General features: G+C 39.2%; 1 protein-coding gene across 1 annotated transcript; it reads right to left on the bottom strand.

Moving 5' to 3' along the window:
• Nucleotides 1–25,478: 25,478 nt before the first annotated feature.
• On the bottom strand, nt 25,479–69,756 carry LOC128644790 (interferon-induced very large GTPase 1). The gene is made up of 2 exons (XM_053697345.1): nt 69,628–69,756; nt 25,479–43,508 (listed from the first exon to the last, which is right to left on the bottom strand). The coding sequence occupies exons 1-2, from the start codon at nt 69,647–69,649 to the stop codon at nt 36,205–36,207; spliced, it is 7,326 nt and encodes a 2,441-aa protein (XP_053553320.1). The 5' UTR covers nt 69,650–69,756; the 3' UTR covers nt 25,479–36,204.
• Between the last annotated feature and the right edge of the window lie 2,333 nt (nt 69,757–72,089).

Genomic DNA, 72,089 nt, shown 5'->3' with positions numbered 1-72,089 from the left:
AGGCAATGGTGCAACCCAGTTGTTAGACGCGTCCTTGAAGAATTCTTTGTCCATTACTTTGATGAATTCTCTGTCTTCAATTGACAAGGCTATTTTGTTGTCATCACTTGTAGTACAAAACACTGTGGCACCCAGATTGTCGTCACAAAGTATAGGAGTAACATCGGGTATTTGGATGATGTCAGGAGGCTTCTCCCTTACTTCATAATGATGAGAGCTCTGTTTGAAGTGGGATGCACGTCCATTTCCTAATATGTAAGTTTTGAAGTAGTGGATCTCAGATGACTTACGCATACTATTCAAGCATACATTGCCCACTATCACCCAGCCTAGATCAAGTCTTTGTGCATAAGGGGCATCATCAGGTCCATCGCACTGCTTGCGTACTTTATGTACTCTGAGAATGTCTCTTCCTAGCAGGACCAAGATTTCAGCATTTATGTCCATTGCCGGAATCTCATCAACAAGGTGCCTTAAGTGAGGATGGTGATAGGCAGCCTCTGGAGTAGGAATCTCTTCCCTTTCGTCTGGTATCTGGTCACACTCAACTAATGTTGGTAGGGGTATGCCTTCGTTTCCTTTGATATGAGAGACCATGAATCCATTGGCCCTTCTGCCAAAGGCCTCTACACGACCAGAGCAGGTTCTGAGAGTATACGGTGTTGCATGACCCTCTATGCCGAAGATCTCAAAGAATTTAGGCTTAACCAGGGATCTGTTGCTCTGTTCATCTATTATAGCATACATCCTAGCAACTTTCTCAGGTTGATCCTGTGGGTAAATCTTGACTAGACATACCTTGGCACAGCATTTGTAGTCTAAGCCTTCTCTACATACTTCTGTGCATGCAGAGGAAACACTCGCTGTGACTGGAGCACGACTTTGTTGCTCCCCGCCAGGAATTGAGACAGGGGTAGAGGCAGTTAGCTGCTGTGGGTTGTCTGGAAATGGAGTAGGATGCATAGCTGTAACGTGTCTGTTGCTACAGCATTCTGTGCACTTTATAACAACTTTACAGTCTTTAGCAAAGTGACCATAAAAAGCACAACACCTATAGCATACTCCAAGTTTCTGGAGAATCTCCCTGTGCTCTTGTAAAGTCTTTGCCCTAAGCCCACGACATTTCTTAAGAGGGTGGGGCTTCCTGTGAATAGGGCACTGATGATTAGGGTCTTTATCTCTCTCGCCCGAGTCACTCTGGTTTGCAGGAGAGGATACGGGTGGTGAGATGTCTGTCCTTTTAACAGATATTGCTCTATTAAAGTCTCTACGTTTAGCTGCCGTGTTATCATACCTTGATGATGTTGGCAAGGATGATGAAGCAGGCAAGTTGGGTTCGCAGAAGCTGAAGCTGGGATCGTTTCTCATCCAGGCTTGATCGCTGATGTACCTGCAAAAGTATGAAAATGGAGGAAAGGATATGTTATAGTCTCTTTTGTATCTTGAGCCATGTTGTGCCCATTTCTCTTGCAGGTTATATGGCAGTTTAGACACCACAGGATTGACACCATGAGCAGTGTCCAGAAAGCTTAGTCCAGGTAGACGTGGGTCTGTCTTTGCCAACTCTAGCTCCATGAGGAGGTCACTTAATTCTTGGAGCTTGCAATAGTCTTTGTTTCCTATTTTTGGGAAGTTTTGCAGTTCAGGAAGAACATGCACATACAGTACAGGCAATGCGAACATACAGTACAGAAAGAATGTGCATATACAGTACAGGAAGGCTACGCACGTACAGTACAGAAGAATGCGCTCATTTAGTACAGAAAGAATGTGCATATACAGTGCAGGAAGAATGCGCACATACAGTACAGGAGGAATGCGCTCATATAGTGCAGGAAGAATGCGCACATACAGTACAGGAAGAATGCGCTCATACAGTACAGGAAGAATGCGCACATACAGTACAGGAAGAATGCGCTCATACAGTACAGAAAGAATGCGCACATACAGTACAGGAGAATGCGCATATACAGTACAGGAGAATGCGCATATACAGTACAGGAAGAATTCGCTCATACAGTACAGGAAGAATGCGCATATACAGTACAGGAAGAATGCGCTCATACAGTACAGGAAGAATGCGCTCATACAGTACAGGAAGAATGTGCATATACCGTACAAGAAGAATGCGCTCATACAGTACAATAAGAATTCGTTCATATAGTACAGAAAAAATGTGCATGTACAGTACAGGAAGAATGCGCTCATAGAGTACAGGAAGAATGCGCTCATAGAGTACAGGAAGAATGTGCTCATACAGTACAGGAAGAATGCGCTCATACAGTACAGGAAGAATGCGCTCATACAGTACAGGAAGAATGTGCATATACAGTACAGGAAGAATGCGCTCATACAGTACAGTACAAATGTGAACATACAGTACAGGAAGAATGTGCACACACAGTACAGGAAGAATTTGCACATACAGTACAGGAAGAATGCGCTCATAGAGAGATAGTAGAGAGATACTCCATCTTCCAACGATTCCAGAAGCAGTTGGCAAGGTGTTGTACTCGCTTCCACTGATTGTAGCACATATTTCCTGTTTTAAAGTCTCCAGGGGGAACAGGAACAGACCCAAGCTTCTGGGTAAGAAGAGTAGCTGGAGAGAGGAGAGTTGGGGCCTCTGGATCTACAGACACTGGAACAAGTGGTCTTGAATTAATTATGGCAGATGCTTCTGCCAGGAAGGTGGTTAGAATCTCATGGGTGAGTCTTGTGGATTTCAAGTCCATAAGCATGGAGTCCAGTATTTTACGTGTGATACCTATCATTCTCTCCAAGGAGCCACCCATATGGGAAGAATGAGGAGGATTGAAAATCCATGTACAGCCCTTTTCAGTTAAAAGGTCTTGAATTGGCCTAGAGTTGAGATGTAGCTCTCGACAGGCTCCAACAAAATTAGTTCCACAGTCAGATCTTAATGTTTTGACTGGTCCTCTGATGGCAAGGAATCACCTTAGAGCATTTATGAAACTTGAGACATCCATATATTCTATTACTTCAATGTGTACTGCACGCACGCTCATGCAAGTGAACAGCACTGCCCATCGTTTGCTATTTTCTTGGCCACCTCGAGTTCTGCGGGCTGTTACCATCCATGGTCCAAAGACATCCAAACCAACATGAGTGAAAGGTGGGTCAGTACTTAACCTGTCAGCTGGCAAATCTGACATTTGTTGTTGCAGATGTTTACCTCTTAGTTTACGGCACTGAACACAGCTATGCAGTGTAGCTGTAATCTGTCTTTTTGCTCCTATAATCCAAAGTCCTGCAGCTCTTATGGCACCCTCTGTGAAGTGTCTACCTTGGTGCTTAACCCCTTCATGGTAGTGCCATATGAGCAAAGTGGTGATATGATTGCGAGCAGGTATAATGAGGGGATTCTGTTCTTGGCCCCCCAACTTAGCCTTGTTTAATCGTCCTCCAACCCTTAAAATGCCATCATCGTCAATGAATGGGTTCAGGTTAACTATATGACTGTTTTTTGGAATGCCCCTCTTGTCACGGATACATTTACCTTCTGAGCCAAAGACATCCTGTTGTACACTGCGTATTATGAACAGGTCACTTTCAGCAATATCCTTTGCAGAAAGAAACTTTTGGCACACGTGCCAACCTTGACAGTGAGCATCTGTGGGCTTTGTGTGAAAGCAGTGTGCAATATGGACTAACCTTGCAATGGTACGTACAAGCCTTGTCCACTTGGAGAAACGTTCAAAGTGTTGACAGCCCAAGACGAGTCTTTGTTCAGTTCTGGTGACAAGGGTTTTTACTTGACGAATCTCTGGATCATTGTCAGGTTCTAGAAGACTGAAGACATCAGCTGTGGTTTCTTCTGGATGATCCAGCAGGAATTCAGGACCTGTTAACCAAGAATAATTTGCAAAGACACTTGCAGACACCGGCCTCGTGGCATGATCTGCAGGATTAATTTCAGATGGAACATAATGCCATTGTTTGGGCTTAGATGATTTCCTGATTCTTTCTACATGGTTGCTGACATAGACATAGAAACGTTTAGTCTGGTTGTATATGTAGCCCAGAACAACTTTGCTATCTGTGTAGAACTTGACGTCGTCTATCTGAATGTCTAGCTCCCGCAGAATGAAATCTGCAATTTCTACAGCTAGCACAGTCCCACAAAGTTCAAGTCTGGGAATTGTGTGTTCAGGCTTAGGAGCTAACTTAGCTTTCCCAAACAGAAACCCTATATGGGTTTGATTAGAAGAGTCTCTTACCTTGAGGTAGGCAACAGCTGCTATGGCCTCAGTAGACGCATCTGACAAAATGTGAAGCTCTTTTCTCTGACTTGTAGCAAGGGAAGCTGAAGTGTAGCAACATGTATACAAATTCCATCTAAGGCATGTAGAGAATGTTTCCAGGACTCCCACCTTGAAAGCTTGTCTATTGGCAGTGGAGCATCCCAATCTTTAATAGTCTCTGAGAGCTGTCTCAATAGGGCTTTTCCTTGTATTGTGATGGGGGCCACAAATCCCAGTGGATCGTATAGACTGTTCACCACCGACAGAACACTACGTTTGGTAAATGGCTTATCTGCAGAGCTGACTTGAAAGCCAAAGGTGTCCTTTAACAAGTCCCACCGTATGCCCAGACTTCTCTGCACAGGTGGAATGTCCGTTCCCAGATTTAAGTCTTTAAACCCTGTGGGGTGGTCGCCAGGTTGAAAGGCCTTCATAACAGCAACACTATTTGAAGCAATCTTGTGTAGTCTGAAGTTAGCCTCAGAAAGCATACCTTGTGTCCTTTGGAGCAGATCTATGGCTTCTCCATCTACAGGTAAAGATTTAAGTCCATCGTCGACATAGAAGTCTCTCTCAACGAAGTGTCGAGCATCCACACCATACTCCTTTTCTCCGTCAAGAGCAGTTCTTCATAAACCGTATGTTGCAACAGCAGGTGAAGGGCTATTTCCAAAAACATGTACCTTCATGCGGTACTCAATCATTTCATTGTCCATGTTGTTGTCACGGTACCACTTGTTCAATATCAGCAGTTATGGCAACTGGCTCTCTTCTGAACCTCATAAGTACACCTACAAGGTTTTTGGTTAGGTTAGGACCAGTGAGAAGAACATCGTTCAGGGATACGCCTTGATGCTTGGCACTGGAGTCGAACACTACCCTGATTTGTTTTGGTTTACGTGGATGATACACTCCAAAGAAAGGCAGGTACCAGCACTCTTGGAGTTTTTGAAGTGGTGGAGCTGGTTCGGCATGATCATTGTCAAAGATTCTTTTCATAAAGGCAATGAAATGGTCCTTCATTTCAGGCCTGTTCTTTAGTGTTCGTTGAAGTGAGTTGAATCTGGATAACGCCTGTTCACGATTGTTTGGGAGTTTGACCCTTGCAGCACGAAAAGGCAATGGTGCAACCCAGTTGTTAGACGCGTCCTTGAAGAATTCTTTGTCCATTACTTTGATGAATTCTCTGTCTTCAATTGACAAGGCTATTTTGTTGTCATCACTTGTAGTACAAAACACTGTGGCACCCAGATTGTCGTCACAAAGTATAGGAGTAACATCGGGTATTTGGATGATGTCAGGAGGCTTCTCCCTTACTTCATAATGATGAGAGCTCTGTTTGAAGTGGGATGCACGTCCATTTCCTAATATGTAAGTTTTGAAGTAGTGGATCTCAGATGACTTACGCATACTATTCAAGCATACATTGCCCACTATCACCCAGCCTAGATCAAGTCTTTGTGCATAAGGGGCATCATCAGGTCCATCGCACTGCTTGCGTACTTTATGTACTCTGAGAATGTCTCTTCCTAGCAGGACCAAGATTTCAGCCTTTATGTCCATTGCCGGAATCTCATCAACAAGGTGCCTTAAGTGAGGATGGTGATAGGCAGCCTCTGGAGTAGGAATCTCTTCCCTTTCGTCTGGTATCTGGTCACACTCAACTAATGTTGGTAGGGGTATGCCTTCGTTTCCTTTGATATGAGAGACCATGAATCCATTGGCCCTTCTGCCAAAGGCCTCTACACGACCAGAGCAGGTTCTGAGAGTATACGGTGTTGCATGACCCTCTATGCCGAAGATCTCAAAGAATTTAGGCTTAACCAGGGATCTGTTGCTCTGTTCATCTATTATAGCATACATCCTAGCAACTTTCTCAGGTTGATCCTGTGGGTAAATCTTGACTAGACATACCTTGGCACAGCATTTGTAGTCTAAGCCTTCTCCACATACTTCTGTGCATGCAGAGGAAACACTCGCTGTGACTGGAGCACGACTTTGTTGCTCCCCACCAGGAATTGAGACAGGGGTAGAGGCAGTTAGCTGCTGTGGGTTGTCTGGAAATGGAGTAGGATGCATAGCTGTAACGTGTCTGTTGCTACAGCATTCTGTGCACTTTATAACAACTTTACAGTCTTTAGCAAAGTGACCATAAAAAGCACAACACCTATAGCATACTCCAAGTTTCTGGAGAATCTCCCTGTGCTCTTGTAAAGTCTTTGCCCTAAGCCCACGACATTTCTTAAGAGGGTGGGGCTTCCTGTGAATAGGGCACTGATGATTAGGGTCTTTATCTCTCTCGCCCGAGTCACTCTGGTTTGCAGGAGAGGATACGGGTGGTGAGATGTCTGTCCTTTTAACAGATATTGCTCTATTAAAGTCTCTACGTTTAGCTGCCGTGTTATCATACCTTGATGATGTTGGCAAGGATGATGAAGCAGGCAAGTTGGGTTTCGCAGAAGCTGAAGCTGGGATCGTTTCTCATCCAGGCTTGATCGCTGATGTACCTGCAAAAGTATGAAAATGGAGGAAAGGATATGTTATAGTCTCTTTTGTATCTTGAGCCATGTTGTGCCCATTTCTCTTGCAGGTTATATGGCAGTTTAGACACCACAGGATTGACACCATGAGCAGTGTCCAGAAAGCTTAGTCCAGGTAGACGTGTGTCTGTCTTTGCCAACTCTAGCTCCATGAGGAGGTCACTTAATTCTTGGAGCTTGCAATAGTCTTTGTTTCCTATTTTTGGGAAGTTTTGCAGTCTCTTGAACAGAGCGCTTCCTATGGCTTCAGAGCTACCATAGGCTTGCTCAAGTCTTGCCCATGCATCAACAAGGCCTGGATCTGGGTGGTCAACATGTACTGTTCTCAGTCTTTTAACACGATCTGCAGATTCTGGCCCCAGCCACTTTATGAGCAAATCAAGTTCCTCCTTGGTTGTAAGGTCGAGATCAGCGGTAGCAGCCTTGAAGCTTGATCTCCAGGCCCTGTAGCTCTCTGGACAGTCGTCAAACCTTGAGAGGCTTGTGTTGATGAGCTCACGGCGTATCATGTATCTGGCAAAGTCAGTCAAGTCTGATCTCTCACTCTTTGGTGCCAAAGTAACTTGAGGAACCCCTTGGGTGTGAAAGTTCTTTGGTGAAGAAGGGTGAAGTTTACCAGGATAAAATGATGTTGCAAGAGCATTCAACTGTGGTGTAGTCTCTAAGGCTTCTGCTGGCTGTGGCTTGAGCTGCGGCTTGTCACTGGAAGTCACCTTATTGTCAGCAGGAGGTGATGCGGTTTGCTGCTTAGATGCACTTGTGTTGTGGATTTGAAGAGGCTCAGGCATTTGGTGTTGAGAGGTCTTTGTGTTGAGATTGAGAACGATGGTGTTAGTAGTAGGCACAGGAGATGACTCTGTATCATTGCAAATATTATGCTTTAGCACGTATTTACTAGTGTGTTCAACTGGGTCTTCCAGATCTGCTGAGATATGGCAATCTGAATTAGTACTTTCTCCCATTGCTTGTTCAAGGACTTTCAGCCTTGCTAGGGTTGCTGCTTCTTTCTTTTCCATTTGCAGAACCTTTATTTGGGAATCCACCTCTGCTTGCTGGGCAGCCATTTGTGCTTCCTGGGCAGCCCTTTGTGCTTTGCTTTGGGCTTCCATTTCTGCTTGCTGGGCAGCCATTTGTGCTTCCTGGGCAGCTCTTTGTGCTTTGCTTTGGGCTTCCATTTCTGCTTCCCTTCTGATAAAGGAGCTTTGCACTTTTTTTGATTCCGCATCAGCACGGGCCTCTATTAGCTTATCGCTTAATGTTGAACTTCTGGAGCGAGAGGACCTAGAAGAACATGCAGTGAGCTTAGTTGATGTGGATCTATGAGATCTGGTCTCCTGCAGTTGAGCAATGCGTAACTCTGCCTTTTCTTTAGCCGTTTGCACTAAGAGATCTCTATGTTGGTCCAGTGCATCAGTCCTAGTCAGTTCTGCTGAAGAGTCCTCTATATTAAAGTCCTGTAAGAAGGCTGTGTATTTTGCAGACAGCCGCTGGTAGCGTTCATATGCAGCAGATAGGTGATCTATAGAGTCTCTCAATTTGGCTGGTTGATCATTAAAGTGTGACAAAACTGACATGCATTGTGAAATTCTGTCCCATAGGTCTGACAGATTGCTGGAGAACTCATCTCTTGTGAATTCATAGTTTTCTCTGAATTTATGTGTCGGTTTTATTGTACGTTTGGGTCTTACACTCTGTTCAGCAATATCTGCAGGATCTGCTCCCTGTATGTCTGTAGGTTCAGAGGCATGATGTATCTGCGTAGTTTCAGCTATAAAAGAGTGCTCAGAGCCTTGTCTAGACAAGTTTTGCAAAAAAATGGTACTGTCTTTAAGAAGACAAACAGCAGCTTAGACAGGTGGGGTAACAGTTCAATGCAGAGAAACAGTTTTCAATATTCAGATGAAGTGCAGTAAACTTGTGCGACATGTGCTTTCACAAGATGGCGGATGACCCTGAGCTTCATTGCAGATTAGACACATACATATACATAGCAGGCTGTAGGAATTCTATACAACTTTTGACTATTCTGACTCAGATAGTTGTAATAATGATCTATCCCTTGCTGAGACCTCTATGCCTGGCCTGTATAAGAAGATACAATCACTGCAGACAATCCTTGTCAGATAGCTGAACTCACCAATACCTTGTCAATCCACAAAGTTGCTTTATTCTGAAAATCAGGTTACAGCAGATAATAAAATACAGCAGATGAATGAATGGTTAAAGTATTTAAGCGGTCAAAAGATGATACTGATCGTAGCTTGCAATGTATTAACATGAGTGCTTGTTACATGAGGCCTGTTAGCTGCAGCCATGACACAGGAAAACATCATCAAAACTACAAGGGCGGAGTAATACACAAAAAGGAAATGCATAATAAGGTCAGAGGTAAGATACTGTACAAAACAGGAGCATTACCAAAAAGGGTCAGTAGATGGCAGTACAGAACAAACACAGGGAAGCCTTGAAAACAATGGCATAAAAATAGATGATTTCTTAACTATAACAACATGAACATAACAGAGGCTATGTAATATTCTATGCCTCATTGAGGCAACACACTGAGCTTCATTTGTACAAGACAAAGGGACCTCAGTGTCCTGAAAGCTGGCAATTGTATCCACTATTAGTTAGCTATTAAAGGTATCACCTGTACATCACTTTTATTTTCTTACAAAAGGATTTTTATTTTCTTGAGTATGGGAACAAAGCAAATTTGATAATAGAAGTTAATTGGAAACTTTTAAAAATTGTATAATCTGTCTGAATCACAATTTTTTTTTTGGGGGGGGGGTTCACATCCCTTTAAATGGAGTGTCAGAGAGTACAGTGTCTAAAGATCTCTGGGCTTGTGAGATTCCTCAAAAAATCTCACTAATACTATAAAGCTTTGTCCTAATTCTTTAAATGTAGTTTTTACCATGCGAACAGTGTGTCATAGGGTTGTTCCCTGCTTTTAAGTAGGTGATGCGTACTGCAATTTATAAATCCTTTAAAACAAATAAATGAAGTATTACAATAAAAATATGCAGTACAATATTGTAAAAATTGTATTATTTAATCACATTAAGAATTGCAACAAAATTGTTCTGCAAAAACCATGTTTTATGGAATAATTAAATGGATTTGAGGGACATAGCCACAAGAAAGGGACTTATCGGTTAAAAAATAGGATAGACTCTGTTTTGCTTACCAGAACTGATTTCCAGCTCTTGTGTTAAACCACCCTAAAGTGAGTGGAGTTCTATACGTATGTTATTGGACTGAGTAACCAGATAAAGTGGCTGTGTGTTCTTTAATTTTAATGTTTTTAATATTGTTTTAAATAAATGCTAAAAGAAGTGGACCTGGATGCCTGAGAGTAATTCATATAGTTCTGTAATCTTTTTGCTAGACGTAGCTCTGAAGAGTGTACAGGGATCAAGTCCAATGGTAACGCATAAGAACAGAGTTTCTGCACTGTTTTTGCAGCAGGGAACTAAGTTCCCCCTGGACAGAGAACAGAAATACTTCAGTAAACACTACTGCTGCTGGTGGGAGGAGCTGGAGCACAGTCTTGCTAGAGGGATAGTGAGATCCTCTAGTAATGGGCAGTAAAACTTCCCACAATACACTAAATGCAAGCCTGTCAGCGGTTCTGCTGTGTAATCACCCCGCACTTTGTGGAACACATTGTGCTTACGTTTCTGTATGGCAGAGCTTTCCAAACTTTTCATGTCGGTGACACACTTTTTAGACCTACATCATTTCGCGACACAGTAATTCAGTTGTACTGGCAAACAGGAGATTAAACTAACTTGTTTTAAGAGATACGGACACATACATAAATGATATCATAACAAAATGTACTTACAAGTAATAGTATGTATGTGCAAGAATTAAAAAAAAGTTTAACACCAATAGCTACTTACTATTTTAATGGGATGTATGAGGTTGATGGGATGAACACAGTTTATGAATATTTAGTGGAATATTAGACACTCACATTTTTACGCTTCCCCTTCCTATCCATACATCAAGAGCAGGAACAGCAATGCACTACTGGGAGCTAGTTGCAAAAAAAACCCCACTGACTTCTGCTCAGCGTTTAAGCTGCCGCCCTCAGAGCTCGGTGAGTGCGATTGACTACTGCCCGCGCTGCATACACACTGCTGTCCCACTCACTGACTACACATGCAGTCACGAGCCAATTAAGGAGACTACACGTGCAGTCAGGAGCCAATGTGCCGCCAAAGCCACCAATGGAAATAGTTTCAGTTCCCACTGAGCTGTGCCAATAGGTTAAGATGATCTGTGACCCCCTAGGTATCAATCACGTGTCAACCATGTGATATGCGTAGCAGGCAGACGGAAAGTCAGAAATAAAAAAAAAAATTTTTTACAAAATTTAATTTTTTTTTTGCTGAAGCAGGGACACACCTACACACTGCTGCCGACACACTAGTGTGTCCCGACACACAGTTTGGAAAGCACTGCTGTATGGTTTGCTCTGGGGTTATTTAGCTCCTCCCAGCAGAAATAGTACTGTTACACCTGTCTGGAGTTGCTGTCAAACACAGAGGTTTCAGCCTGCCCTGGAAAGGAAGGTGGGGGGAGGAAGGAGGGTGTGAAGAACTGAAGCTAAGCTGGCTATGCACCATGTGAGTTAAAAACAAAGTATGGATACCCTGGATCTTGATAATTAAACAACAGGTGTTCATGTGTGTCTAGTGTAATTATTTTAAAATTGTTTTAAAAAAAAGTTCAGTGTTTCACCAAAGAAGTGTTTTCACTTGTGGGATGAGTAAACTGACACACATGGATGTTTTCCCCCATCAACTTGTTGTGCGTTCTCTTATAGATTTTTGGCCTTTGCAGTGGTTTGGAGGGATCAGTGCTTTAATAGGCCTGTTGGGATAGGCATCCAACTATCTGTCAAGTTGTTGTGGATTAAGATGAGGAACTTGCTGGACTGATCGCTGGAGACACCCTGTATTATATTGCATAGTGTGATGACTATTTCTCCTGTCTGGTTTTGTTATTCATATAGGGCCAGGTTATGAGTGGAGCGCAAATTAACACTTCCGCTTGAGCATTAATTGCACTAGATGTAAGGTTTTTGCGCTTGTCGGGTTGCACTCATATTATTGTTGAAAGTAAACTGTTTTCACACTTGCGCTAACCTGACTAGGGCAGAAAGCCGAAGTTAGAATATTGCATGCACATTCACATATTTCCTCCATAGAGGTCAATGGAGCAAAAAAAACACCCTACTCTCACACAAATCCGACCGCATAATCTCATTTGCACTTACTCTACATGAAAATATTAATATTTCACATTCCAATGTTCTTTACATAGCAGAATATGTTCTATTTATTCTTAAATACATATTTCTACATATATTTGATGGTATTTTGGTATAATATATATCTATACCTATAAATATAGATGATTATACATACATCCAAAAATTTCCAAATTGGCAACAGCACTGTTTAAAAAATATATAATTTTATTCAAGCAACATGTGTCAGGGATTTTAGCTTATCAAGTCTGTCACTTTAAATCTCACTCCTCTACCCTATTTAAGGCCCCTCCTCCCTATACTCCCTGCTTGGTAATTTGATTCAGTTGTTCCAGTGACTCCTGCCTAAGAAACCTTGCCCTATTCCTCTGTTCAGGGGAATTTCTTACCTGAGCTTCTAATATATTGCTGAGTCCTGCTGTCCTCAGCTCCTCTATGCCGGTGCTCCTCAAACAGCTAACTTCAGCCATACCGGAACCAAAAATACAGCCTAAGTTTCTTCTTTCTGCAACTCCGGGTGTGTGTGACGTCACACCTGGCATCTCAGCGTTCTCTCAGCGCGTGTACCGCGCTCTCTCTCTCTCCTATATGGGTAACGGTCCTACCAACAACTGCTGACACGCTCTCCCTGCTATTCTACAAGGATTTGGTCTGTATAACTTTCTTACCTCTGCTTGATAATTGCATGATACTTATGCTTACTACATAACTTCGCTACCTTAATTGACTGTGTTGCTACCCTCATCTGTATAATACCTTTGTTTGCCAAACTCATTACTTATTATTTCCGGATACTGCTTGTCAATTGGTACACCTGCTATTTCAAATACTGCTACCCTAAGTGACTGTTTTGTTATCATTACTAAGGACTGCCATATCACCTACTATCTGCATATCCCAGTATAACCATAATCAAACTTTATTTAACACCTCAGCTGCTGCTCATTTCTTACAGTAGTTATACTAACAACAACTTCTGGACAAGGCTTTGTTATACTGTCTCAACTAACACATATTGGGGTTTAGCTTCAGTACATAACATTGTCTTTATACACTCATTTCTAACCACTACTACTTTTGTGTGCCATTTAAACTTCATTGGGGGTTAAATCCTCTGCCTCATACGTTATATTTGGCAGCTTGTGTGACTGAGTGTGAGTGTCTACTGTATATATTTTATTCTGGCTGCTGTGATTGTGTGACATTCCTGAGATATATATATATATATATTTCTACCTTGGAGGAATATCTACCATAATTACCTGTAGATTCCTTTCTATCATATTTATCTATTGATATCTATCTATCATAACTATCTGGTTGCGTGACAGCTCCGTTTTCACTCTGTACCCTGCAGTAGTGACCCTCAGTTCAATGAGCATAACTGGATTCCTATAAGTTAAATCTGTGTGAATCCGAGGTTTGGTGTGAGGCTGAGTGGTCCTACAATAGAGGATACTAGGTACCAGAACTTTTTCCATCACCTGTTCTGACATATAACATATATCATTACAACATGTGATTAAAAAAGCAACGTTTCGAGTCACGCAGGACCCTTAGTCATGCAACAAACAATAGCTATCCACCATCTTTTATACCACCTGTATGTAAATTACCTCTAATCACTTAAATTAACCCTTTGGGTATTTTTACTTAGTGCTGTAACAACTTAACAGGTTTCACATAGGTGTATACCTTAAACATTTAACATTTACTTTATAACTATTTAGTTTCTCTAATGCTCTGTTACAAGGAAGATAGCAAAAAAGATTACAAATACATTTAATATTAAAAACAATTATGGGGGGCGGAGCCAACTACTGAACCGGACGGTCGCAGCTTGCAGGAGCTCCTGATATTTGGGCTCTAATGTAAGATAAAGTGAACATAAAAACTTCACAAAACCCTATTTGGACAATATTTATATGTGAGCTTCAGTGTCATAGGGTGCTTGACATACCACATCTAGACTAACCACCGGGAGATGGCTACCGAAATACACCAGCTGGAGGATGAGATTAGGGGGATATTTGAGGAGTTTGTGTCTGACATATATACACTAATAACGCATCACTCCAGATTTATCCCTATACCATGCGACTCTCAAGATGGCGACAAAGAACTTACGGCCCTTAATGAGGAAAGAGAGTCACGGGGGATATACTATAGTCCTAAATGAGGAACGGATATTACAGCACCTGTATTCAAAGATACAAAAGGAGATGCTTTAACGTCGGGTATACAAGCTCTGCTTATAACCGGGAAAGAGGTCTTATGGAACTGCCACGATACAGTTGGAGACACACTTTTTTCTCCCTCTGTAGCGCAACGTGTGGCTCTCTGCCTACAATACCGCTACTCTACAGAACAGATCGAGTGCAGAGGGAGAGGCCTGGTTTATGCAAAAACATCTGATGCTGATCCGGAGTTGAATACTGGTCATAGGAGCATCACAGTAACATCCCCACTGGACTCAATAAAAGTAGAAGGTCTGTTGTGTGCTTTAAGCTCTGGAGTTGCATCTGGTCACAGGACTCAGACAGTACATAAGAAGCATGGTGGAATCCTCGTTGGTCTCTCTCAGTATGGGAACTCTTGCACATTTTTTCCCCGGAGACTGCACAGACTGGTTTCAGCTATGGTCATAGTGAAAATTGGCGTGGGCTAAAGGAGAAGTCTCTTGAGAGGTCCTAAAGGCTTTACTTCAAGAGACTACAGGCTAAATATGCAGAGGCCCTGTTTCTGTTTTTCTGTTTGTTTGTCTGTGTTCTTAAGGTTCTTTGTTCTTAATTTCTGCTGAGCTGCCTATGTTTATGTATACATAATACTAGATACTGCTAGTCCATAACTTTTTTGCAGCAGAGGGTTCCATAACTCGGAACTCATAGATGGACATTTCTGAGTGAGCTCTTGTTTTTGTTTACGTGTAGTGACTTTGAACATACACTGGACAGTTCTCTGGGTAGGTTTCAATATTCTGATGTTCAGGTAGCTACTTTATTGAGAGAATAGATACATATTCTGAGTTAATAGAGCCCGTGTTCATTTAAATGTGATCTGTTTCCTTTTTTCCCCTCTGCTGCTCATATCCTCCCTGGCCCACTAGATGGTAGTATAGACACATAAGATTTCCCAGCCATGTCTAAGATACTGGTAAGAACAATATTTATTCCCTCCAGCCTTCTGAACCACGTATGGATGCTTGGTCATTATTATCTTTAGCTTAGTATGTGCATATTCTAGGGGAATATCTGTTAATCATATATTGATGATCGTTTAGCTTTGTTCTAAAAAATAGATTTGCCCAAAGCCTATAGAGTATGATCCAGTGTTTTACATGTTATTTAATGCTGTAGTTCTGTAGAACATTAGTTTATAAGATTGACCTAAGGCTTATTCTGAAGTATACTGGGCTTAAATTAGATTATTTATAACAATCCAGGTAGTTTAGCTCTGCTTTTGTATGCTTTTATGCCCACATGTTGAATGAGCATCTACACTGGGTATATTTATATAATAGACTACTTCCCTACCCCTTTTAGGGTATAGTATATATAGTACTGATAAGACTTGCAAACATTTAAATTTATATATTTGCTAGGACAGTCTGATAAGATGTTAATGTCTGAAACATAGGTTTTCTGGAAAGTCCCCTGTTGAATATAAGTATAGTGGACTTGTAATCATCAGCTACTATGTTAACACTGAATCTATTGTAGGCCTATATCGTAGCAATAATTGCATTATTGAGATTATTTAAGCATTGCCAGGCTTCTAATTTTAGTGTAATAGGTATTACTGTATTTGTGTTACATCACTACCTGTCATGTGGGCTGGTGTGCTGCCTGCGGCCGGGACAGCATATTCTAGCCCTTGGGCTTATTGCAGTCAAAATTAGCTTTAGAACACCTATACACTAACATTCTATATACCAATTCACTTTCTTCTTTGAGACATGTGAGCACTTGTTCATACTAGCATAGCCATTGTTATTGCCCTAGAAACCAACACAGTCTTATTTTATCATATGAGTCTTAGAGTTCACTAGCGTTTCCCTACATTGCAGTATAGCTCCTATGGGGAGGACTTAATATTATATTTACTATATCTATCTTACCTTCACCCACGCATACTACTACTCTAACTGCAATTTACAACTTTTCTTGAAAGTCTGACTCATGGAAAGGTATGTTTATATACTCGCTGTAAAAGGCTAAAAACCCACACTAGTGAACATAGGTCACTTAACTATACCCTCCATAATCTATATCTGTGTGGCAGTCCTACTAGTACCTGTGTCACCTAAAGAGGAATTATTAGAGCTGGTCTATTATATAGCTATTATTATGTATTGTCCAATCACTATCTAAATATACTTACTATCTACATACTATAGAATGTTGGTGTTTAGAGCTTAAGATTTGGTCAGACACTTTACTCTGTTCGATTACATGTTTATATATGCGTAGTCTTAGGGTACGCAATTGCCTATAAGCTAGTTTTAGGAAACCTTTGCTATGAGAATATATCTATAGAGTTTGTCCTGAAGTCATAATCTCCAGTATAGCGGCTTCGCCCCCCCAATTTGTTTACTGGTTAAACAATAAGAACGCAGATTCTATTGAACCTTCCCTTATACCTATTATACATTCACATTGTTATAGCGGCTACTAATAACCCCTTCCCTATTCTATCTACTAATTCCTTTTTTATGTTGCATTTGAACGCCTGAGGCCATACTGGTCCATATTTGTTTTCATAGGAATAGGTAGCGGAATATATAAATTAAAATGAGGTTTTACTTTTATAATTCAATTTGAGGGACAGATTGTTAGAGCAAGCAACGTTACTGACGCAAGTTTATAATTTAAGCATTTAGCTATGATTATCTTGTGAACCAGAGTTATGTTTAAGTTGAGCTGTCATGGTATTCAATGTTGGGCTAAATTATACCACAGTCTTTATGAAGATATGCTTTTCTTCTTGTTTAATACAGTTTTATCTTTTATTGTAACATGTTCCCTGAGAAAATTTGAATTTTCAATGTATGATATGTGATTTGAAAACCTCAATAAAAATTTATAAAAAAAAACAAAAAAACACCAATTATAACAACAAATGAAGATCGTAATCTTTGTTTAAACCTATCGGATGTAATGTTTTTAAGTGTTGAATCCACCAAACTTCCCTTTTCTTAAGGAGTAATTCTCTGTTACCCCCCCTTCTTAGTTTGGGAATATGGTCTATCACCTGGAATTTCAGTTGGCTAACAGTGTGACCTGATGTTAGAAATGTGTTGAGACTGGAAGGGACATATCCTTGCATCTAATAGATGATTTATGGGCACTGATTCTGTCTTTTATAGGGTTAATTGTTTCTCCAATATAGCCCCGCCCACATGGGCATTTTAAGATGGAGTCATTAAAAAAGTTTGTTGAAGATCTCAACAGTAATACTGATAGTCTTAAATTTACTCTGAATTTCTCCACTGAGAAGGTGAGCTATCTGGATACTTTGGTATATAAACAAGAGGGATTTTTAATTACAGACCTCTATAGCAAGTCTACTAACCGCAATACATTATTACACTATACCAGTTATCTTCCTGATAGGGTTTTTTCATCAATTCCTAAAAGTCAGTTCTACAGAACTGTGAGAAATGTACAAGATAAAAGTCTGCAGGACATTAGGATTAAACAGATGGCAAAGAGATTTAAAGACAGGGGTTACCCACATACATTAATTTCTCATTGTGAAGAGATGGTTTAAACCGAATCTGCTATTACTCTTGGGAATGATAGTGTTAAAGAACAAAAGGTTGTGAAATATAAGGGTGGACATCAAAAAGACAAGAAACAACTTGTTTTTACATCTGAATATAATCAATTTATTGATAACATCTCAAATATTTTAAAAAACATTAGTATTTGCTTAGTAAGTCAAATCCTCAAATAGAGTAATTCAGTAGACCTCCCATGAATTCCTATAAAAGGGTGAAGAATATTAGAGATATGATAGTTAAAGCTGATGTTGGTACCAATAAAAGTAAAACTATCAACTATTTGACTACAGCTAATAAAGGGTCATATCCTTGTCTTAGCTGCGCACAATGTAACTCAATGATTAAGGGTAAATATATTGCACAGACCAATGATAGAAAACAAAGAGAGATAAAAGGTTTTTATACCTGTGATACAGACTATGCTATATACATCTTAAAATGCCCATGTGGGCGGGGCTATATTGGAGAAACAATTAACCCTATAAAAGACGGAATCAGTGCCCATAAATCATCTATTAGATGCAAGGATATGTCCCTTCCAGTCTCAACACATTTTCTAACATCAGGTCACACTGTTAGCCAACTGAGATTCCAGGTGATAGACCATATTCCCAAACTAAGAAGGGGGGGGGGGGGGGTAACAGAGAATTACTCCTTAAGAAAAGGGAAGTTTGGTGGATTCAACACTTAAAAACATTACATCCGATAGGTTTAAACAAAGATTACGATCTTCATTTGTTTTTATAATTGTTTTTAATATTAAATGTATTTGTAATCTTTTTTGTTATCGTCCTTGTAACAGAGCAATAGAGATAATAAATAGTTATAAAGTAAATGTTAAATGTTTAAGGTATACACCTATGTGAAACCTGACCGGTAGGGGGTTAAGTTGTTACAGCACTAAGTAAAAATACCCAAAGGGTTAATTAAAGTAATTAGAGGTAATTTACATACAGGTGGTTTAAAAGATGGTGGATAGCTATTGTTTGTAGCATGACTAAGGGTCCTGCGTGACTCGAAACGTTGCTATTTTAATCCCATGTTGCTTGAATAAAATTATATATTTTTTAAACAGTGCTGTTGCCAATTTGGAAATTTTTGGATGTATATATCATGAGGTTGGCAGACCTCACTGGCGTACGTGCACTTATCACTTTGAAAGAAGATAAGCCTATACACTTGAAAGTGATTTCCTATTAGGTGCTGGACTTACCTTACTTGGATGATTATATATAGGTATAGATATATGCAGATATATGTAGGAATATCTATTCATATTCTGCTATGTGAAGAACATTGGATATTAAATATTTACAGTAAAAACCTTTAGTAAATATGAATATTGCATAAATAAGCTTTTACATGTTTTCATCTACATAACTGCAAAGTATATATATATATACATATATATGCACATAAATACTTATGTATACATATTTAGCTATATATATATATCTGTAAATACATACTGTATATACACATTTAAATACATATGTATACATATCTATATATATACAGTATATATATATATATATATATATATATATACACACATACATATCCAACTTTAGACATGTATATGTATATATCTCTATGTTAAAGTCCTCTGCCTATCTTGTTTTCTCTAACACCTGAGATCTTTGAGCCCTTATAACTTTTGTGTACAATATTTTTTTAAATAATTTTTATTAGTGTTATTATGAGTGTAAGTTTACTTTGTAATGTATATTTGTGAAACTTTTTAGTTTCGTAAAACAGCTTACCAAAGCTCTGAAGTCGCAGTAATCATTCTAGCATAAATCGCAAACTTGTAATATGAGCGATAAACCCCTCACACTCCACTCGTAATCTGGCCCATTTGTTGCTGCACAGCTGTTTACACTAATAGGTTGATTTACCATTACCAGTAGGTTTATGCTCCATATTTTCAACCTAACAAAAAGTAGTTTCATAAGGTCAGAGCTCTCTGTTGTACAACTTATGTGTTTATCTATCATTCATATATATATATATATATATATATATATATATATATATATATATATATATATATATATATACTGTATATATATATATATATATGCATGTGTGTATAAATATATATAAGTAATATGCATATATACCAGCACACCTCTAAAGCCTTATATTGTTGATACACATGTCCACTGCCTCCTCTATAATTCATACTTACATATTCACGTGATACACTATGGGTCCACAAGTGGCCCTTTTGTTTGTTTTTGTTCTCCTACTTCCCCTTTCATTTTCCAATTGAATTTCAGGCGGCCAAGAGTGACTGCTATTTGCCATTAGGAGAATTTATTTACGGATTCTTATTTTATTATTCCCAGGGGATATTTATTAAAAAGAAAATATGAGGTAATATTTTTAAATAAATGTATGACTATTACAGAGTTTATTTGCTTTTTATGTTTTTTCTTAATGTTTGCAGTATGAGTCAAGTATATCATTAAAACTTGGTACTATGACAGTTCTATCTATATTAGTGGAAGATATGTTATGACCACCATGTTATGACCACACATCTCTGTGAGACTGTTTATGAACGTTTGTAACCATATCACTGTTATGTACTTGTAATTGTGTCTATTTAACTCAATAATAAAAGTTCTTAAAGTAATTTTTAACATTAACAATTTAACAATTTTTAACATTATCATTCATATGACGAGTAATTTAAACCCGTTGATTTTATTGTTGCCTGAAAAAAAAAGTAAAACAAATTTAAATAGATAAAGCAATATGTTGTGTTCTTGCTACTAATGATCATTGGTTAATAAAAAAAAACTCCCCTGCTCCATTAATTTAGAGACACACCTCCGTAAGTCTAAGAAGAAAAACATGGTTTATTTAGTGCAGGAACGTACTATTAAAAAACTGTGTCTGTGTAATGTATTTTGAAACCCTTTTTTTTTAGATGAAACAAAGAGAGTTTGTTAAAGGGTCTAGTATAAATTAAACTTTCATTATTCAGATAGGACTTTTAATTTTAATCAACTTTCCAATTTACTTTTATCATCAAATTTGCTTTCTCTTGGTATTCTTAGTTTAAACTAAACATAGGTAGGCTCATATGCTAATTTCTAATGGCGAGATTACGAGTTTGGCGTTAGCCTTAAAAAGCAGCTTTGAGAGGTCCCAACGCTGCTTTTTTCCTAACGCTGGTATTACGAGTCAGGCAGGAAAGGGTCTACCGCTCACTTTTCTTCCGCGACTTGAGGCTACCGCAAATCCCCTTACGCCAATTGCATATCCTATCTTTTTAATGGGATTTGCCTAACGCTGGTATTACGAGTCTTGGAAGAAGTGAGCGGTAGACCCTCTCCTGGCAAGACTTCTACCGCATTTAAAAGTCAGTTAAGAGTTGTATAGGCTAACGCTGGAACATAAAACTCTTAACTAAAGGGCTAAAAAGTACACTAACACCCATAAACGACCTATTAACCCCTAAACCGAGGCCCCCCCACATCGCAAACACTATAATAAATTTTTTAACCCCTAATATGCCGACCGGACATCGCCGCCACCTACATTATACTTATGAACCCCTAATCTGCTGCCCCTAACATCGCCGACACCTACATTATATTTATTAACCCCTAATCTGCCGCCACCAACGTCGCCGCCACCTACCTACAATTATTAACCCCTAATCTGCCGACCGGACATCGCCGCCACTTTAATAAATGCATTAACCCCTAAACAGCCGCACTCCCGCCTCGCAAACACTAGTTAAATTTTATTAACCCCTAATCTGCCTGCCCTAACATCGCCGACACCTACTTACATTTATTAACCCCTAATCTGCCACCCCAACGTCACCGCTACTATATTAAAGGTATTAACCCCTAAACCTAAGTCTAAACCTAACCCTAACCCCCCCAACGTAAATATAATTTAAATTAAACTAAATAAATGTAACAAAATTAAATAAATTATTCCTATTTAAAACTAAATACTTACCGATAAAATAAACCCTAAGATAGCTACAATATAACTAATAGTTACATTGTATCTAGCTTAGGATTTATATTTATTTCACAGGCAACTTTTTATTTATTTTAACTAGGTACAATAGTTATTATATAGTTATTAACTATTTAATAACTACCTAGCTAAAATAAGTGCAAAATTACCTGTAAAATAAATCCTAACCTAAGTTACAATTACACCTAACACTACACTATAATTAAACTAATTACCTAAATTACCTACAATTATTTACAATTAAATTCAATAAACTAAATTACAGGAAAACCCCCCCACTAAATTACAGAAAAAAAAATGTACAAGAAGTTTAAACTAATTACACCTAATCTAAGCCCCCCAATAAAATAAAAAAGCCCCCCAAAATAATAAAATGCCATACCCTATACTAAATTACAAATACCCCTTAAAAGGGCCTTTGTAAATCAGCTCTTTTACCTGTAAAAAAAATACAATACCCCCCCAACATTACAACCCACCACCCACACACCCCTAGTCTAAAACCCATCCAATCCCCCCTTAAAAAAAACTAACACTACCGCATTGAAGATCACCCTACCTTGAGCCATCTTCACCCAGCTGGGCACAAGTGGTCATTCGATCTGGCCAGAAGTCTTCATCCGATGGGGCAGAAGAAGTCCTCCAGACCGGCAGAAGTCTTCATCCTATCCGGGCAGAAGAGGACATCAGGACCAGGAGAAGGCTTCATCCAAGCGGCATCTTCTATCTTCTTCCATCCGACGAGGAGCGACTCCATCTTGAAGACATCCGGCGCGGAGCATCCTTCCAGCACGACGACTAACGATGAATGATGGTTCCTTTAAATGACATCATCCAAGATGTCGTCCCTCGAATTCCGATTGGCTGATAGGATTCTTTCAGCCAATCGGAATTAAGGTAGGAAAAATCCGATTGGCTGATGCAATCAGCCAATCGGATTGAAGTTCAATCCGATTGGCTGATTGGATCAGCCAATAGAATGCAAGCTCGGATTGAACTTCAGTCCGATTGGCTGATTGCATCAGCCAATCGGATTTTTCCTACCTTAATTTCGATTGGCTTATAGAATCCTATCAGCCAATCGGAATTCGAGGGACGCCATCTTGGATGACGTCATTTAAAGGAACTGTCATTCGTTGTTAGTCGTAGTGCTGGAAGTCTTCAAGATGGAGTCGCTCCTCGTCGGATGGAAGAAGATAGAAGATGCCGCTTGGATGAAGCCTTCTCCTGGTCCTGATGTCCTCTTCTGCCCGGATAGGATGAAGACTTCTGCCGGTCCGGAGGACCTCTTCTGCCCCATCGGATGAAGACTTCTGGCCGGATTGGATGACCACTTGTGCCCGGCTGGGTGAAGATGGCTCAAGGTAGGGTGATCTTCAATGGGGTAGTGTTAGGTTTTTTAAGGGGGGATTGGGTGGGTTTTAGAGTAGGGGTGTGTGGGTGGTGGGTTGAAATGTTGGGGGGTATTGTATTTTTTTTTACAGGTAAAAGAGCTGATTACTTTGGGGCAATGCCCCGCAAAAGGCCCTTTTAAGGGCTATTTGTAATTTAGTATAGGGTAGGGCATTTTATTATTTTGGGGGGCTTTTTATTTTATTAGGGGGCTTAGATTAGGTGTAATTAGTTTAAACTTCTTGTACTTTTTTTTTGTTCTGTAATTTAGTGTTTTTTCCCCCAGTAATTTAGTTTATTGAATTTAATTGTAATTAATTGTAGGTAGTTTAGGTAATTAGTTTAATTATAGTGTAGTGTTAGGTGTAATTGTAACTTAGGTTAGGATTTATCTTACAGATAATTTTGTACTTATTTTAGCTAGGTAGTTAGTAAATAGTTAATAACTATTTAATAACTATTGTACCTAGTTAAAATAAATACAAACTTGCCTGTAAAATAAAAATAAATCATAAGCTAGCTACAATGTAACTATTAGTTATATTGTAGCTATCTTAGGGTTTATTTTATAGGTAAGTATTTAGTTTTAAATAGGAATAATTTATTTAATTGTAGTTATTTTATTTAGATGTATTTAAATTATATTTAAATTAGGGGGGTGTTAGGGTTAGACTTAGGTTTAGGGGTTAATAACTTTATTATAGTGGCAGCGACGTTGGCGGCAGCAGATTAGGGGTTAATTAATTTAATATAGTTGCAGCGACGTTGGGGGGGCAGATTAGGGGTTAATAACTATAATGTAGGTGGCGGCTGTGTTGGGGGCAGCAGATTAGGGGTTTATAACTATAATGTAGGTGGCGGCGATGTCCGGAGCGGCAGATTAGGGGTTAATAGTATAATGCAGGTGGCGACGATGACGGGGCGGCAGATTAGGGGTTAATAAGTGTAAGATTAGGGGTATTTAGACTCGGGGTTCATGTTATGGTGTTAGGTGCAGACATATTTTTTCTTTCCCCATAGGAAACAATGGGGCTGTGTTAGAAGCTGGACGCTGCTTTTTTGCTAAATTTTGCTCTACGCTCACCTTTTTGCGGCTAACTCCAGGTTTAAAAAAACCTGTAATACCAGCGTTGGCTTAAGGTAGCGTTAGATATAAAAGCCTCGTTAGCCCCGCACCCTGTTAATGCCAAACTCGTAATCTCGCCGTAAGTCTTTGAGTGCTGCCTCTTATCACATGCTTTTTAAATCTTTTTTCAACACAAAGAGACAGAAAGTACACGTGGGCCATATAGATAACACTGTGTTCAGGCACAGGGAGTTATTTAAGATCTAGCACAACACAATGCTAAATTTAAGACAATAGATAATAAACAGTCACAGTCATGTGATCAGGGGGCTGTCAGAAGATGCTTAGATACAAGGTAATCACAAAGGTAAAAAAGTGTATTAATATAACAGTGTTGGTTATGCAAAACTGGGGAATGGGTAATAAAGGGATTATCTATATTTTAAAACAATAGCAATTCTATGGTAGACTGTCCCTTTAATGAAATACTGTAGGGTGATCAATTTGTTCACTACTCATTGTCTTGCTTGCAGCTGCTTTAGACAATTTGCAGCATTTTACATTAGAGAATTTACTTTTTGACCACTTAAAGGGACAGTCAACCATAGAATTGTTATTGTTTTAAAAGATAGATAATCCCTTTATTACCCATTCCCCAGTTTTGCATAACCAACACAGTTATATTAATGTACTTTTTACCTTTGTGATTACCTTGTATCTAGGAACCTTCTTCCAGCCCCCTGATCACATGACTGTGACTGTTTATTATCTATTGTCTTAAATTTAGCATTGTATTGTGCTAGATCTTAAATAACTTTCTGTGCCTGAACACAGTGTTATCTATATAGCACACGTGTACTTTCTGTCTCTTTGTGTTAAAAAGAGATTTAAAAAGCATGTGATAAGAGGCAGCCCTCAAAGGCTTAGAAATTAGCATATGAGCCTACCTATGTTTAGTTTAAACTAAGAATACCAAGAGAAAAAAGCAAATTTGATGATAAAAGTAAATTGGAAAGTCGATTAAAATTACAAGTCCTATCTGAATAATGAAAGTTTAATTTATACTTGACTGTCCCTTTAAGAAAGTATAAGACAAGCATATATTTTTTTACACAAAAACAAGCAAAATACACGACTGTATATTGAACATTATTTTACTACACAGAACTAATCTTTTTTTTTTTTTTCAATGAAATATTTTATAGAATTTTTACAATTGTACAAGAGTTGAAATGTTAACAAGTACTTTTAACGTACAAAGAAAAATAAAAAGGAGACAAGTGAAAGATTGTCATAGTCCATGAATTCACAATCTTCTTCTTTAGCAGGAATGTCCACAAATATGTAGCTGATTCGGTTACATAGATTTGGCAAATGAATTTAAAAGTGATTGCAGTGGGCTTGTAAGTAGAGAGGTAGATCAGATAGAAGAGAGTTGTAGTAATCAGTTCAGGATTTAAATGAGTGGACCACGATTTCTGCTGTATCTTGTATGAGAAACAACAGTAATGTTCCTCAAATGGAAGTATTAAGATCAGGCAAGAGACTGCATGTGTTTATTGAAGAAAAGAGCCATCAGATAATCTCCTCCTGTGTGTATTACTTTGCTTTTCTTGCTAGACAGTATTGTTAGGAATCTAATAAAGTTTTCTACTGCCTCTTGTTCCAGCGCCCTTGTTTGCCAGATACTAGACTGAGTTTATATATATGAATTCTGCTTCACCTGTACCATTATACTTTGATTTACAGCTGATGTGTATTTCCCTGTATGCTGCACCCATTGCTGCAGATACTGTTCACGTTATATTTGTGTCTAGCCTCTATCACTGTTAAGCGACTTGGTCCAATACTAAGATTATACAAGTGCATTGTTGAAAGGTGACAATCATAAATGTCAACTTATGAAATTAAAAACAAGTATCAGAAGTCTCCTTTATCCTTATCATTTTTCACTTTTAACGACTTGATTTGAGATAGGGAACTTTGACTGCTGTTGTGAGTGGGTGCAGAATAAAGGCTACATTAAGTCAATGAAAATAACACACTAATAAAATACAAACTTAAAAGAAAACATAATAAAATGAACATAAACATAGTCACCTAATAAGCGTGTTAATGTTATCAGCAAGCAGCAGGTAAGAGTTTATTGTATTCAAAGCTACTGCAGAAACACATTTTCAAATGGCCTTGGCTCTCTTTCTCCCACTTTTCACTGGGAATGTTGATTTAGAGGAACCAATCAGGACTTGCTACTGGAGTAGACTCCAAGGGGTAGATTTATCAAATTGCTAAATGCAGACAGCATACGCTGTCGGCATTTATCATTGCACAAGCATTTCTTGTTAAATGCTTGTGCAATGCCGCCCCCTGTCAATCATCCCAATCGTATCTGATCAGGATTATTGCAGTCCGCTACCTCAGAGGTGGTGAACAAGTTAAGGAGCAGCGGTCTTATGACCTTTGTTTCTTAACTTATGTTGTAAATCTACCCAAAGGCTTGCTAGGGCTATTATGTTATCAAAATCAGCATTGTTGTTTATCTGATTATCTCTGCTGGAACCAATAAGGGACTGGCTTGTGGCAGGGTTAGATTTATAAAGCTGCCATGTGCCCTTCCGGTTCTCTTGTTGGAAACATGTCACACTTAAATTACAGTAAAAGGGGGCAAAACATATAATACGTTTATAGCAAAGAATCTTTATGGTCGATATTACAATTTATATTAAAATCTCAAAGTATTTACTGCCCTTTTAAGGCCAGATTTAAATGGGCTACTAGGGGCTCTGTTTATTAAGCAGCGAATGCTGCTTTGGAGCCCTATTGTTTCAGGTCCGTTGCACCTTAACTTGTCTGCCACCTTTTAGGTAGCGGACTGAAATCATCCGGATTCAATACTATTGGGATGAATGACGGCCCCTGCTAGCAGCCGATTGGCCGCCAGTGAGCATGGGGTAGCATTGCACAAGCATTTCACCAGAAATGCTTGTGCAATACACTGTTGGCATTTAGCGAGGACGAGCGGACATGATTCACTACAGCGAATCATGTTCGCTCGACTGTTGTTAAATCTACCCCTTTGCCTCATGTGCTGACGGTTATTTATAACTGAAAGGGCTTTTTAGTAAATATAAAAATGTTTTAATTCTTTACAGTATTTTATTATTACCGTAATGTATATTTGTAACTATGGGGTCAATTACATTCCTTTAGAAAATCTTATCCAATTATTTATCTACTAAAAGACTTTAATGGAGGTTTTTGTTGAAAATCATTAGATTAGTTCATAAACGCACAAACAAACACACAAACTCATAAACAAACACATACAGTAAATGCACCTAATTATAAATGCACAAACATATAAACACACAAACTCATAATAAACCCACAAACACATAAACACACATACACATGCATCCATCTTTGTTCCCTTCCCTTGTCATATACCATATCCCTTTAATTGTGCAACAAATTATCTTATATCTTTAATAAATCTTTGTTTTCTAAGTGATAACTCAATAAAGGATATTTATCAAGCTGTCAACCTCAAATACGCTGGAATTCTGCAGCGTAATTGTGGCGAGCCTGATTCGCCCCATTTATCAAAGCCTACAGAACGGCAAAAGTTGAAATTTGTGACGTAACATACAATCCGCCGGTCCCAATCCGACACAGATCGATGCTTACGTCATTACAGTATCTATCTATCTGACAACTTTTGCTAGTTATCAACTTTCTAACAGGTACACTCGCCACTATTCCAGCCCAGCGTACCTGCTTTTCAATCCGCCACCCTGGAGGACGCGGATGCCATAGGAATCAATGGGAGTCTGAAAGCAGCAAAAGCTTATGTTCGATGCTGTCAGATACCCCATTGATTTCTATGGTAGAATAAAAGTTACGTTTACATCTAACACCCTAACATGTACCGCTAGTCTAAACACTACTAATCTGCCGTCCCGACACCGCCGCCACCTACATAATGTTATTAACCCTTATCCCGCTAGTCCCGGATCCCGCCGCCACCTACATAATGTTATTAACCCTTATTCCGCCACTCCCAGACCCCTCCGCAACTAAATAAAAGTATTAACCACTATTCCACCGCTCCCGGACCCCTCTGCAACTAAATAAAAGTATTAACCCCTATTCCGCCGCTCCCGGACCCCTCAGCAACTAAATAAAAGTATTAAACCCTAAACCACTGGCCTCCCACATCACTACCACTTACTAAACCTATTAACCCCTAAACCGCCATCCCCCCACATCGCCATTAACTAAATTAAGCTATTACATTATAATTACCTCATCCCTATCTTATAATATATTTAAACTTAACTTTAGAATTAAAATAAACTATATTAAACTACTAATTAACCTACCCTAACTATTATACTAAAATTACATTAAACTATATTAAACTACTAATTAACCTACCCTAACTATTATACTAAAATTACATTAAACTATATTAAACTACTAATTAACCTACCCTAACTATTATACTAAAATTACATTAAACTAACAATTAAATTAACTATATTACATATTTAAAAACCTAACCCTACTCAAGTTATTTAAATCTACTATAATGAATTACTAAGTTACAAATAATAACAACTAAGTTACAAAATAAAAAACACTAAGTTACACAAAATAAAAAAGAAATGATCAAACTAATTACACCTAATCTAATAGCCCTATCAAAATAAAAAACGCCCCCCAAAATAAAAAAAAACCTAGCCTACAATAAACTACCAATGGCCATTAAAAGGGTGTTTTGCGGGGCATTGCCCCAAAGAAATCTGCTCTTTTACCTGTAAAATAAAATACAAACACCCCCCCCCCCCAACAGTAAAAACCACCACCCACACAACCAACCTCCCCAAAAAAAACCTATCTAAAAAACCTAATCTCTCCATTGCCCTGAAAAGGGCATTTGTATGGACATTGCCCTTAAAAGGGCTTTAGCTCTTTTTTGGCCCAAAGTCCCTAACCTAAAATTAAAAACCACCCAATAAACCCTTAAAAAAACCTAAAACTAACCCCAGAAGATCCACTTACAGTTTATGTGTAACAGCAGAAGGGATACAAATCAGTTACCATTAATACAGGGTGTAACAGGTGTGCAGCCATATAAAATAAAAGGGGTTTTTGCAGTGTGTTCAGGTACTTGGCTTTAGCAGTGCAATCAATTTTAACTCACAATACATTATAGGGGAAGGAAAAAGAGAAATTAATATGGATAAAGAAGAAGCAGGCTTGCATAAATCTTTTTTTGATATACAATATCGTCAGAGTTACTTTGACAAAATATTCAATACCTCTGAGCATCAGAGTGGGGCAAACAGTGATCTTAAAGGACAATTCGTACAATTAGAAAGATCACTACTCACAGACTTAAGATTGATGTGGGATGTGGCTTCATTTGACCACTATATCAAGGCAAAAAGAATACCAAGAGGTCTAAGAATAAAAAAGTACCCTTCTTTTGACTTAGAAGATCAGAGCCTTCAATCAGAGTGGAATGAAGCGCTAACAGATTGTTCTATGACCTTAATGAATATCATCATAAAAAGTAAAACATGCAAGCGAGAGAAAGTAAAAACTAGAATTGATAGTCTTAAAATGGACTTGAAATTGAGAAAATCCGACCCTAAATATAGGGAATTTAAAGACAACCTTAAATCTAAAATCCAAAAAACAGATGCAATACTAGTTGAAAGGAAAGGCAAGAAATTTAACAGGGATCTAGTGGACTATCAGAACAACAAAGTCTATAATTGGTCAAGACTCCAGAGCAAACCAAGGAGAAGATCATCCCATAACAAAGGGGGAAATAAGTCCTCAGCTGATGAAGACAAGGAAAAGTCCCTGAAGCCTATCCTAAAACACAAGCACAAACGAAAAGTTGCCTTTTCATCACCTGACACATCAGATCAAGATTCCTATGCATCTGATAGCCGTGGGGCCTCCCTTCCACCAGTGGCCACAAACGTCTCTTCTTCTTCAATTTCTTCCTTTTCTACTTCTGTTCCCCATTCTTCCTGTCCCCTTTTGTCGTTACAGGTATTAAGTGACAGTGATACAGATGAAGAAGTACAATTGATGGTGCGTCCCAAAGATACAGCTGTGCCTGCCGTCCCTTTAGGAAATGCACAAGGAGGGGCGGTAGAAGACACAAAAAAGTCGGCAAGGAAACAGAAGCTAAATCAGAAGGACTCTCAGTCTTAAATTTATCAAAACACAAGCTCACAGATGAAGAAAGAACACTTCTCAGCAAAGGACTGGGCTTTGCTCCAACCAATACATTTTCTGCCTTTAGGACTATGATTGATGTCAATAAATTCTTCAGAAAAATCACTTTAAAAAGGTTTTTTATGTTACAGGAGAAAGGCCTAAGTAACACTGTCGATTATGTTGACTCTGATGATTGTATTACTGACACAACTGTTGATATTGAGGGGTGTGCCACCAATAATGAGATTAATAGACAAGCTGACTTCAAATTTGGCGATTTAGTAACACTAAACCAACTTAGACAGAATGAGGACGTGTATGGTCCTAAAGATTGTGAAATCCCATCGCCAAGTAGGAAGCCATCTGAATTTTATCCCACCAATACTAGGGGGCATGCAATAAACCTTTTCCACAGGAAGGTACAAAAAGAATTGTTGGAATTAGAAACTGCTGTTAAGGGACACACAGTACACTCAAATCTCACTAAAGCAGAGAGACTAGCCCTTCAAAGGTTACAATCAAATGACAATATAGTCATAAGGGCTTCCGATAAGGGAGGCAATGTAGTGGTCCTGGATAAGGACTACTACATTAATGAAGCCAAGCGTCAGCTGGCAGATAACAAGACTTATAGGAAGCTAGAAAGGAACCCCACTGAAACATTTAAACTTAAGCTTTCACATTTAATTGAACACAGTGTTGCTTTAAACATCTTTTCTGAAGATCAGGCTAAATCCTTGATTCCCACACACCCAATCATACCAATATTCCATCATGTACCAAAGACCCATAAGGACATGAATTTTCCCCCGGGTAGACCCATCATTTCGGGGATAGGCTCCATGTTTGAGCCATTTTCTGAATGGGTGGACTCAGTTTTACAACCCCTTGTCCAAAATCTCAATAGTTATTTGAGGGATTCTACGCACCTTATCAACTATTTACAAGATACTAAGTGGTACAAAGATTACAGATGGGTGGTAACTGATGCTACAGCACTATATTCAAGCATTCCACATGCTTTGGGCATTAAGGCATTACAATACTTTCTAAGCTCTACTACCCAATATTCAATTGAATTTATCATTTATTTTTGTGAAATAGTTGAGTTTTTACTCAAACATAATTTCTTTATGTTTGATGGCGAATATTTTTTGCAGGTATGTGGCACGGCGATGGGGGCGAAGTTTGCCCCCTCGTTCACCAATTTATGTGTTGCTTGGTGGGAGAACATGTACTTATACACCACATCAAATCCCTTTGCAGACTCAATCATCAAATATATGAGATTCATAGATGATTTAATTTTCATAGTGCAGGACCCACTTGATATTCATAATTTTTTAGATTATCTCAATAATAATGAGTTGAACCTCAAATTTACTGGCGAAATACACTCGCATACAGCTTGTTTTTTGGATCTTACACTAACTGGCGATATTGAAACAGGCATTATATTTACTGACACTTTCGTAAGCCCACAGCGGGTAATACCATATTACACGCTAAATCCTGCCATCCATCACATCTTATTCGTTCATTCCCTAGAGCGCAATATATCCGCATGAGGAGGAATACTAATTCTGATCACAATTTTCATACTCAGTCAATTGAACTCACAAATAGACTTAAAATGAGAGGATACTCTGACAAGGAGCTTCAGAACTCATTTGACAGTATAAAAACAAAAAAACAATCAGAGGTTATTCATAATAAAAGAGATAAGAGCGATTTCAATAAAGATTCTGTGGTGTTTTCCACAGAATACTCCAAACAGTTTTATGACATCTGTAAAATTTTGAAGAGAAATCTCCACATTTTGAAAGGAGATGAACTCTTGTGTGATGTCTCTCGGTCCTGTAGGTTTGTTTCTAAGAAACCACCCACTTTAGCAACAAAGTTGGCTCCTAGTATGATTAACAACAAAAAAGTTGAATTTGGAGATTGGTTGCGGAAAAAGGGTACCTACAGATGTGGGGCAAGGTCTTGTATTACCTGTGGAGTAATTAGCCAGAGTAATCGCTTTTCAAGTTTTGTCACCCAGGAAAACTTTATGGTTAATTTTTATGCCAACTGTAGAACTGAATTTATTGTTTACCTATTAGAATGTAACATTTGTTCCCTTCAATATGTCGGACAAACGACAAGGGAACTTAGATCTAGGGTTAGGGAGCAAATCAACGACACCAAGAACTACAACAAAGACTCAGCTGTAGCAAGACATTTTAATCTAGTACATTTCACCCATAAGGCATTCATTACAGTCAAAGTTATAGATAAGGTTGATTCTCCCATCAGAGGTGGAAACAAATGTAAATTGTTGCAGAAACGTGAGTTGTATTGGATACACAAACTTAAAACCATTACTCCCCTAGGTCTAAATAGGGAGTCTGATATGTCATATTATTTCAAATAGAGTTCCTTCCCATTCAGTTTATTCCAGCACTGGACACCTGCAATATTCGTTATCTGGCATCAATACATTTCATTTACCTGAGGACAATTTGTCGAGTAGTTAAAAGTTTAATAGGTATTATATATTACAAGTAAGGTACCCAATGGTCGGGGGGGGGGGGGGTTCTCCTTTCAAGTACACATATTTTTCAGATTAAAGATTGCGATACACAATTAAAGGGACACTGTACCCAAATTTTTTCTTTTGTAATTCAGAAAGAGCATGCAATTTTAAGCAACTTTCTAATTTACTCCTATTATCAATTTTTCTTCGTTCTCTTGCTATCATTATTTGAAAAAGAAGGCTTCTAAGCTTTTTTTTGGTTTCAGTACTCTGGACAGCACTTTTTTATTGGTGGATGAATTTATCCACCAATCAGCAAGGACAACTCAGGTTGTTCACCAAAAATGGGCCGGCAGCTAAACTTACATTCTTGCATTTCAAATAAAGATACCAAGAGAATGAAGAAAATTTGATAATAGGAGTAAATTAGAAAGTTGCTTAAAATTTCATGCTCAATCTGAATCACGAAAGAAAAACTTTGGGTACAGTGTCCCTTTAAGTAAGCAAAAACATTTTCAATATCCAAATAATTCAAATTTGATGGAGTTTATATTCACTCGTTTTTTGTCAGGGATTTTATATGTATACAGTTCTGAAAATATGGCAGGGTCTTATTCCTTTAATAAACATATGCATTCAGTATACACCCTGTGATTATTGGATTTTAATTTAGGGTAACTACAACCTTATAATTGCTGTTGACTCTTAGCAAATCAAGTTGACTGTGGACAGGTACAAGAGTTACAAAACACATATATATATATATTTTAAGTATTATTTGCATCACCCCATATTAAATGTTCATTTATTTATTGATTTATTTAAATATATATTTAAATACATATTAATTGATTTATTATTCCATTTATTTATTTTGTTCATTTTGTTCATTGTAGATACTAAGTCATCTATTGAGTATTCTCTTTGCTTGTAATGTATTGATTTAAGCACTTTTAAGCGTAGTTTTATATGTCCTGTTCCTTGTCTTTCTTCTTCCCCCTTTATGTATTGCACAAATTTGGTGTACTGTTCTTTTAAATTGTACTCAGTTTGCTATTGGGTATTGTCCCTTTAAAAGAAAGGGGCAATACAATGAACTCCAGTCCTATGATTAAGTGCCGAGCTAGGCACGGAACATGTTAGGATGTTCATCCTGCTAAGCCTGTATGTACCTTGTTTTTAAGGAATACTAATAAAATTTAAATTTTTTACACTTACAAACCGCAAGTGTAGCTGATTCCTTTTTTCTTTTTGCTGCTTTTCCTGTGGCGGAACCGGCCGCAGTTTTGGCATGCACCCCCTAAGGCTTCACACTTATTCTCTTCCCCTGAACTTCCGGTGGCGTTTCTAGCCAGCATGGGACCGGAGCGGCTGCTATCATGGATGTCTATAAAAGAGCTGATTTCTTTGGGGCAATGCCCCGCAAAAGACCCTTTTAAGGGCCATTGGTAGTTTATTGTAGGCTAGGGTTTTTTTATTTTGGGGAGGCTTTTTTTATTTTGAAAGATTAGGTGTAATTAGTTTAAATATTTGATCATTTCTTTTTTATTTTGTGTAACTTAGTGTTTTGTATTTTTTGTAATTCTTTATAGTAGATTTAAATAACTTGAGTAGGGTTAGGTTTTTAAATATGTAATATAGTTAATTTAATTGTTAGTTTAATGTAATTTTAGTATAATAGTTAGGGTAGGTTAATTAATAGTTTAATATAGTTTAATGTAATTGTAGTATAATAGTTAGGGTAGGTTAATTATTAGTTTAATATAGTTTAATGTAATTGTAGTATAATAGTTAGGGTAGGTTAATTAATAGTTTAATATAGTTTAATGTAATTGTAGTATAATAGTTAGGGTAGGTTAATTAGTAGTTTAATATAGTTTAATGTAATTGTAGTATAATAGTTAGGGTAGGTTAATTAATAGTTTAATATAGTTTAATGTAATTGTAGTATAATAGTTATGGTAGGTTAATTAATAGTTTAATATAGTTTAATGTAATTGTAGTATAATAGTTAGGGTAGGTTAATTAGTAGTTTAATATAGTTTAATGTAATTGTAGTATAATAGTTAGGGTAGGTTAATTACTAGTTTAATATAGTTTGTTTTAATTCTAAAGGTAAGTTTAAATTTATTATAAGATAGGGATGAGTTAATATTTAATGTAAAGTTAGCGGGTTGTTAGGTTTAGGGGTTAATAGCTTAATTTAGTTTGTGGCGATATGGGGGGCTGGCGGTTTAGGGGTTAATAGGTTTAGTAAGCAGTAGTGATGTGGGAGGCCAGGGGTTTAGGGGTTAATACATTTATTTAGTTGCAGTGGGGTCCAGGAGCGGAGGGGATAGGGGTTAATACATTTATTAGAGTTGCGGAAGGCTCCGGGAGCGGCGGGATAGGGGTTAATACATTTATTAGAGTTGCGGCGGGGTCGGGGAGCAGCGGGATAGGGGTTAAACATTTTAGTATAGTGGCGGTGTTTAGTGACAGGGTATAAATAAATTTGGGAAAAAGCTGAATAGCAGCGAGATCGATGACTGTTAGTTAACAACAGTCCGCTGCTCATCGCCCCATACTTGGTGCGCGGCTTTTTGACAGCTTTTTTTTATAAATATGGAGAGCGTATTCAGGTCCGCGGCCGCGATGTTAGGCGAGCGTATTGGTGCCGTTGAATGCAGCACAGTTGATGGCTTGATAGATAGGCCTCTATACCTTTAATTCTTTATTTCCATAGCATCTTCAGATGTTTTATTAGGCAAACTCACAAGTGACAATAGTTTACTTCAGGTCTCAAGAGAGCTAAATTTTAAATCAGTATTTTGGATTTGTGCTTGAGCCCAACATTTAATTCACTACTTGTAATACCAGCGCAATGAGAGCGCTAAAAGTGCATCTGACTTATCAATTAAAAGTATAAAATGCAATAAAAAAGTTTAGCCCGTGTTTAGGTGCTTTTGTTAATATTTGTAACCTTCTACTTGTAATACCAGATTATGCTTTAGTTTTACTGCATGATACACACACTGTGCTCCACTTGTAATTTAGCCCTTAGCGTTTTGCCTGTTCTAAATATTTTTTTTCAGCAGGGTCACCAAATTCTTTCTGATGCAAAATTTTACAGTTGTTCTTTAAGTTGAGTAATCACTGCCTCTTTAGTGATCTCTTCCCACTGTGCTGGGATTGCTCCCCTCCCTTCAAACTTGCAGCCATAATCTCTTTCTAAATTGGCTCGGAAATGGCAAACAAACCACTTCCAGTAGGGCGAAGCTGAAGAGTCTGGAGTGATGCTCCAGTTTGCATAATTTGGTCCTAATTTCCTGTAATGTTTATATGGAATTTGCAAAGTGTCACTTACAACCAGGCATGAATCAGACATGACAAGGGTGGAGCATATTTCAGTTACAAATTCACTGGAGTCAATCCATGGAATTCCACTTATTGCCTGAGATCGATGAAATGGAACACTGTGATCCCCATCATGTCCAGAAACTGTGTTAGTGCAAATAGCTTTGCAGAATGGACACTGTTCCCAGCAGCCACACAGCTGTTTGGCAAGTATTTTGTAGGGCTTGGTCTCAAACCCATCAAAATTTGTCCCTTCCAATTCCTTTTTTAACATCTCCATTGCAGTGCCCCAAGCCACACCCATAGCTTCTTTGAGGAACTCTATGTCTTGAATCTCCTGATGCTCAATACTTCTAAGGTCTGCTCGAGAAAAGGTTACATCATCTTCAATTCGTTTATAGAACTCATCCAGCCAGGTTGACACAACACCATTTTTATCTTTGACCACTTGAGTAGCTTCACTTATAACTTCAAGCACCCGTTTTTGGAAAAAATCAAGGCTGATATTCAGGAAATGCTTTAGTCTAGAAGATTTGTCCAGGCAGTAGCCATCAACACATTTCTTGATGAAGTTTTCAAAAAATACTTCAGGGAAGTATAGGTACTCTCGGTATTTTTCAAAGTCTTCCTCTTCGGCAAGATATATTAAAATGTAATTTTCTAATTTGGATCGATTGCCATTAAAGGCTGGGTAATTACAACTCATCTCATCCACTACTGCAAGCGCTGTTCGTGCATAAGCCGCAGGACGAATGGCTTCCAGTAGCTTGGTACACAGGACTTCTGCAAATGTTGTAATAGATGTTGCTCCTTGACAGGAAATTTTGAAAGAACTGAAAAACTCATCCCGTTTGCATTCAAGAACAACCACAGGGTCATTTGCTTTGTGAAAAGCCTGTTGAATTTCTTGAAATGTTGGTATTGCCATATCAAAAAAGAAAAATGACAATTCCATTAGAAAGGAATTTGTGAAAGTAATTTTTTTGTCAGCTTTTGATGCAGAGTTGACATTTTCTTGTATTTTATTTATTATTTCATGAAAGTAGCCAGAATTGTAATCTAGTTTGTCACACTCTTTAATGGATAGATATTCATATATTTTCCTTTCCAAATTGGTTTTAACTTGTTGGATAAACATGATGTCATGGTTATCCAACACTGATGTAAAGCATGATTTAAATTTATGTAGTGTTTGCTTTAATGAAACATGCTTGGAAATATCAACATGAAAAATATTCCATTTGGATGTGTTTTTTAGTTTTTCATTAATGCAGGGTTCCATGTTAAAATATTGAAACAAAATATCTTCTGCATCTCTGATTATATCAGCTTGTTCTACACGTGGTGATGATAAGCTTATTTCAGTTATCCACTGACTCCACAAGTTATCAAACTCAACTCTAAGCTCATCTTCCTCTAAGGCCTTACATTGTATATCTAGAGCCAACTTCTTGCTCCTGTCCAGCAACTCTGCTTCATAGTCATTTTCTTTCAGTTTTATTTTATTGTGACTCTTTTTTAATCTAATGAGCTCCTCTGCTTGTCTTCTAGTTTCCTCCACAAGGTCACCATAAAGATTCTTCAGCTTTTTTTCAACATTTCCTTTCCACTGAATCAGGATATCCTTGTCTTTATTATCATTGAAAAATGTCTCCAATTCCTCTAGGATGCTATTACATTTTTCTGAAACACAATTCTCTACATCTATATATTTAATAGTGTCAATATCTCCTTTCTTAATCCTATTCATCAGTTTGGCTTGGGTTTCAAGAATATGTCGTCTCAACTGCCATGTCCACGAACTGTACTGCTTTTCTAGTTTGCTGTAAACTGAAATTTCTTGAGAGTTTTTAAAACTGAAAACAAAGTTTTCATTCCTCAAGGCTTTCCAAAGGTCTTCAATTCGATTTTTAAGTTCAGAGATCTTTAGAACATTGGGTTGAGACCCTCGACCTCCTGCCTGCAGAATAAGGTTTCTGACTTCTTGGACATTCTTACTGTATGTTGGATTAGGAGGTGCCATCGGGGGATTACCCTCCCATAAGTGAGCAAAATAATGAATATGGTTCTTTACATCAAATCTAATCACATCACTGAAAACCTTCACATTGCAGTGTTCTTGTTCACCTGCCAAGGCCGTCATCCTATTCAGTTCTGTTTGAAGATTTCTGCGCCCTTCTATATTTTTATCTTGTGCTGTCACTTCTCCTACATTTTGATGCACAAACAGACAACTTGGGGTAAGTTTTACTTGCTTCATTCTTAAAAATGCTTGGACAGAGATTTGTAGAATGTCTTTTATCTCTGAAGGGTTTTCTCCAAACACATTGATTAAAGTCATATTACCCAAACCAATAACAAAAGTTGCTAGTTCGTTATCATGATTAAGAGTTGACTCGTTGACTAGTTCCATAGCCCGCAGTCCTTCAGTGTCAATAACAAGTATGTAATCAAAATTCAAATCTTTCTTTAGTTCATTTTCAATTTCAACAAGTTGCATAAAAGCTCCTCGAGTACATCTACCAGCACTGACTGCAAACTGAAGGCCAAACATTGTGTTGAGCAGTGTCGATTTTCCTGAGCTCTGCACACCAAGAACAGAAAGCACAAATATCCTCTTATCACCTAAAATCTTTACTAATTCCTCAAGCACAGCTCCAACCCATTTTAAAGGAACATAAGATGCATCTCCATCCATAAGCTCTAGAGGGTTCCCTGAAGCCATCATTTCAGCAGCAATCTTTGGCAGTTCATAGAAGCTTTCATCTTTTTGTTGCAGAGCATCTAAAGCTTCATATGTTTGTCCAACTTCCCGTAAAACATGCTCAAGACCAAACATACAGGCATTCATCTCAGTGGACAGAGTTTCCATCTTAGCAATGCTGCTATTATCAGGTTGATCTGTTTGAATTTGTGACCACAGCTGATTGTACTGAGCACGAAGTTCCAGAATTCGGTCACAGGACAAGTCATCAATAAATATTTTGAACCATTGTAAGAAGAAGAGTTGTGTTGTCTTTGGAAGAGATTTCAAAGTTGCAATGAATGAAATCATGAAAGTATTTTTGGTTGCCATTTGTAATTGATTACTCCTTATGACCTTCTTTTCGGATTCAATGTCACTGAAATGCTGCTCAATGCTTTTATTTTTCTTATATTTTAGACATGTGAGCTCTTTGTCTTTACAGCACCACTGGTGCCATAAATGTCCTGAAAGAGGCAGCAGATCATCTTTGGCCTTAAGTAAATTATTTTCTTTTAAAATGCTCATCAAAGTTTCAGCATGACTCTTTCCCTCTCTACATTCTTGCTTATCCTCATCTACTACAAAACCATATTTTTGAGCATCCTTAGCCCACATTTCAAGGCTCTTGCAGCTCTGAGGATGAAGGAACAACACACCCTTCAGTGTTGTAATCAAGTTTTCTAAGACTTTTGTTTCATTTTGATTCTTGAGCCCAATTATGAAATTACATGCTTCATCTGCATTATCCTCTCTGTCAGGGCATAGACATATTAAAGGTTTGTCAGATTTTAACATGTCCATTAACATACTGGTGCCTTCTTCATTCTTGTCTGAGTTAGAGAAAATGACCATATTAACTGAAGCTATTTCCTGCAGAAAGTCAGCTTGCTTTTTATGTTCCCTTGCATCTCCATGAAGATTGGCAAAAGCGATGCACTTATCAAACTGGTCATCATCTTTCCCTCCTGGGCAAAACCAAAATATTTCCACTAACCCTTCCATTAAAAGGCTGCTCTTGGTGCTTCCCCTACAATTTCTATGATAAAAAATATCATGTTTTTGTTTGCTCAACAAGTTGTTTAATATCTGTGATTTGGAGAAGCATGATGATCCAAACCTTGTGAAGCAGACTATGGGAACTTCTGCCTCGCAAACCAGTTTCTCTCGATATTTTACTGATCCATTTATACCACTATATGACATATATCTTTGGACCTGTCTGAAGGACCAGAGGGGAAGCTCTAATTTTGAATCATATGGCCTAGGAACAAGGAAAGGTAGTGCAAACTGACAGATGGAAAGCTTTGTATAAATGTATTGTCTCATAAAGTCATCAGCACAATGAAAAACAGCCATTAGTACATCCATAGGATGAATATGTTCCTTCTGTTTTTGGGCCTCATTCAAGTTATTTTTAGATGCAAAATTAAGAAAGTCATCTACTGATTTAATGGTTTGATTAACTTTACTAATTGGAGTAGGTACATTTACATAAGGACTTGGTTTGCTTTCTTCATTGCAAGTTAAATACCTTAATCGATAGTCTAAAGATGTTAACATTTGCCAAAAATACAAGGGGAGTTCATTTTCTGATCTAGGTTCATTCTGTGAACTATTGAGGCCAATTTGGAAGTTCCTTTTATTCATTTTTCCTGGAAAGTAATTTTCAAGCCCTAAACTCTTTATCAGATTGTAAACTATTTGGTTATGAATTGTTGCTTGAGTTTTATTAGCGACTTGCTGTAGGTTCTGAGATTCAGAGGTTGATAGATTCTCTTGTTTTTGTGTTTCACAAACATTTTTTATTACTTTTGCCAGGCATCCTGGGTCTGTCTTGATTGTGGCTTCATAATTACCAGAAATCAAATTATTCAGATCCTTCTTTAGAGAATGCAAGTCGTTATATTCACTAAAATGTGATAAAACATTTAGAATTTCCCTTGTAAGAGAAGATCTCATTAAATCTTCCATTAAGTGGATAAACTCTTTTTTTCCCTCTACGGACTCTTGTGTAACATTGTCTCCTGCTGTCACACCCGTTAATAATATAAATGCTTGTTTTCTGTAATCTTGATAATCGCTGAGATTTAGGTACTCTTGGTAAATGTTCTGAATTTGCTTCACAATGAACTTTATCTCTTGTGATCCTAGGAGATACTGAAAGTATTGTTTTTTTATTGAATAACCTACTGTTCTTACAACTGAAAGTATAAGGAGTTTCAGATCTATTTGATCCTGTTTTATCAGATTCTTTAAACATGAATTAACAAATATGTTGACATTTGCATTGATTTTTACCCTCACTTCATGCATTTCTTCATCAGATGAGTACAAGCTTTTGTCATAAACACTCTGTTCAACTTGGGCCAACACTTTAACCAACATGGTAACATCATTTATCTCAATAGGCTTTTGCTCTTCATTAGCGTGGTATAACCAGTTAATTATAGATGAATATGCATTGATATTGTCACAAGAGTCATCATAATGCTCCAGAAGACATTTCATCAGTGACTTTATAAAAGACATGTTTGTTTTGGGATTATTCTCATAATACGCTACAATTTGTGTTAAGAAGCTTTGCAGCTTTGTGTTAGGAAGGCAAACATTGATCCAAATATTATAGTTTCCTGATAAGTCATTTAGTTTTTGCCTAATATCACTGATCTTTATGAGACTTTGCTCTGGATTTGTAAATTTCCAGGAATCCATTTTAGTCAGAAATGCCTGGGCTTCATCTAGGGCACTAGCCACATTTTCACCAAACAACAAGTTGTGATATTGGTTGGTCAGGACTTTATATGCATTTCTAAGATCATTACTCATTTTATAAGCATCTTTAAAATCTTCCCTGTGCCTAGACAGAATTATTTCCCACACAGGCACAAGACTAAATCCTCTATCAACCACACTCCATGTTTCATTGCTGGCTACTAGTCCTGCTTTCCAAGCTCCAATAGAATCCACGGCTAGTGGTCCACCAGTTTTTGTCACGTACAACTGAATATTTTTCTCATTCTGCTTTTTTCTTGTTTCATGAACTGTTTTTTCAGTATTTGTTTTTTCAACATCAACTCCAGCTGCAACATGGAAAACACCAGAATAACTAAATCCTACATATGTGTTAAGAGCATTTGATGCCTCCCTTTTCATCTCCTCCATATTTTCTTTCAGAAATCCCTCTGATGTAGCTTTCCACCAGTATATGCCCCCAAAGTGAAGTGGACCTTGATTTGCATGGGAGCCAAACCTCTTGAAAAAATCCCCATACCGGTTTACTATCAAATCATTCCCTGCTGGGGTGCTATATTCCACCAGTTTCTCAATTGACTTTAGCTCCTGGAGAGATGCTTTGGAAAGACTCAGCTGATCTTTAGGAATGTAGCAACAGGCAAGAGGAATATAGTTGTATTTTGTAGTGCAGATGTAAAAATGATCAGTGTGAGTGGTCCGTTTTTGTTTAGTCTCTGTTGAGTTGCTATGACTTATGCTAGCTTCAGCATTAAAACCCTTAAATCCTCCTTTAGCTGAACAGGTTAAACTGAAGCCAAGTTTCTCCATGGATTTGTGAAAGGTTGATTCTGAGACTGAAGAAAAAAATTCCTCCTGCTTAAACACAGGTCCCTGAACTGGAGCAGTAAATTGCAAGTCATCTGGAACATTAATAAGCTGCTCTCTTTTCTCAAGAGCTTCTTCTTGGTTCTGTGTGACATAAATTCCTTCCAGCGCAAGTCCTCCAGAGGCATTTAGTAAAAGTTCCTTACTGGGCATGTTTGTAATTTTAGATAGCACCTCGTCCCTACTTTCCACATCCTTTTGTAATGTTGCAATCATTCCTTGCAATGATTCATTGGATGATGGCCAGCATTCCTTTGGTACATCCATGGCTTTACGCAATTTCTCCTCCTTTTCCTGTACTGCCTTATCTAGACGACTCTTGCCTTCCGACTGCATTTTTCTTAGTTCTGCCAGTAGATTTGTTGCATTCTCTTTGTTCTTAATCATTAATTGGACTCTCTCTTCCTGGTCTCGTTTCAGTGCTGCAGCTTCTATTTTAAGTAGGTTTTTAAGAGCTTGTTTTTCCCAGGGATATCTTGTTTTATCCTCTATTTTCAGGTAATCCTCATTTCCTAGAAACCGAAGCATCTTTTCATCTTTTACACCTAGCTTTTTTTCTAGTATTGGGAGCCAATAATTTGGATCAAGTCTCAAATCCGTCAGCATTTCCTCAAGGACATTTCTTGATGGTGCTTCATGTGTATCATCTATATTTTGATCCCCTGGACCTTCTTCAGGTTTTTCCGCTGTTAGATGTTCCTCCGACATGGCTGTGTAAAGCAAAACAATAAATAAATACATAGAAATAACATTTTGCATCTACAATGTACATAAGAAGAAGTTCAAACAGATAGTAAAGTCAAAAATAAACTTTCAAGATTCAGACAGAGGGGCCGATTTATCAAAGGCAGAATGGCCCCTGATGCCCATGTTTCCACGCGAGCCTTCAGGCTCGCCGGAAACAGCAGTTATGAAGCAGCGGTCTCTGAGGCTGCGGTCTGCAATCCGCCTGATCCTATATGATCGGGTTGATTGACACCCCCTGCTAGCGGCCGATTGGCCGCGAATCTGCAGGGGACGGCATTGCACAAGCAGTTCACCAGAACTGCTTGTGCAATGTTAAATGCGATGTCTGTCAGACATGATATGCTACAGTGTATCATGTCGGACAGACAATGATAAATCGACCCCAGAATGTGCACTTTAAAAGGGACCTAAAACCTAAAGAAAAAATGTTGTCAGGAGCACCAAAAAGTAAATTGAAAAGACTTGCTTTATTATTTTTGTGAATAAAACAAAACAAAAAGGGTTAACTAACTCCCAGGGTAAGAGTGATAAATAACCTTAGAAACACAGAAAACAAAAAGGCTGACCGGTTTCGGCGTCTGCCTTAATCCAAGCAGGCTAGGATTAAGGCAGGCGCCGAAACCGGTCAGCCTTTTTGTTTTCTGTGTTTCTAAGGTTATTTATCACTCTTACCCTGGGAGTTAGTTAACCCTTTTTGTTTTGTTTTATTCACAAAAATAATAAAGCAAGTCTTTTCAATTTACTTTTTGGTGCTCCTGACAACATTTTTTCATTGGATAATTCGAAGCTGAGGCCACATTGAGCACATTAAGTGAATCAGCACTTAATAAACCCTTTTTTACTGCATGAGTACAACACCACACTGCGAGGACATTGTAACTCCTGAGAGAAGTTTTCTAACCACCAACAAGGGGCAGAGAATGAAGATTTGACGGCGGCACCACACTACTGGTTAACCAGCATCCTGGGGAGCAAAAAAAGGACGGCACCCAAGAAGTAAGGAGGTGGTGAGTCACTTAACTAATTGAATATTCTGTACCAGTGGTTTATAAATGGAAAAGTGAGCTTTCATATTGCACAGATCAGGGGATTTGAGGGCTAACCCTCTGACACTGCACACAGTAGGAGTTTTCAACATACTATAACAGCAGTTTGTGGGAAAAGGGACTGATAAATTTATACAATTAAATTAAATTATTTTACTGTGCGAGCACCCATTTGAATACGCACCCCCACATCCTTGATTGAACCTAAAACCTAAACACTTTCTTTTATTATTCTGGTCAGGTGAGAGTCTATAAATCAAACAACACAAACATCTCCAATACTGCAGCGCTACAGGACAGATATTAGGTAGCACAAGATTAAATAAATATTTCCACAGTTCCAAAGTTAGCCGCATACCATAAAACCAAAAATCCAATAGTTTTCTGTGCGATTAGCACAAATATAGAGGCCGCTCCATGGCAGTCTCCTGCGTACTCACCACTTCCATATAAAATTTGTTTGTAATGCTCCTCCCACTGTCAACACTTTGTAAAGATCATGCAAAACCTTTGTAAAGATCTATTCTGCATGATCATAAACCACCTTTATGAGACACCACTAGTCTCTAATACACATCACAGTCCAAATGCAACAGGCATCAGTCAAATCAACAACCTAGACCAGTGGCTAGAGTGGTCTTACGTGTTTCGGCTAAATTGCCTTAATCATAGACCGTTGCAGCACATGGATCGCTGCACTTTATATATAAAAACAAATTAATTAATTTACTGCTGTTCACTTAAAGGGACAGTACACTGTAAAATTGTTTTTCCATAAATGTATTTTAAATGACTTGTTATACCAACTGCAGAGTATAAAATATTTGAGAAATTGCATTTTCAGGTTTATTTGTGTATCTGAAGTAGCTAGTTTTGTGCTTTGAAACCACAGCCTATTACAATGGGTTGAGCTTCAGGTAATATCAGATCTCATTATGTTATCACTTTTATGTTCACAGACTTGCTTCCTTATTTTATATTTGTCTGGAACACCAAAGCTCAATACATAGAGAGAACAATGGAAAATTATCATTTTATTACTTAACTATCATGCCCCCACTGAGGGTGTAATCTCTTCTGCTGGCTGTGTTTACTTAGGCTTGTCAATAGCATATACGCCAGTATCAAAACTTTCAGTATAGGTTGGGAAACCACAAGCTAAATCAGCTATTTCAAATGCTGAAATATGAGTAAAGGAGCTACTAGCAACCAATTTAATACACTCTAGCAGGTAAAAAGGATCATTGGGAATAATTTAAAGGGGAGAAAGTTTTTGGGTGAACTGTCCCTTTAATAACACATTCCATTACAAAAAAACCCTATACTGTAGATTTATAATACCACATTGATGCATTACATTCATGAACTTATTATTCACAGTATGAATTTATTTTGTGATACCCTCTAATATTTTTTTCCATATCCTGAAAAACACATTTAATTTTAAACAAAACTCTTAAGAACTGATCTATGCTGTTGATTTTACTGATACCTTCTGCATTTTAACTTGGCAAATAAAAGTTATGTTTAACTGATCTGTGCCCTGCTACTTTGCTTTGGACTGTGAGATTCTATTAAATGATTCATCAGTATTTTGAGAACCTCTGGGTTCATAAAAGCAATTTTTACCTTGGAAACTGTGAATCTCATAAAGGGTAGTTCACTAATATTCTATGTGAAGGAAAGAAGCTTACTTTACAATATAGCGCTCAGTTAATTTCTTTTTTTTTTGAGAGAGAGTTATGCCCTCAGAGAGAGCATAGAATTTTAAACAACTTCCCAATTTACTTCAAGTATCAAATTTGCTTAAAGGGACATTCAACACCAAATTGTTATTGTTTAAAAAGATAGATAACGCCTTTACTACCCATTCCCCAGCTTTACACAACCAGCATCGTTATAGTAATAAACTTTATAACATTTAATCCTCTAAATTTCTGCCTGTGTGCAATCACCAATCAGCAGCTAGCTTTCAGTAGTGTATTGCTGCATCTACCTACAGGTATGGTTTTTAACTTAGGATTAATCATGGGAGTTCTGACCTTTTCTACACTAGATCTACAATACAAATTGTGTCTAGAACATATTTCTATATATAACTAATGCTGGGTGTTTAATTAACTTTGATTCCATTTTTAGTTTTGGGGTACATAGTGAGTACATATTGATTTAGGATATATGTGCGTATATCTATTATTGATTTGTTTTATACAGTACTGTGCAAAAGTTTTAGGCCACAATTCGATTTGTTGTTTTAGCAATGGTATAATGTCCATATATAATTATTTCTCAGTCTCTTTATTAGAATACAACCAGAAAATAAAGGATATTTGTATGCAGTATTAAAAAACAGAAAAAAATCTAAAAGAAAACAGCTTCTATAGGCTAAAGTGGCAAGTATTTAGTGTGACTTCCCCTTACACTTGAATAATAGCAGGAACCTGGCTCTTGTAAACCTTAATGGAATGGAACCCTAATTAATATCATTGCTAACACCTGAATTTGTCCTACTATTTCATGTCAAAATGACTGCTGTGAAAAAGGTCTATTACACCAGGTTTGTGCAAGACATGCTTGAGCATTACATACACATGTGGTATGAGTTTAATTCATTGGAAGCTTGATAATAAGACCAGCTTTCAATTACATCATTCCATTCAAAATGCCAAAGATCACAGAATTTAACAGACATAAAATCATACTTTTGTATCAGCAAGGCCACTCTCAAAGGGAAATCGGCAAACAAACTGGATACTCAATATGTGGTATTCAAGCTATTATAAACAAATTTGAAGAAAAAAAGAACTGGAGGGTCAAGAAAACATTCAAAATCTGATAAGAAGTTTCTCAGAGTTTCTTCTTTGAGAGACCGGAAGAAGTCCAGCAAGGACCTTGCTCAGCATCTGGCAGTTTGATCGGGATGCCAAGTTGACCCTTCTACAGTCCGAAGAAGCTTGATCAGGAATGGTCTTTGTGAAAGGGTAGCAGCCAAGAAACCACTTTTTCGGAAGGGGAACATGGTGAAAGGGCTAAGACATGCTAAAGTTCACAAAGATTAGAATGAAGATCAATGGAAAATAGTATTAGGGAGTGACATATCCAAGTTTGAAATTTTTGGGTCCAATCTTCCAGAAGAGTTGGAAAGAGATGGAAGAATGAGTGCTTGCAGCCTTCAGTGAAACATGGTGGAGGGTCTGCCCTGGTTTGGGGTTGCATTTCTGCCAGTGGTGTTGGCGATATTGTCCGAATTTATGGGATCATGCCATTCCTTCTGGAAAGCGCCTAATTGGGAATGGTTTTATTTTTCAGCATGATGACGATCCCAAGCACACTGCTTATGCAATTAAATGATATTTGGAGAGAAAAACAGCAGAAAAAACGCTGACACTCATGGACTGGCCTCCACAGAGTCCAGACCTAAATATTATAGAGGCAGTATAGAGGCAGTATGGGATCACCTGGACAGAGAGAGAAATAAAAGACAGCATAAATCTAAAGAAGAACTCTGGGAAGTGACGAAAGAAGCCTGGTATAATAAACCAGAAGATGACTTCAGAAAACTTCAGGAACGTCTCCCCAAAAGAATTAAAGATGTTTATAATGCCCAGGGAGGTCACACTAAATACTGTTTTTTGCCTGAAGAAGCCATTTTGTACTGAAAATTGTGTTGTTTAATATGTTGTGTACACATTTCCTGTATTTTCTGTTTGTATCTTAATAAAGAGACCGAAAAATAAATATGGATGGTCATTAAAACTTTGCTAAAACAACAAATCTAATGGTGGCCTAAGACTTTTGCACAGTACTGTATATTTTGTATTGACTGCTTTAATAAATTAATTTAGGGCCAGATTACAAGTAGAGCGTTATTAAAAGAGCCTGCTCTACCGTTAACTGCGCTAGAAGTACTTTTTTGCATGTGCTGGGTTGCGCTTATATTACAAATAGAAAGTAAACTGTTTCTGCTCGCATGCTAACATGACGAGAAGATTAACTTAGAATATTACATGCGCAATAACATATTGTTCCAAGACAAAAAACTAACACCCTACAGTATTGCATATTCAACATGAAAATATGAATATTTCACATTCCAATGTTCTTCACTTAGACGAAAATGTTCTATTTATTAATAAATACATATTTCTACATATATCTGGTGGTATTTTGGTACAATATACAGTCATGGCCAAAAATATTTGCACCCCTGCATTTCTGTCAGATAATGCACCACTTATCCCAGAAAACTGTTCCAATTACAAATGTTTAGGCATTCTCATGTTTATTTCTTTTGTTTGTATTGGTATGACACAAAAAAGTGGAGAAAAAAAGCCAAATCTGACACATTCCACACGAAACTTCAAAAATGGACTAGACAAAATTATTGGCACCCTCAATTTAATATTTGGTTACACACCCCTTGGAAAAAATAACTGAAATCAATCGCTTCCTGTAACCATTAATGAGTTTCTTACACCTCTCTACTGGAATTTTAGACCACTCTTCTTTCGCCAACTGCTCCAGGTCTCTCAGATTGGAAGGGTTCCTTTTCACAACTGCTGTTTTGAGATCTCTCCACAGGTGCTCTATGGGATTGAGATCTGGACTCATTGCTGGCCAATTCAGTACTCTCCAGCGCTTTGTCTTTCTGGGTACTTTTTGACGTGTGCTTTGGGTCGTTGTCCTGCTGTAAGACCCATGACCTTTGACGGAGTCCCAACTTTCTGACACTGGGCCCTTTAATACATATGTGCGAGCACACACACACACACACACACACACATATATATATATATATATATATATATATATACAGTATATAATATATATACTCATACACATACATCTTAAAGCCCTTTGCCTGCCTTTTTTCTACCACCTGAGACCTCATATCTTTGAGCACTTTTTTGTGCAATATTTTAATAATTTTTATCAGATGGTGTTATTATGACACTTTTTTGTTTTGCAAAACTGTTAACCAGGGCTCTGAGGTTGCGCTAACCCGACACACGTTAACTTTAATTACGCTCCAGTGATTGTGTTTACTTTCAGCTTGTAATATGAGAAAAAAACCTGACGCTCACTAACACATGCAATAAACTACTTTTCACTTGCGCATAACTATTACCGCTCCACTCGTAATCTTGCCCTAAGTGTTTTTTATCCCTTGCACACTTTTTGTTGGTGCTTCATTTTAAACTTTACATATATCATTTCATTATACCTGGTTAGGAGCTTATTTTGTGAAGCAGGTGTGATTATAGGGAGGTGCTCCAATTGTTGTGTGCCCCCTTTGGAGTCCAGATTGTGGGGCACACAGCGATTGGAGGAAGCCGGATTCATCATCAATATGCTCAATACAGAAGGAGATGCGGGAGGAGGATTGGCGGTGTGTTTACCGTAACAAAATGGTAAGTATTTAAAAAAAAGAAGCGTCTTTGTAAAGTTTAATGACCTAAAGTGCTTCTGTTTTTAAGAGTATTTTTAGATACTGGGCATTAAATCATTAAACTTTACAATCACTTTAAAGGGACATAAAACAGGTTGAGATCTGTGAATATCCTAAAAGGGCTAAGTAATTAAAAATAGTGTGCATAAAAAAAATTGTTTAAAGATTACTGGCAAGTATATTCAAAAATAAGCAAAATGAATTACCTAGCTAAGCTGCCTGGGGCAGACAACTCCACCCCCCCCCCATCAGTGTTTAGACACAGGCATTGTATTTCAATGTGTTCACAGCTTCTAGGCATGCTCCAGCAGATAATCCCTATTCACTTTTGTATTCTACCAAAGCAACCAAAGATATAGATACAGCCATACAATTCAGAAACTAAAAAGAATGGGTTAATGGCTGCAGTATACATATTATATTTTGTCTCTATTCCAACTTGTTTTATGTCCCTTTAAGATATTAGGTTCAAGTTATTAAGTTGTTAATGCAGCATGGGAGAACCTTTGGTGCAGTCTATAGTTAAAAAGCAGCGGTCATACTGCTGCTTCGTAACCTGTATGCCAGCTCTTAGCTATCGGATTAAAATCACAAGTCCAACTGGGGTGATTGACAGCCCCTGCTCACACGCTATTGGCCTAACGTGAGCAGGGGAAAGCATTTTTGGGTGGACAGGTTCGCAGAAGTGAATCTTGTCCATCCAGTCATTAAGTAGACAACCCAAAGTATTGATCTAGGCCCATTTTGGTATATTTCATACCACCATTTCACCGCCAAATGCAATTAAAAAAAAACAAAATTGGTACTTTTTTCACAAACTTTGGCCTAGATTTGGAGTTCGGCGGTAAAAAGGCTGTTAACGCTCCGCGGGCTTTTTTCTGGCCGCACCATAAAATTAACTCTGGTATCGAGAGTTCAAACAAATGCTGCGTTAGGCTCCAAAAAAGGAGCGTAGAGCATTTTTACCGCAAATACAACTCTCGATACCAGAGTTGCTTACGGACGCGGCCGGCCTCAAAAACGTGCTCGTGCACGATTCCCCCATAGGAAACAATGGGGCTGTTTGAGCTGAAAAAAAACCTAACACCTGCAAAAAAGCAGCGTTCAGCTCCTAACGCAGCCCCATTGTTTCCTATGGGGAAACACTTCCTACGTCTGCACCTAACACTCTAACATGAACCCCGAGTCTAAACACCCCTAGCCTTACACTTATTAACCCCTAATCTGCCGCCCCCGCTATCGCTGACACCTGCATATTTTTTTAAACCCCTAATCTGCCGCTCCGTAAACCGCCGCCACCTACGTTATCCCTATGTACCCCTAATCTGCTACCCCTAACACCGCCGACCCCTATATTATATTTATTAACCCCTAACCTGCCCCCCATAACGTCGCCGACACCTGCCTACACTTATTAACCCCTAATCTGCCGAGCGGACCTGAGCGCTACTATAATAAAGTTATTAACCCCTAATCCGCCTCACTAACCCTATCATAAATAGTATTAACCCCTAATCTGCCCTCCCTAACATCGCCGACACCTAACTTCAATTATTAACCCCTAATCTTCCGATCGGAGCTCACCGCTATTCTAATAAATGTATTAACCCCTAAAGCTAAGTCTAACCCTAACACTAACACCCCCCCTAAGTTAAATATAATATTTATCTAACGAAATAAATTAACTCTTATTAAATAACTTATTTCTATTTAAAGCTAAATACTTACCTGTAAAATAAATCCTAATATAGCTACAATATAAATTATAATTATATTATAGCTATTTTAGGATTAATATTTATTTTACAGGCAACTTTGTAATTATTTTAACCAGGTACAATAGCTATTAAATAGTTAAGAACTATTTAATAGTTACCTAGTTAAAATAATAACAAATTTACCTGTAAAATAAATCCTAACCTAAGTTATAATTAAACCTAACACTACCCTATCAATAAAATAATTAAATAAACTACCTACAATTACCTACAATTAACCTAACACTACACTATCAATAAATTAATTAAACACAATTCCTACAAATAAATACAATTAAATAAACTAGCTAAAGTACAAAAAATAAAAAAGAACTAAGTTACAGAAAATAAAAAAATATTTACAAACATAAGATAAATATTACAACAATTTTAAACTAATTACACCTACTCTAAGCCCCCTAATAAAATAACAAAGCCCCCCAAAATAAAAAATTCCCTACCCTATTCTAAATTAAAAAAGTTACAAGCTCTTTTACCTTACCAGCCCTGAACAGGGCCCTTTGCGGGGCATGCCCCAAGAATTTCAGCTCTTTTGCCTGTAAAAAAAAACATACAATACCCCCCCCCCAACATTACAACCCACCACCCACATACCCCTAATCTAACCCAAACCCCCCTTAAATAAACCTAACACTAAGCCCCTGAAGATCTTCCTACCTTGTCTTCACCATCCAGGTATCACCGATCCGTCCTGGCTCCAAGATCTTCATCCAACCCAAGCGGGGGTTGGCGATCCATAATCCGGTCCAGAAGAGGCTCCAAAGTCTTCCTCCTATCCGGCAAGAAGAGGACATCCGGACCGGCAAACATCTTCTCCAAGCGGCATCTTCGATCTTCTTCCATCCGGAGCGAAGCGGCAGGATCCTGAAGACATCCAGCGCGGAACATCCATCCGGACCGACGACTGAACGACGAATGACTGTTCCTTTAAGGGACGTCATCCAAGATGGCGTCCCTCGAATTCCGATTGGCTGATAGGATTCTATCAGCCAATCGGAATTAAGGTAGGAATTTTCTGATTGGCTGATGGAATCAGCCAATCAGAATCTAGTTCAATCCGATTGGCCGATCCAATCAGCCAATCAGATTGAGCTCGCATTCTATTGGCTGATCGGAACAGCCAATACAATGCGAGCTCAATCTGATTGGCTGATTGGATCAGCCAATCGGATTGAACTTGATTCTGATTGGCTGATTCCATCAGCCAATCAGAAAATTCCTACCTTAATTCCGATTGACTGATAGAATCCTATCAGCCAATCGGAATTCGAGGGACGCCATCTTGGATGACGTCCCTTAAAGGAACAGTCATTCGTCGTTCAGTCGTCGGTCCGGATGGATGTTCCGCGCTGGATGTCTTCAGGATCCTGCCGCTTCGCTCCGGATGGAAGAAGATCGAAGATGCCGCTTGGAGAAGATGTTTGCCGGTCCGGATGTCCTCTTCTTGCCGGATAGGAGGAAGACTTTGGAGCCTCTTCTGGACCGGATTATGGATCACCAACCCCCGCTTGGGTTGGATGAAGATCTTGGAGCCAGGACGGATCGGTGATACCTGGATGGTGAAGACAAGGTAGGAAGATCTTCAGGGGCTTAGTGTTAGGTTTATTTAAGGGGGGTTTGGGTTAGATTAGGGGTATGTGGGTGGTGGGTTGTAATGTTGGGGGGGGGGGTATTGTATGTTTTTTTTTACAGGCAAAAGAGCTGAAATTCTTGGGGCATGCCCCGCAAAGGGCCCTGTTCAGGGCTGGTAAGGTAAAAGAGCTTGTAACTTTTTTAATTTAGAATAGGGTAGGGAATTTTTTATTTTGGGGGGCTTTGTTATTTTATTAGGGGGCTTAGAGTAGGTGTAATTAGTTTAAAATTGTTGTAATATTTATCTTATGTTTGTAAATATTTTTTTATTTTCTGTAACTTAGTTCTTTTTTATTTTTTGTACTTTAGCTAGTTTATTTAATTGTATTTATTTGTAGGAATTGTGTTTAATTAATTTATTGATAGTGTAGTGTTAGGTTAATTGTAGGTAATTGTAGGTAGTTTATTTAATTATTTTATTGATAGGGTAGTGTTAGGTTTAATTATAACTTAGGTTAGGATTTATTTTACAGGTAAATTTGTTATTATTTTAACTAGGTAACTATTAAATAGTTCTTAACTATTTAATAGCTATTGTACCTGGTTAAAATAATTACAAAGTTGCCTGTAAAATAAATATTAATCCTAAAATAGCTATAATATAATTATAATTTATATTGTAGCTATATTAGGATTTATTTTACAGGTAAGTATTTAGCTTTAAATAGGAATAAGTTATTTAATAAGAGTTAATTTATTTCGTTAGATAAAAATTATATTTAACTTAGGGGGGTGTTAGTGTTAGGGTTAGACTTAGCTTTAGGGGTTAATACATTTATTAGAATAGCGGTGAGCTCCGGTCGGCAGATTAGGGGTTAATAATTGAAGTTAGGTGTCGGCGATGTTAGGGAGGGCAGATTAGGGGTTAATACTATTTATGATAGGGTTAGTGAGGCGGATTAGGGGTTAATACATTTATTATAGTAGCGCTCAGGTCCGCTCGGCAGATTAGGGGTTAATAAGTGTAGGCAGGTGTCGGCGACGTTGAGGGGGGCAGATTAGGGGTTAATAAATATAATATAGGGGTCGGCGATGTTAGGGGCAGCAGATTAGGGGTACATAGGGATAACGTAGGTGGCGGCGATTTGCGGTCGGAAGATTAGGGGTTAATTATTTTAAGTAGCTGGCGGCGACGTTGTGGGGGGCAAGTTAGGGTTTAATAAATGTAATACAGGGGTCGGCGGGGTTAGGGGCAGCAGATTAGGGGTACATAAATATAACGTAGGTGGCGGTCGGCAGATTAGGGGTTAAAAATTTTAATCGAGTGGCGGCGGTGTGGGGGGACCTCGGTTTAGGGGTACATAGGTAGTTTATGGGTGTTAGTGTACTTTAGGGTACAGTAGTTAAGAGCTTTATGAACCGGCGTTAGCCAGAAAGCTCTTAACTCCTGCTATTTTCAGGCGGCTGGAATCTTGTCGTTAGAGCTCTAACGCTCACTTCAGAAACGACTCTAAATACCAGCGTTAGAAAGATCCCATTGAAAATATAGGCTACGCAAATGGCGTAGGGGGATCTGCGGTATGGAAAAGTCGCGGCTGTAAAGTGAGCGTTAGACCCTTTAATCACTGACTCCAAATACCAGCGGGCGGCCAAAACCAGCGTTAGGAGCCTCTAACGCTGGTTTTGACGGCTACCGCCGAACTCCAAATCTAGGCCTTTGGGTTCTCACAGAAATGATTTACATACTACTTGTGCAATAATGGCAAAAATGTTTGTCAAAGTTTTTCTGGGATCCCCTTTGTTCAGAAATAGCAGAAATATATGGCTTTGCCATTGGTTTTTGGTGATTAGAAGGCCACTAATTGCAGATGCGCACAACACTATTATTATTCCCGGCAGTGAAGGGGTTAATTGGGTAGCTTAAAAGGTTAATTTTAGCTTTAGTGTAAAGATTACCCTCCCATCTGAAACTTCCCAACCCCTGATCCTTCCCAAATAGCTCTCTGCCCTCCCTCACCCCCCAATGGTCACCCCATCTTAGGTACTGGCAGACAGTCTGCCAGTATGAAAATTTAAGGCTTTTTTCAATTTTTTTATAATATATATATATATATATATATATATATATATATATATATATATATATATATATATATATATATATGTATATATTTTAGATTTTCTGCAGTGTAGGATCCCCATTACCCCCCACCTTCCTGATCACCCCCAAACAGCTCTCTAAACCTCCCCTGCCCTTACTATTGCCATCATCTTAGGTTTAGGGTCTTTAGTTTTATTGTCCCCCACACCCCCAGATCCCCTTTTTCTGTAGTGCCCCATCCCTCCATGTCCCTTTTTTTTTTTTTTAAATTTCCGTAGCATAGGGCCCTCCCACTCCCTCCCGCGTCCCCTGCTGGGCCGCCTACCCGCCACACCTCCTGCCGGCACCAACAGAAGATCGTTACAGACGGTGACACACACAGTGTTACCATCTGTAACGATCAGGCATCTGCCCTCATATGGAGGCGGAGCACGGATCGCGCTCCGGCTCTATATGCAGCAGATGCCTGGAGCTTCCTGAAGCTAGGACGTATATATTTATCTTGCAGTACGATAGGCGTATATATATATGGTCTTTTGGGTGAAGGGGTTAAATATATTTTTCCTTCATAATTTCAATAAGAATTGTTACTTTTAATGGGATTAAACTGTATATTTGTATTTCAATATTGAATTTATTTATCTTCTACCATTTTTAAATTATGATTTTTTTGTGAGCGTTGTGTTAATGTATAGATCTCCTTGACATACTTAAATGCAAGAAGCACCCCTTGCCAGACTCAAGGTAAAAACTGCCTTTATAGAATTACAACAGGGGTACTGGTGAGAAAATAAGGCCCCCGATTACTTGCTTTATTTCACTTCCTGTCAAGGGTTTTAAGGGAAAAAAAATGTTTCTGAAATCTTAAGAAGGTGCAAAGATTTTAAATACGTTTATTGTGCTAGCAAATACCTCTGCACTTCTTCTGAGACAGTGATTTTGAGGAGATCCATGCTAAGTTATCCACTAAAAGATGATTGGTTGGTTAAAGGGACAGTCATGTCAAAAAATTTAACTTTCATGATGCAGATAGAGCACACAATTTATTTATTTTTTCCAATGAACTTCCATTATTTAAATGTGCACAGTCTTTTTATATGCACATCTTCTGATGCACCAGCAGCTACTGAGCATGTGCAAGATTCACAAGATATACTTATACACATTTTGTGATTGGCTGATGGCTGTCACATGATGCATTAAGAAGGAAAATGGAACTAACTGACATTTCTCAGAAACAAATCTACTATTCATTTGAAATTCAACCTAACTGCTTTTGTATTGTCTTTTTATTATGCATTTATTGATTAAGCTATTATATTGTGTTTAGTGGTCCTTTAATTACACTACACCTTCCACCTGTTGACGCCTATGAACTGGGTTAAAATTAGATTAAAGGGGGGCGGAGCTAGCGCCCAAACAGAGCAGACGTACAGTGCTGGAGCTCCGAGAAACAGCATTTATTTTACTTCATTTATTGAGTCTTAACCCTACCAAAGTGAAACTTACACACTTTAGGTGTGCCCTACATCGGACTGGAAAGCTGTCTGGTGAATTGGGAGTGGAATTCCCTGGGTGGAGGAGAGCAAGGGTCTATTGCGCAGATTGGGCCTGGTTGATGCTGAAGCCCTCTGAGAGTTGCGATCTACAACACAGCTGATCTAGATCCTTTACTCCTTGCCATGGCTGAGCTATTTGTTGTACTGCAGACCTGCATAGAGGAGCTTGAGAATGGATTTTGCAAGAGATTGGATGACATGATATCATCTGTGAATGTAGCGAGAGAGGATTTGCGGTCTAGCAGGAGAGCAACAGGCGCAGCTTTGAATTTGAGGACGACCCCAGTGGGATCTCCTTCCTGCATACCTACCTGTTTGCTGCCAACTGATGGTGAGGTGCGAGCTGAGAACTCCTGCTGACTTGGTCCTTCAGAGATGTGGCCCAGCTGTGGTAGCAACAGCCTCAAGTGCACAAGATGTTAACGTGCGTGGCAGTGGAGTGGCCATGATTACGCAGGTTCGTACAGGAGAGGAATATGCTCGAAGTGGGCTGTGGGTTGACGCTTGGGGGAGTGCAGCCGGCTCCCCGGAATGTGGCCCGTGCCTATCTAGAGTAACTGCGAAAGTACCAGGAGGTTTACAGTATGCACCTTCGGCTGGCAATGCCCCACAAGTTGGGTTCGCTCTCATGCAAAAACGAGTCAATCTGAGCAGCCTTGGTGTGCCCCTGATCTTCTACCTCGCCTGCTTTCTCGTACTATGCACAGACTGGAGACTAACATTCTTTTTCCATTGCCTTTGTTCCCGTAGATCAGGTGTAGGTTGAGAATCTCAAGCAGGGACATTTTTATCTATGGCTAATGGTTTAATCTGATGCAAAAAAGAGTTTATTTCTGTTATTCTTTATTTTGTTTCTCTAGTTCCTCTGCCTAATTTTATGATAGTCCTGTGTCTAACATATTTTACAAGAGTGTTCCAATATATCTGCAGAAGTCCAAAAGTGGATTTTATATATATAGTAAGCAATGAGGGGTTGCTGCATTGCTATGTTATACCTCTTACAGTACTTAGATTAATGTTGCGCACACGTATGTACTACTCTATATCTTAATAGATTTATACAAGTTTCTCTATGTTTCTAAGTGTGCTCAATTTCTCTGTGTTTCTAAGTATGCTCAATACTGCAACAATATGTACATTGGTCATAGACCTTTTCCAAACTTCCTTATACCCTTTTGGAACTACATTCCCTCCTGTTAATATTTGGTAGCACATTGCCTATCCCCTAGATTCATAAGGAGAACTTAACAGTTAGCTATCTAAATGAATCTATCCTGGGTCTACGTGAGGCCCAGACGCTATAGTCTTCACTCTATACCCCCTTTATATCCTCATAGCTAATGGTCCATACAAGGCTATTAACTGACAGCTGGGGTATGTTCTCCTTTTACTTATATACACCTTTTCGAGGGATATCAGGCACTTTCTATAACAGTCTGTAGTATATGGATCTATATCTCTCAAATTTTGACTGTATTCATCAAGTTGTATACTTTTCACAGTATACCTAGTGTACATCCTTCAGCCGATGGTGGTAAGCCACGCATCGATTCAGTACCCCCCCCTTCAAATTTAGCTTATTGCGGACAGGGGTGACCTTTCGCCCTCTGCAACTTTAGGCAGAAGTTAGGTAGTCTCTGCCCATCCCAAATATAAGTGTTCCCATAGACGCCATATTATAGTACCACAATCTTAGTGTGATCTTAAACATGTTCCCATCCCATAATTCCCTGTTACTAGTGGAACAATATTTTAAGTAGCCCAAAAGTGGCCGCTATCTAATATTTGGGAACATATTTTTATAACAAAATAGTCAAAGATTTACAGTGATTCAAGCCAACCTTTTTTTGGGTTGATGGGAGCGGGACCACATATTTGGGGATGGGAACCCCTTCAGAGAGAACATAGTTATGTATAAACGATTCATAGATGATCTTCTTTTTATTTGGCAAGGTGACCAGGAGACTATGGAACTGTTTACAACAGGTCTAAACTACAACAATGTAGGGATAAAATTCACTTCAGAAAACCACAGTACAAGTATTCATTATCTTGATTTGACACTAAGAGGGGAGAAGGGAAAAAATATTTCGTCTACAGTATACAGATAGCCAATATCAGGCAACACGCTATTACATGCATCCAGTTGCCATCCCAGGAGTACTTTTAAAGGACAGTGCACACGACTCAGAAGGAATTGTTCAGATGATAACAGCTATAAAGAACAAGCAAATTTACTAACTGAAAGATTAGAACAAAGAGGATACCAAAAATCAATAATTGAATCAGCTAATCTCTCAGTTATGAAATTGAATCGTAAAGATTTACTAGCGAGAGAATCCAGAACAGGTAGCAGCAAAAATAAGGAGCGATCTAATGATTTATTATTTGTAACAACATATAGTAATCAGTATGCTAACATTTGCAACATCATAAGGAAACATCTTCCTATACTGAGAACAGATGATGGTTTATCTAATTTGAATACAAAAGAATGTAGGTTTGCCTATAAGAAAAACATGACTATAGGGAATATGATTTCACCTACTAAATTGCCAAATAAGGAGCCTTTACAGGATTCTTCTTGGTTGACCACGAGAGGCATGTACAAGTGCCATTTGTCTAATTGTGTAGCCTGTGGGAAGGTGGACACAGGGCTCAGTTTTGTTCCTACCTTTACAGGGCAAGAGTTCCAAAAATGTATGTGTATGAACTGTAGGTCCACATACGTGATTTATTTAATAACATGCAAGGAGTGCCAAAAACAATATGTAGGTCTTACAGTTAGGGAGGTCAGATCTAGAATAAGAGAACATTTATCTTCCATTAAATTAGGGGTTGCAAGTACACCATTAGTACAACACTTTGCTACAGTACATAATAAAAATTCAAGTAGCTTTATGTGGACAGCTATTGAGAGAGTCTTCCAACCATCAAATGGGGGAGATAGAGAAAGAATTCTAGGCCGACAAGAAGTATTTTGGATTTTTAAGCTCCAAACCAGAGTTCCAAAAGGTTTCAACTCAGATTTTGACCTTATGAACTATTGGTAATATTATTGGATAACCAAGACTGTTTGGAGCCAAGATCCAAAATACAAAATATAATAAGCATGTTAAAACATGACTGGTAATGTTGTTGTTTATAAGATCTATTCTGAAATATCAGTATAAATATGTTCTCTCTGGATCAAGTTTGTAAACACAGCTTATGTAATCTATATATAATTAATACCTAGCTGGTTCTTTTAACTCTAAGTTTCAATTATGATTATATAGTAGCCGATGGGTTTTTAATAGGAGGAGAAAAACTAATATACTTATCCTCATTAAATATTCTCGTCCCCTCTACCTATAAGTTCCATCCCTAATTCAAGTTAGGTTGTATGAATGACACTACTATAGGAATATTGTAGAGATACCATTCCAGGGACCTAAAAGCTAAATATCTTAGTAAAACCTTTATACGTACAAGCACTACAGTTAGCAGCTTAATAAAAAGCCTAACATTCGTTTTCTATCTTTTGTATCATATGTAGACATTGTTAAGTTTAACTAGCAATAGCACGGTTTAAATGCAAATTTATATTTATATGTATTGTATAGATGCATAGAGATTGAATATATTTGAACTCCAATAGTATCAACATATGGTTTCTGTTTATAATAAACAGGCTAGATAAGTTAATTTAGCAGTGTAAGACTTGTTATCAACAATGATTTAGTGTAATTGTACATATACTAACTTGGAAATATTATACTAGCTCTTAGAGAATAGGAGCATAAGGGTTAATAGCTGGAGCATTCAAGTTCAGAATGGAACATGTGTTAACTAATTAACAATTAGGATGTAACCAATGAGAAATAGTCTGTTGCTTTTAAATGTGTTGATTTTATTGTGTCAAGTAGCAGCTTATGAGGACGGCTATTGAGCCGAAACATGTCAGTTGCTATTTGCTGACCATTTCAACTTTTTGTACCATGTTTGTGCCTTCTATGTGGAATTTTTAAACTGACGCCAAAGGTGTTAATAAAGAATACTTTTAAAATTTCATCTCGCAACCGGTGCTCCTTTCTACCTTTTATCCTCTTAATATTATATATACATGGGGAATGTCTTATTTTTGCAATTTCAATACCAGTTTTTATCTATAGAATTAGAACAGAGCAATATTCTTTGCATTTATTACACAACTTTCGAAAATGAAAATCTGACCTAAGAACAGTGCATTGGGGCTGTGAACGATCGGGTTGATTGACACCCCCTGCTGGCGGCCGATTGGCCACGAGTATGCAGGGGGCGGCGTTGCACCAGCAGCTCTTGTGAGCTGCTGGTTCAATGCTGAATACAGAGAGCGTATTGCTCTCCGTATTCAGCGCGGTCTGGCAGACCTGATCTGCACTGTCGGGTCAGGTCCGCCAGACTTTGATAATTAGGGGCCAATGTATGTAGCAGTGTTAACAACAGTTGCAATCGCTTCCGCTTTCAAGCACTGGAAGTAAACTGTAATGTTGTTTAAAAATGCATATTCTAGCTAAACTATAAAAGTTTAATTTTGACTTTACTGCCCTTAAAGGGATATGGAACCCCAAAAAATTATTTTGAGATTCAGACAGAGCATACAATTTTTTAAAAAGTTTCCAATTTACTTTTATTATCAAATTTGCTTTGTTCCAACAATATTTTGTGTTTAAGAGATACCTATGTTGGCATCTGGAGCACTACATAGCCGACTAGGTAGGAATCTGGAGCACTACATAGCCGACTAGGTAGGAATCTGGAGCACTACATAGCCGACTAGGTAGGAATCTGGAGCACTACATAGCCGACTAGGTAGGAATCTGGAGCACTACATAGCCGGCTATGTAGGAATCTGGAGCACTTCATAGCCAGCTAGGTAGGAATCTGGAGCACTACATAGCCGGCTAGGTAGGAATCTGGAGCACTACATAGCCGGCTAGGTAGGAATCTGGAGCACTAAATAGCAGACTAGGTAGGAATGTGGAGCACTACATAGCCGACTAGGTAGGAATCTGGAGCACTACATAGCCAGCTAGGTAGGAATCTGGAGCACTACATAGCCGACTAGGTAGGAATCTGGAGCACTACATAGCCGACTAGGTAGGAATCTGGAGCACTACATAGCCGGCTATGTAGGAATCTGGAGCACTTCATAGCCAGCTAGGTAGGAATCTGGAGCACTACATAGCCGGCTAGGTAGGAATCTGGAGCACTACATAGCTGGCTAGGTAGGAATCTGGAGCACTAAATAGCAGACTAGGTAGGAATGTGGAGCACTACATAGCCGACTAGGTAGGAATCTGGAGCACTACATAGCCAGCTAGGTAGGAATCTGGAGCACTACATAGCCGGCTAGGTAGGAATCTGGAGCACTACATAGCCGACTAGGTAGGAATCTGGAGCACTACATAGCCAGCTAGGTAGGAATCTGGAGCACTACATAGCCGGCTAGGTAGGAATCTGGAGCACTACATAGCCGACTAGGTAGGAATCTGGAGCACTACATAGCCAGCTAGGTAGGAATCTGGAGCACTACATAGCCGACTAGGTAGGAATCTGGAGCACTACATAGCCAGCTAGGTAGGAATCTGGAGCACTACATAGCCAGCTAGGTAGGAATCTGGAGCACTACATAGCCGACTAGGTAGGAATCTGGAGCACTACATAGCCGGCTAGGTAGGAATCTGGAGCACTACATAGCCAGCTAGGTAGGAATCTGGAGCACTACATAGCCGGCTAGGTAGGAATCTGGAGCACTACATAGCCGACTAGGTAGGAATCTGGAGCATTACATACCCGGCTAGGTAGGAATCTGGAGCACTACATAGCCAGCTAGGTAGGAATCTGGAGCACTACATAGCCGGCTATGTAGGAATCTGGAGCACTACATAGCCGGCTATGTAGGAATCTGGAGCACTACATAGCCGGCTATGTAGGAATCTGGAGCACTACATAGCCAGCTAGGTAGGAATCTGGAGCACTACATAGCCGACTAGGTAGGAATCTGGAGCACTACATAGCCGGCTAGGTAGGAATCTGGAGCACTACATAGCCGACTAGGTAGGAATCTGGAGCACTACATACCCGGCTAGGTAGGAATCTGGAGCACTACATAGCCAGCTAGGTAGGAATCTGGAGCACTACATAGCCGGCTATATAGGAATTTGGAGCACTACATAGCCGGCTATGTAGGAATCTGGAGCACTACATAGCCGGCTATGTAGGAATCTGGAGCACTTCATAGCCAGCTAGGTAGGAATCTGGAGCACTACATAGCCGGCTAGGTAGGAATCTGGAGCACTACATAGCCGGCTTCTATTTTTGAGCTCATATGACAAGTCCAAAGTTATTTTCATCCCTTCATCAGGTGTGATGAAGAGGTGTGATCCAGAAACGCGTAGTTATATATTGTTTGAGTTATCTGGCCAGACCAGTAGGTTTCGACTTGCTGTTAACTTTTATTCAATTTATTATTTTAATTAATATATTTTTATTTGTGTATGTATGTTCTTATTGATATCATTGTGAACAATTTCTATTGTACTTTATTGTTTGTAGACATTGATGTATTAAGATACAATTATTTTGCAACACATCTAAAGTGTATAAGCAATTACAATCTAGCTCAATTAAAGCTGGGATTGTCTACTCTGTATAGAGGTTGCAACAATGTTTGCATATGTTGTATATATTTGAGAATTTAAAATTGTGGTTTTTACACTTAAAATAAATACCAATATTATTACCAAATAGCGGTTTGCACATTTTTTTAGCGCTGTTACCATTTGTAATTCATAAATATATAAGTGTAATGAAACCATCATTCATAGCTACTGCTCTCTGTTACTGTGGAATTGATGGTGTCTGATAAAAAAAGTAATAAATGGAGAGAAAAATGAAAGCAGTAAATTGTCCCACAATGTATTTTAAACTGAAAAGAATAACAATCATACAGACACAAAAGCTGGTGTACGTAGAACAGAGCAATATTCTTTGCATTTATTACACAACTTTCAAAAATGAAAATCTGACCTAAGAACAGAGCATTGGGGCTGTGAACCCACATACAGATCACACCTCCGATTACATCCTGGGTCTGAAACCCCATAACCCAACTGGGTCTCAGATCAGACCCATGGACCTGCAGCCCCATACCCAGATCATACCTCAGATATGACCTTTTATCAGTCCCATAACTCTCATCAGGGCCTATGCCAACTTCTGGCCACAAGTCTGTCCCCTCTGTCAGCCCCATACCCACTTATGACCTCAGATCAGACCCCTCTGTCAGCCCCATACCCACTTATGACCTCAGATCAGACCCCTCTGCCAGCCCCATGTCCACTTATGATCTCAGATCAAACCCCTGTCACCCCATGTCCGGTCATGACCTCAGACCAGAAGACTCCTCTTTCAGCCCATGTCCACTCATGACCTCAGACCAGACCCTTCTGTCAGCCCCATGTCTGCTTATGATCTCAGGTCAAACCCCTCTGTCAGCCCCATGACCTCAGATCAGACCACTCTGTCAGCCCCATGTACACTTATGACCTCAGATCAGACCCCCCTGTTACCCCATGTCCACTCATGACCTCAGACTAAACCCCTGTCACCCCATGTCCGGTCATGACCTCAGACCAGAAGACTCCTCTTTCAGCCCATGTCCACTCATGACCTCAGACCAGACCCTTCTGTCAGCCCCATGTCCACATATGACCTCAGATCAGACCCCTCTGTCAGCCCCATGTCCACTTGTGACTTCAGGTCAGATGCCTCTGTCAGCCCCATGTCCACTTATGACCTCAGATCAGACCCCTCTGTCAGCCCCATGTCCACTTGTGACTTCAGGTCAGATGCCTCTGTCAGCCCCATGAACTCAGACCAGACCCCTCAGTCAGTACTAGGGTGTTACAGATATATGCTTTTCTTACTGCCGTTAGTACAAATATGAATGACAGGCAGAAAAGCTTATTGTTGCAATTTCAGAAAATGCATTTACAATTTAATTTATTATTATTTTCATAGTATTAAAAATCACACGCAATAGAAGCTTTTGATCCAGAACCTTACCAAGAAAGGGGTGGGCTTTGAAGTTTTTGTGATCTCCTGCGTGTGGTCTGATGTAATGCTGCACTGCATGCAGGAGATAATTGTAGCGCACCATTTTTATGCTTTTGTTTTGTTTTAAGTGTATTTGTTTTTGGTCTGGCGGTCTCATAACCCTGCGTGCCATAAGTTGCCGATCCCCGTTCTACACTATGAGTGAATAAATATGTATATATTTCTATACTGTTCATTTTACTTGTTTTGGTTTTGAGTACTACTTGATAAACATCACATTTTTTAGAGGAAGTGCTTGCATACTTAATGACTAATAACCAAAGACAGTCTACAAATAATAAGGAAACTATAACTACTATAGAGCTATCTAAAAAGCACAATGCCTTGGTAGGGAAGTGATTCTTGTTGCCAGGATAGGACCGGGAAATATTTGAAATATTGAAATAAGGTGTGGTGTTTGAATACTGGTGCACGTGCCCTCATAGGATATGTGCGTATGCTGCTGATAAACAGTAATAGCTTTTATTAGAAGCAGTTTGCTAATGGAAGTATATTGCAAAAAAATGGTTCTATTTAAAATTTAAATGCACCCACACAAATTTCAATGTTGGCCTTTCTATCCCTTTACTTTGTGCTATTGATGATTTTTGTATTTAGTAATCTGTGTTTTTTTATGCATTCTCTCAGTGTGTCATGCTGTCTGAACATTAATGTACACAATATCTGATTCATTCAAAAACTATTGAGCACTTTAACTTCCCTGAATATGTGCGCACTGTTTTTATTTTATTTTTAGCACACTGTGCGCTGTTTGTTTGCAATGTTGCTTAGCAACTCATTTTGGCCCTTGTTGGTTTTGGTCTTGAGTAAGTTACTGGTGCAGGATATTTTTGTGTGTTTATACTAACATTTTGTAAGGGGTAAATAGCCCCCCCAATATTACCTCTATAAACTATATTTATTACTTAATCAGACTGCGACACATCTTAGTTATATGCCCACATCAGTCCTCAGATCAGACCTATGGTCCTGCAGTCCGAGTGAGTTATATGCCCACATCAGTCCTCAGATCAGACCTATGGTCCTGCAGTCCCAGTGAGTTATATGCCCACATCAGTCCTCAGATCAGACCTATGGTCCTGCAGTCCCAGTGAGTTATATGCCCACATCAGTCCTCAGATCAGACCTATGGTCCTGCAGTCCCAGTGAGTTATATGCCCACATCAGTCCTCAGATCAGACCTATGGTCGTGCAGTCCCAGTGAGTTATATGCCCACATCAGTCCTCAGATCAGACCTATGGTCCTGCAGTCCCAGTGAGTTATATGCCCACATCAGTCCTCAGATCAGTCTTCAGATAAGACTCATGGTCCTACAGTCCCAGTGAGTTATATGCCCTCATCAGTTCTCAGATCAGACCTATGGTCCTACAGTCCAAGTGAGTTATATGCCCTCATCAGTCCTCAGATCAGACCTATGGTCCTACAGTCCCAGTGAGTTATATGCCCACATCAGTCCTCAGATCAGACCTATGGTCCTGTAGTACCAGTGACTTATATGCCCACATCAGTCCTCAGATCAGTCCTCAGATCAGACCTATGGTCCTGCAGTCCCAGGGAGTTATATGCCCACATCAGTCCTCAGATCAGTCCTCAGATCAGACTCATGGTCCTACAGTCCCAGTGAGTTATATGCCCTCATCAGTTCTCAGATCAGACCTATGGTCCTACAGTGCCAGTGAGTTATATGCCCTCATCAGTTCTCAGATCAGACCTATGGTCCTACAGTCCCAGTGAGTTATATGCCCTCATCAGTTCTCAGATCAGACCTATGGTCCTACAGTCCCAGTGAGTTATATGCCCACATCAGTCCTCAGATCAGACCTATGGTCCTGCAGTACCAGTGATTTATATGCCCTCATCAGTTCTCAGATCAGTCCTCAGATCAGACTCATGGTCCTACAGTCCCAGTGAGTTATATGCCCACATCAGTCCTCAGATCAGTCCTCAGATCAGACTCATGGTCCTACAGTCCCAGTGAGTTATATGCCCACATCAGTCCTCAGATCAGACCTATGGTCCTGCAGTCCCAGTGAGTTATATGCTTACATCAGTTCTCAGATCAGTCCTCAGATCAGGCCTATGATCCTACAGTCCAAGTGAGTTATATGCCCTCATCAGTCCTCAGATCAGACCTATGGTCCTGCAGTCCCAGTGAGTTATATGCCCTCATCGGTTCTCAGATCAGACCTATGGCCCTGCAGTCCCAGTGAGTTATATGCCCTCATCAGTCCTCAGATCAGACCTATGGTCCTGCAGTCCCAGTGAGTTATATGCCCTCATCAATTCTCAGATCAGACCTATGGTCCTGCAGTCCCAGTGAGTTATATGCCCTCATCAGTTCTCAGATCAGACCTATGGTCCTGCAGTCCCAGTGAGTTATATGCCCTCATCAGTCCTCAGATCAGACCTATGGTCCTGCAGTCCCAGTGAGTTATATGCCCACATCAGTCCTCAGATCAGACCTATGGTCCTGCAGTCCCAGTGAGTTATATGCCCACATCAGTCCTCAGATCAGACCTATGGTCTTGCAGTCCCAGTGAGTTATATGCCCTCATCAGTTCTCAGATTAGACCTATGGTCCTACAGTGCCAGTGAGTTATATGCCCACATCAGTCCTCAGATCAGTCCTCAGATCAGACTCATGGTCCTACAGTCCCAGTGAGTTATATGCCCACATCAGTCCTCAGATCAGACTTATGGTCCTGCAGTACCAGTGAGTTATATGCCCACATCAGTCCTCAGATCAGTCCTCAGATCAGACTCATGGTCCTACAGTCCCAGTGAGTTATATGCCCACATCAGTCCTCAGATCAGACTTATGGTCCTGCAGTACCAGTGAGTTATATGCCCACATCAGTCCTCAGATCAGACCTATGGTCCTGCAGTCCCAGTGAGTTATATGCCCACATCAGTCCTCAGATCAGTCCTCAGATCAGACTCATGGTCCTACAGTCCCAGTGAGTTATATGCCCTCATCAGTTCTCAGATCAGACCTATGGTCCTACAGTGCCAGTGAGTTATATGCCCTCATCAGTTCTCAGATCAGACCTATGGTCCTACAGTCACAGTGAGTTATATGCCCTCATCAGTTCTCAGATCAGACCTATGGTCCTACAGTCCCAGTGAGTTATATGCCCACATCAGTCCTCAGATCAGACCTATGGTCCTGCAGTACCAGTGAGTTATATGCCCTCATCAGTTCTCAGATCAGTCCTCAGATCAGACTCATGGTCCTACAGTACCAGTGAGTTATATTCCCACATCAGTCCTCAGATCAGTCCTCAGATCAGACTCATGGTCCTACAGTCCCAGTGAGTTATATGCCCACATCAGTCCTCAGATCAGACCTATGGTCCTGCAGTCCCAGTGAGTTATATGCCTACATCAGTTCTCAGATCAGTCCTCAGATCAGACCTATGATCCTACAGTCCAAGTGAGTTATATGCCCTCATCAGTCCTCAGATCAGACCTATGGTCCTGCAGTCCCAGTGTGTTATATGCCCTCATCAGTTCTCAGATCAGACCTATGGCCCTGCAGTCCCAGTGAGTTATATGCCCTCATCAGTCCTCAGATCAGACCTATGGTCCTGCAGTCCCAGTGTGTTATATGCCCTCATCAGTTCTCAGATCAGACCTATGGTCCTACAGTCCCAGTGAGTTATATGCCCTCATCAGTTCTCAGATCAGACCTATGGTCCTACAGTCCCAGTGAGTTATATGCCCTCATCAGTCCTCAGATCAGACCTATGGTCCTGCAGTCCCAGTGTGTTATATGCCCTCATCAGTTCTCAGATCAGACCTATGGTCCTACAGTCCCAGTGAGTTATATGCCCTCATCAGTCCTCAGATCAGACCTATGGTCCTGCAGTCCCAGTGTGTTATATGCCCTCATCAGTCCTCAGATCAGACCTATGGTCCTGCAGTCCCAGTGTGTTATATGCCCTCATCAGTTCTCAGATCAGACCTATGGCCCTGCAGTCCCAGTGAGTTATATGCCCTCATCAGTCCTCAGATCAGACCTATGGTCCTGTAGTCCCAGTGAGTTATATGCCCTCATCAGTTCTCAGATCAGACCTATGGTCCTGCAGTCCCAGTGAGTTATATGCCCTCATCAGTTCTCAGCAAACACAATGCTCCAATTTATATACAGTACATTTAAGTTACTTCTGAGTACAAATGTGATTGTCTCTTATTCCTTACATTACACATAGCCCTGCAGACAAGCATAACATATTATTATTATTAAAATGCATTTGTGCTTATGTTTTGTTGTTGTATCTGCCCGCCCTGTTTGCTAGGCAAAGAGTTAAGAAACCAGCTGTTCTAACACTATGAAACTGATATCCACATTTGTATTAAAACTGCTGCACAGCTCTTAAAATCACCATAAAAACCCCAGTATCAGGACTCACCTATTTTAGTATCAGTACTCACCTATTTCAGTATCAGTACTCATGCACTTATTTGCAGTGTGAGAAAAAGCCCCTCTCTCTCCCTTCTGTCCCTCAGATCTGTCACTCTGAAGTACTGCAGAGAATTTACAGCAGAGACTTCTACTTTCACTTTCAGATTAAACAGAAAACACCCAGCCTTTTCTAGGAAATAGCAGCAGTGTTTTGTTCTCTCCAGTGGCGGCTCTAGACTTTGTGAGGCCTTAGGTAAAACTTGAACATGAGACCCCCTACTGACACCCATAGTAAAAAATAAATACACAGTCCCTTTTAGCACCCTTTATCTCACACAGATGCTTCCTTACCTTTTTAGCCCCTCTCTACTTCACATAGAATCCACTTAGCTCACCTCTCCTTCACACAACCCCTTCCTCCACTCTGTCACACAACCCCTTCCTCCACTTTGTCACACAACCCCTTCCTCCACTCTGTCACACAACCCCTTCCTCCACTCTGTCACACAACCCCTTCCTCCACTCTGTCACACAACCCCTTCCTCCACTCTGTCACATAACCCCTTCCTCCACTCTGTCACACAACCCCTTCCTCCACTCTGTCACACAACCCCTTCCTCCACTTTGTCACACAACCCCTTCCTCCACTTTGTCTCCAGTGGCGGCTCTAGACTTTGTGAGGCCTTAGGTAAAACTTGAACATGAGACCCCCTACTGACACCCATAGTAAAAAATAAATACACAGTCCCTTTTAGCACCCTTTATCTCACACAGATGCTTCCTTACCTTTTTAGCCCCTCTCTACTTCACATAGAATCCACTTAGCTCACCTCTCCTTCACACAACCCCTTCCTCCACTCTGTCACACAACCCCTTCCTCCACTTTGTCACACAACCCCTTCCTCCACTCTGTCACACAACCCCTTCCTCCACTCTGTCACACAACCCCTTCCTCCACTCTGTCACACAACCCCTTCCTCCACTCTGTCACACAACCCCTTCCTCCACTCTGTCACACAACCCCTTCCTCCACTCTGTCACACAACTCCTTCCTCCACTCTGTCACACAACCCCTTCCTCCACTTTGTCACACAACCCCTTCCTCCACTCTGTCACACAACCCCTTCCTCCACTCTGTCACACAACCCCTTCCTCCACTCTGTCACACAACCCCTACCTCCACTCACACAGCCCCCTCCTTACCTATCAGTTTCTCTCTCCCTCACATACACCCCCCTCCTTCCCTCAATCACAAATAGCTTCTCCTTACTTTCTGAGCCCCCTGCTTGCCCTCTCACCCTCCCTCAGAGTCAATCTAATTGTAAAATGAGTGCAGGTGCATGTGTTTTGTGAGGTACTTTAAAGTGATGCTTTCTAGGCAAATTTTGTAATATAAGTTTTCAAAAATGCTGTAAATCCAACAGGTTGTTAAAGCAATTTGCAGCTTTTTTTGTTAAACTTAGGCTGCATAATTCTGGATTAGTTAACAATACTGGCTTTCATGAATCCATAGTACAAGAGAGTTGACTCCAAATAAGGTCTATGCTTCATTTATGTATCTACCATCAGAACAGAAGCACCAAAGCATCACATCAGATACCAGCCCTTTTGCACACACTTATCCAGGATATATGCCAATATCAGATTTCAGACTGAATACATAACCCTTGTGTGCCAAGAATATGCCCAAACAGCTATCCTGGCAGATATGTACTTCCCTTCAACCCTTATGCCAACAATATGCCACCTCCGACACCAGACAATATGCTGAAATCAATATGATTATACCTGTTTGCTAAGTATATGACACTGGAGACATAAACATGATCCCTCTATACCTGTGTAAGGTGTTATGCTTAGTTATATGTATAACTATCTGATATAAGACTAGTTTTAATTAGGGTTAGTACAGTAGCAGCACACAAAGCCAATAGCATAAATAGGACCCAAACATAACTAGATCCCATTCTTAAAATAACATATGGAAGCCATCTAAAACACAAAACCAGAATTTTATGGTTTAGGTTGGTGTGTGTTTTTATATATTTATTTACCAAAGCTAACAAATCTGACAACCTGCTTGCTCACCAATAGCACACAACAGGTGCTAGCAGCAGTAAATGAACCCCCTTAAGTGCTCATTTTCCTTGGATTGCATTTACCATACACTATTACCCATTATTAGTTGCCAACATATTAAATAAATAAATAAACGACCCTGTTTCAAAACAAGCCAAAGGCCAGATATAGAAATAAGCTTAATAATTATGTAAACTATAAGAAAGATTCAAAGTATAGTGTTAAATAAAATAATACAATTATGCTTCAGGTAAAAATACATTTTATAAAAGCTATACATTAACAACCATATTTGTAGTTCATTGACATTGTACTAAAAATAATGGTTTACTTGCTCAGGAGATTTGCAGTCAAGAAGACGTTACAGCTAATAACTGTAGTGGATTCTACAGTAGCTGCACATTATTTATGA

This window comes from Bombina bombina, chromosome 1 (genome assembly GCF_027579735.1).
Source record: "Bombina bombina isolate aBomBom1 chromosome 1, aBomBom1.pri, whole genome shotgun sequence".
Classification (NCBI taxonomy): domain Eukaryota; kingdom Metazoa; phylum Chordata; class Amphibia; order Anura; family Bombinatoridae; genus Bombina; species Bombina bombina.
Note: the sequence above shows the minus strand (reverse complement) of the source record. Positions and strands in the feature narration are given on the sequence as shown.

What these genes read in the sequence shown, in the direction of transcription:
- LOC128644790 (XM_053697345.1), bottom strand. Translation starts at nt 69,649, where the DNA reads ATGAGTACTGATACTGAAATAG. An exon ending in GAGTACTGATACTGAAATAG is followed by an intron (nt 43,509 to 69,627) that starts GTGAGTACTGAT and finishes TGCTTTACACAG; the next exon opens with CCATGTCGGAGGAACATCTA.